This window comes from Mixophyes fleayi, chromosome 3 (genome assembly GCF_038048845.1).
Source record: "Mixophyes fleayi isolate aMixFle1 chromosome 3, aMixFle1.hap1, whole genome shotgun sequence".
In the NCBI taxonomy this organism is placed as follows: domain Eukaryota; kingdom Metazoa; phylum Chordata; class Amphibia; order Anura; family Limnodynastidae; genus Mixophyes; species Mixophyes fleayi.
In genome coordinates this window covers 64138211-64210299 of record NC_134404.1, presented here as the reverse complement: position 1 = coordinate 64210299, position 72089 = coordinate 64138211, and the positions used below count along the sequence as shown (strand labels likewise).

Genomic DNA, 72089 nt, shown 5'->3' with positions numbered 1-72089 from the left:
GCACTAATGAATAATATAAATAGGCGAACTATATAAAAACAATAGAGTGAAAAATGAAGAAAATGTGAGATAAAAATTAGACCCGGAGGAAGGGCTGGTCCCTTAACATATGTGAATTCTAGCAAGCTATATGCCCTAATGCTAGGGATTATATATAACTAGGAAATAATCAAATGGTTAAGTGTGTGGAGAACTGTATGGTTCAATCCCTTAAAAGTATATGGACTAAATAGCTAGTTAGAGATCTGAGAAAGCCTGGGATGTATCTCATCCTAAAAATAGTCTCGGTTGGAAGCAATTGGTATTTCTTTCCTTAATGAGACTGGGCTAAAACTGTAAGCCTAGCCTTTTGTGTGTCAGAGATTCATTTAAGACACAGTTTGTCTAGTAATTAAGTTGTAAATGAACTGATCAGTCATTGTGTGTCAAGGATTCCTCTAAGACACAGTTTATTATTAAACATTATTCTTAGTGAATGTATATTATTGATACATAGAATTTCTTTTGTGCCTTTAGTCTGAGAGATTTTTTTTATATGGTTCTAATATATTGCATACATTTGATGTATGGGAACATGTATAATAGCACTGCTATTCCTAAGATTTATTCACTTCTAAATTCAATTGTGCCTATAGGCACCTATGAGATATGTACAAGTCTCATTTAATTATAGATAATTGGTAAAGCAGTAAAAGCCAATAATGATGAATAATTTAGTGTTGAATTAGACCATATGGCCCTTTTATAGTAGATAATACCTGCAAGTGTTGTACTACAAAGGAAAGATAGGGTATGGTATACTTAGATGATTAAAGTGGTCCATAAATCCTATTTTTATTTTGACAGTATTTATGTTTAGATTTTATGTTGGATATAATTTTCTCTTGCAAGTAGCCTCCCATATCCAGAAGGGGACATTTGTTTGATCTGATGTCCCCAAGCAGAGAGGAGAAATACAATCGCCTCATGGTGGATGCATGGTAGTTTCAAATACCAGAGATCTTCTAAGCATAGCAATGCATCATTGCTATCAGCCTGCCTACATATGATACTATAGGCTGTATTCAGGAGAGGGTTTTGTAGAAATACACAGCATGCTAACAGATTACCTAGAATCTAGCTATGGGAAAGGAAGGTGACTGACCAGTTAATTTACAATTCAACTACTAGACAAACTGTGTCTTAAATGAATCTCTGACACACAAAAGGCTAGGCTTACAGTTTTAGCCCAGTCTCATTAAGGAAAGAAATACGAATTGCTTCCAACCGAGACTATTTTTAAGGATGAGATACATCCCAGGCTTTCTCAGAGCAAGAAATACATACTTACCTTATCCTGTATGTGTATAAAAACAGCAAATGATAACCAAAATATCTAATTGGATACACCCTAGATACCATGCTTGGAGATGTCCCTTCCATGCTTCCTAATACAGCATCTCTAACTAGCTATTTAGTCCATATACTTTTGAGGGATTGAACCATATAGTTCTCCACACGCTTAACCATTTTATTATTTCCTAATTATATATAATCCCTAGCATTAGGGCATATAGCTTGCTAGAATTCACATATGTTAAGTGACCAGCCCTTCCCCTGGGTCTAATTTTTATCTCACATTTTCTTCACTTTTCACTCTATTATTTTTTTATATATATATATATATATAGTTTGCCTATTTATATTATTCATTAGTGCCTTTTAGAGTGCCAATAAAAGTTATGTTTTAAAGATTCTATATATGGTATTAAACCAGAGTGCTTTCTGGTTTTCCTGGCTATTAATCTCTGGTCTGTCTGTGATTATAACTCATAGTTGCCTACTCTCCCGGAATTTCCGGGAGACTCACAAATTTCTGAGAGTCCCTACCCGGGAGAGCAAGGCAACCTTTTGGTTACGAAATTCTTCTATATTAAAGTGGCGGGGGGTGTGAGCTTATGAAGCGTATTGTGTGTCATTGTGGCCCCCTGTTGTAATTGGCCAAAAACTGTGATTGATGTTTAGGAGGCGGGGTCAAATTAACTAGGTAACTAGGTTCTGTGGTAATTTTTGTTTGGGTCTGGGTTCCTTGTACTTGTGTCTGAATTTGACTGGTAACTGTCTAATGTCTGGGTCACTTTTAATCTGGGCCCACAGACTGTTAGATCAATAGGCACACACTGGGGAATTCTTTGTAGAATAACTATTTATAATAAACTGTTTAGCTATCAGCATACAGACATGACAGGATCTTACATGAACAACAAACTCACTAGAACATTGCTGTACAACAGAGTACATTTATATAATACAAAGTGATAACACATTAAAAATATAGTAACAGCGCCACCAGTGTAGAGTTACAGAGTGGGGTCATATTTACTTCCACAATAACTTCTACTTCTCTTTATTACTTGCTCTTTCTTTCATTTTATTTATGGTCTATTTTTCTCTTTCTTTTTGGCCAGTGGCTCATCCAGCTGACTCTCTCTGACTCCAACACACAGCCCCCTCATGTGCCTTGCTCTGATTGGCCCAGAAGGGAGAAGCAGTATTCATAGATGCATTTTATTAAACACTTGTTAGTGCTAGATAATTTCATTATTTAAATTCGGGTATTACATAAGCACGAGCGTTAATGGCAAGGAGGGCTAAAACTCATAATACTCTAGCAACAGCCCTTTGTACAGAATCCACAGCACTCTGATCTACCGTAAAATGTCAGGGGTACCAGCCCAGGTGCCCAGTGAGGTGGTAAACTAGCAGCGACAGTTACCCAGATGGAAGCGGTTTTAGGTGCCAGTGTTGGATCTTAGTGGTGGCAGCATCGTAAGCCCCTCCTACTGCTGTTAGAGGGCGCAATTAGGGAGAAAGAAAGGGGACAGTGGCAAAGTAAGCCCAGTCAGTTCCCAGCAACAACAGACAGGGTGGCACAGGCAGTCCATCCTGTCACATGGAGTAATATATTTTTATGTGTAGTTAAGTATCTGTGAGATGCTTACTATATTTGCTCAATATCTTACTGCTGTGCCAGCTCATGGAAGACAGGAAGGAAAGGAAGAACAATCTGCGGAGGAGGATTCAGGAAGAGATGAGCTGCTTCTTCACTAATTCTTCTCAGGTGGAGCAGCGTTCTATATTATTTCATAGCTACGCCATCTAGAGATGGTGTTAATTTCTGCAGAGATAAAACTTATAGCAGTGAAAAGTTTCTGATGTTGGAGATCTTGGGGAGGGAGGTGTCGGTGCAGCAGCTCTCTTGGTCGTTCAAGAGAGTGTGCCTTAGCCCTTTAGAAAGGATGGCAGGAACGATCCAGAAGAGCCCAGGGATAGTATTTAGGATAGCAGGAGAGCCTAGCAGAGACAGGGGCTTCGACCCAGGGATTGAACATGGATAGATCAAGAGGGATGGCTGGCAAGGTTGGCAGGTCGGATCAGCTCCAAGGTACAGGATTTTATTCTACACATATTAGTAGGATAAAGGACATGAATGAGACAGAGAGAGGAGAGGGTATGTATTGACGAATACAAGTGATGAAGAAAGGATGTTTTACAGAGCAGCGTTAGAGAGTGTAAGGTGCACTATGTGGTGTTGGTCAACGTGTAACACAAAGGGAATGTTACAGCCCTTCCGAATTGAGGGAAGTACCCCAAGGGCAAGGACACAAATGACCATCATGGGTAAGGATATTGGCGGCAGGAGAGTGGTCAATAGGGGTGCAATGGATGGATCTGGAGGCATTTGTGGGGTGACAGTTTTCAGACAGCCTGGAGGCATCAGGGTCTATGGGAATGAAAGGGTAAGGTCCCAAGGGTGATGGTTACTGAAGAGGTTCATTCAAGTGTGTGATATGGTGTGGACCATCGGGTTGGTGTTGCTGACCTCCTGGGCATCCTGTGGGGCAGTTCATGGCAGTGGTTAATTACAGACCTCGAGGGCCTTCACAAACTTGGGGAAGTTAGTGAAGTTATAAAAGGGTTATTTAAATTACAGCTGAAGTTTGGATTAGCGTACAGTACAGAATATCTATCTATCTACTATCTATCTATCTATCTATCTATCACTATTAACATATGATGCTAACTGCTTTTTTTCATCAATGTAGTCAGAAAATGCTATGATCCAATTTGTACCCAGGCAAGTGTTGATGTCAGTTCTTGGTGAGTTGGTATGTCACCATGTGAGTGGAATTGAAGTACATAACACTACAATGAGACTGGTACAAACACTTACAGTACCTATTTAGAATTCTTAACAATGAATAGTAATATTTACTAGATCAGTAAAGGAGAAAGTTCCTGTTAATAATGTAATGTACTCCTTTCATGTATAGAGGATAGAGATAGAGGTTAGAGGTTAGAGATAACACACATTTTTGCTGGCAATAGGGCTTTTCGCTTGTGCTTGTAAAACATAATGGGTCTGGTTCAACTTGCATGCAAATGTACATATGTCTGAGCATGAATCAGGGTCAATCTGAGCTAGTGATAATTGCTTCATTATAAAATATTAAAATATGTACTTGTTAGTATAATTTAATATACTGCATACAAAGAAAATTCACAGTACATAAACACAGTCAAAAGTTTAACATCCTTGAAGGAATAAGATATAAAAGCTTAATGTAAGTCAGCTAATGGTTCTGTGCAGTTTTAGAAACATGAAATGAAGGGGCACAAATTTGTTCTCACCCTATTGAAGTCTACCTCGGGCTATTTATTGTTCTCTTGTATCAGGCAATGGTATACTGCACATACTGTGAGACCTCTAGTCCACCAGGTGCACACCACTGGGTCCATCTTTTATTTAAACAAATAATTCAGGACAAGCAGTTTCCTTCAGATTGCACAAGTCTGGAAGTTCCCAAAACTTGTGTTGTCTAGATGTGAACTTTCTTGTGAGGGTTGGGTGGAGGCAGATGCAGGAGAAGCTGACCACAGTGATCCCGCACAGTCACAATCCTCTATTATTAATTACAGTACAGTGTGCTGACAGGGTTGCATGTTCTCTCTACCACCATCTGAAAACTGCCCATGTATGGTACATTGTGAATTGTGTTTGAAAGATTTTTACATGCAAAAAAACCTTTGTGTCCAAAATTTCACTTATCACATTTACATTTTCACCTAATTCAATGAAAGTGGATGCTTGTCACACCTCTCGTGGGGTTTGGTGAGCAGGAAAGGTGGACGTGAAATTGAAAGTTATGCACGCAACTTTGACCAGCGCTTGCATTGAACTGGAAGCCGAGTTTAAGCTTCAAGTTCCAGTAAATCTCAAATACAAAGTGACAAGTTACAATGCAACATCCTTTAGATGAACTGTAAGTTCTTCCTTCCCAAAAATCCTCAACTAGCCTCATTGCTAGACAGGTTTGGAGCATAAATATATGCACTTGTTACTCCTTATGTAAACCTGGAATTTCTGCTAGTGTTATAGAAATTTGTCTGGTCTGACTGAACATATGGACTTAAATGCACTTTTTCATGCGTACAACTGTTCTTTCTTACATTCAGGGTGCAAATGCCTCCATCTCTACATGGGTCCCCAATGTCAACATATATTTACAAAGTACCAGCCATGCTAAAACAGTCTCTTCAATTTTTATGATGAGGAAAATAGTGAAGTGGATGGGATTTGTTTGGATTTGGATACACACATGGGTAGATTACTGGCTTAAGAACAGTAAATCACAAGGATTAATCACCTTTCAGATAGCCTAGAAAGTAAAATGTCCATACTTGTAGATGGCACTAAACTATGTCCAGTTATAAACACAGCCAACAGAGGTAACAAAGGTACATTGTCACAGAAGTTAAGGTTGAAATTCGGATCCCCCGAATCTGTCTAGTTTACCACTACTCTGCCCAAAGGCGTGCAGTCTAACAAAGCAGGTTGTGTTCACCAGGGACCCCTGCACAGGTCATGGCCCTCTGGGAGAGTACTAGACAAGACCCGGTAGGAGAATGAAGAATAAGATAGCAGGCAGCTGAAGGGTACCTCTGAACAGCTCACCGAGAGATCACTGGAACAGTGAGCTAAGTGTGGGAGGAGGTGGATGACATGGAGCAACCCAGCCAATGGCAGACAGAATACAAGGAAGTGGTAGTTTGTGGAGGAGTTCCACTGGAACAGCAAGCTGCACACAGTAGGTGATAGCCTGCGGAGAGGTATCAGTATACAGCAAGCTGTACACGAGGAGGTGACAATCTGCAGGGGAGTTCCACTAAACAGCAAACTGAAGAGTGACTGGAACAGCGAGCTGCACACAGGAGGTGATAGACTGTGGAGAGGATGGTTCACAGCCGGCAGGTAACAGTACAGGTAAGGCTGAGGATCACCAGGAGCAACGTCTTGCACTTCCAAGGAAATGGACACAAAGAACAGGCACCTGGCTGCAGTGTCAGGTGCCTTAAAAATCCTGTGGAGGAGAGGGAGCCAATTACAGCAGAGGAGCAAAGTTATAAAAGAAATTGTGTCTGCGCATGCGCAGATCCGAATCCAAAATGGTGGCTGCCATTGGTAGATCGCGGCGCTCAGCACCGGAGGGGAGCCTGCATGGAGTGGGTAAGTATGCCGGGACCTTACCGCTGGCCCAGCGTGTGACAGACTTTCACTGTAACTGGAAGAAAGGTATTTTCACAATCAGTAGAGAAAGAGGTTCACTGCAAGTGTAGTTAGACAATGAAACTCTTTACCAGGGATGGTGGGATGTTTGATTCATTACATAGATTTAAAAACTTGATTGGATTCTTACAAGAAATTGTTAAGATACCTGCACTTTAGATCTGTTATGTGCCCTACCTCCCACATAATCATCTTTTCACAAATATAAAACAGTTAAAAATTTGTGAAGATAGGGGCAATTTGCAAGATGGTGGCAAGAACTGTCATCACACAGAGAACATGGTTGTTTCAAAGATTTATTGGGATACTGTTATGTTATTGACACTATAGATGCCACTGTCTGGTACTGGTGCTACTAAACAGGGAGGCACGGAGTCTAGTGCACCCCCGGTATTCACCAGGGACCCCTGCAAGGAGGTATGGACTTCGCTCCGTGGGGTGCACAGGTCGCAGTTCTCCAAGTTAGTTACCCAGTGCAATGGATGGAGTACAGGGATGGTCGTGCAGTCCAGGTCACATACCAAACAATGGTGCGGTACACCGGGAGAACCCAGAAGAATAGTCAGAGACTGGTGAACCAATACTCTGGCACCAGAACCTAGTAAGGAGGTGCCTTAAATAGATGGAAGTGACTTCTGATAGATTACAGGTAATTTTGGCATTCAGATGCACCTGATCGCCGATATCGGAAGAGAGAGAGCATCCCGTTGTCTAGCAATGGGATGCAACCTCACCACGCATGAGCAAGCAGCGTCAGGTTGAATCTGGAAGTGTGTCCCGTAGCCAGGCAACGGGACACGGCCCCTACAGAAGTACAGCCGTCCATCCCCGGAACCTACGAACAGTGCGGGGACGGCGCATGACAGTACCTCACTCCTTGCTTCTCGGAAGATATAGCTATTTCTTCAAAAAATGGGCCAGGAGATGAGGGGCATAAAGATCTTCTCTGTTGACCCAGGATCTCTCCTCTGGGCCGTAGCCCTTCCAATGGACTAGGAATTGTGACTTGCCTCTGAGAGTTTGCATCTTCAAGATGCATTCAATTTCAAATTCTTTGCCCGAAGTCGTTTTGACGGGAGGAGGAGGAGAAGATCTCATGGAGAATTCGTTAATAACGAGAGGTTTGAGAAGAGAAATATGAAAGGAATTATGTACCCGGAGTGAAGGGGGTAACTGGAGTTTATAGGTAACGGCATTCAAAACTTGAGTAATGGGAAAGGGTCCAATGTAACAAGGTGCGAATTTCATAGACAGCACTTTAAGTTTAAGATTCCGGGTGGCGGTCCGCAAAAAGCTTATAACGATCCAGTCTTTGTTGTAACTTTATTCGCACCTGAGACCAGATCTGAGAAAAATTATGGACTAAATCTTGAGCTGCAGGTACCATAGAGTCAGGTAGATCTGAAAAAGTAGACAATACCAGATGTCTCCCGAATAATGTAGAACTGCCTGAGAAGTAGTAGCTCGACAGGGAATAACAGGATTGCAGGTTGTGATTGGTGTCTAACAATGTGAACTGCAAAGGGGACCCCAAAAAATAACCTGAGCATGTTGCCAATTAAATTGTGGGAAATGTGTCCTCAGCCAGGGCAGACCCAAAGTAATAGGGTTAATGGATTGCGGAAGAATCAGGAATCTTATCCATTCAGAATGGAGAGCTCCTATCAACAGCCAGACCGGAATGGTGATGCAGGAGATAACCCATTGGAGATTTTGTTTCCATCAACTACTGTGAGTGCCAACGGCTGTGGCAAGGGTGTAGTAGATAAATGGAGCTGAGAGACCAAACTCGAAGATATTAAGTTCCCCGCGGATCCTGAATCCATAAATACCAACAAAGATTGAGGAAGCTGAAAAGACAGTGATAGGCATGAGAAACTCTGATTCTTTCTGAGAACAGGGAGAAACAGATCGGGATCCTAGGCTAACCTCCCTACCATCGCCTAGGAGGTGGCTTTCCCAGTCTTTTGGGACATACAGGGAGAAGGTGACCAGGTTCCCCACAGTAGAGACATAGCCGATTCTTCATGCATCTATCCCGTTCTTCAGGAGACAAGCGTGAAAGGCCAATTTGCATGGGTTCCTCAGTGAGGGGTGCTAGAGGTTCAAGTTGAGGTGCTAGACAAGGTAAAGAGCGGCGACAACGATCTCCTTCCGGTGTGTGTTCACGTTGACGAATATCCACTTTTATACATAAAGAGATCAAGTCGTCCAATTTGGAAGGATGATCGCGTGATGCTAAATCATCTTTAATTCAGTCGTTCAAGCCTTGCCAGAAGATAGTGATAAGAGCCTCGTCATTCCAACAGAGTCTGGATGCCAAAGTCCGGAATTGTACCGCATACAATTTTGACCAGCAGAGAGATTACGTTGCCTTAAGCTTAGAAGACCAGTGACTGCAGAAGTCACCCGACCAGGTTTGTTGAAAACCTTAGGGAAACTTTCAATAAATGTTGCAGAATTCCAGATCAGCTGATAATCATGTTCATGTAAGGGGGATGCCCAGGCAAGGGCTTGGCCCGAAAGGAGGGAAATAATGTAGGGCACCTTAGCACTGTCTGATGAAAAGTTCTCCGATGCCAGTTCAAATTGTATGGCAAACTGGTTGAGGAACCCGCGGCACTTTTTAGGATCTCCATCATATTTCTCCAGGGAAGGTATGCGCTGGTAGAGCTAACAGGAACGGTGGCAGCAGAGGCGCTTACCGTTTCAGTAGGAGCAATATGGCGTACTGATAGTGAACCCTGAAGAGAGTCCAGACGGGAGACCACACCCTGAATACACTGTAAGAGCTGGGCCTGGTTCGTCTCTTGCTGGTCTACAAGTTTGGCTCAGATGTAGAAGAAGGTCCCGGGCCATCCTGTGCACTCATGGCCAGAGTATTCTGTCACATTAATGACACTATAGATGTCACTGACTGGTATGGGCGCAACTAAACAGTGAGGTGCGGAGTATATTGCACTCCCGGTATTCACCAGGGACCCCTGCAAGGAGGTATGGAGTTTGCTGCATGAGGTGCGCAGGTCACGGTTCTCCAAGTTAGTTACCAGTGCAATGGATGGAGTACAGGGATGGTCGTGCAGTCCAGGTCAGATACCAAACAATGGCGCGGTACACAGGGAGGATCCAGAAGAATAGTCAGAGACTGGTGAACCAATACTCTGACACCAGAACCTAGTGAGGAGGTGCCTTAAATAGATGGAAGTGGCCCCTGATAGGTTACAGGTAATTTAGGCGGTCAGGTGCATCTGACCGCCGATATCGGAAGAGAGAGAGCATCCCGTTGTCTAGCAATGGGATGCGACCTCACCGCACATGCGCGCGCAGCATCAGGCCGATTCTGAAAGTGCATCTCGTTGCCTGGCAATGGGACGCGGCCCCTACAAAAATACAGGCATCCGTAACCGGCACCTACGAACAGTGGGGGGACAGCTGCTGGACCTAAAGGGTTCAATTGTCATTGCTGTTGCCATCTTTCATCCTCCATTGGTGATATCCATGGTCTCCTTTGGTGGTAGCAGCCACTTCTAGGGAACAAGTGTCCTTGATCTGTGCCCAGCAGCAAGCATGATGCCAAAGACAAATACACAGCTACTGCCCTTGTATATATGTATTTGCCCTTGTATACATGTAAATAAAATAATTAACTTCCCACTGTCTTGGTTATTGAATACGTTGAGTGTTCTCCTAAATTGATTATTTTTATGAAGATGAAATGGTCAAATATTGTACACCTGCATAGGCTATGTTAAAATGTAATGGACTGACCAAGACTAACAGGACCCTTTGGTATGTTGGAAGCAAGAGAACTATTGGAAAATAACCTAATTTTATCTGTAAGCTTTGTATATTTAAAGTATAATATGTGTGTTCTACCTGTAAGTTCATGTTGACAACACAGGGCTCCTTTGTCTAGGTTTTTGGATATGCCCTTCTCTAACCAGACTGATTCCATTCATGTTTGTCCTATGTCTTATATAAAATAGCCATGAAAAAATGTCCATTATTCTGGATACATTTAATGAATTGAAAAACATGGGGATCGTTCTCTCCCTGTGTCTAAAGGACAATGTGCTGTCGTATTTGCACAGAGAAATGTCATAATAGGTAACTTTTTAACAGTTATTGATTTTCTCAGAAGAGAATAGTCTGGTAAATGTTATGGGAACTTAAAGATAAAGAAAACCTTTCCCAGAACATATGTGTTTCAAACAGGTTGTGTAATCGACTTTTATCTTTGGATACCGTCACAGCAAATGGAGGTGATGTGAGGAAATTAAATGGATAAGTGCCAGTATGTTAATGGTATAAAATATGTATATATTTTAAATATTTGCTAATATAGATTACCTATATAGAGACAGGTATACAGTATTGTGAAAGAACAAGTGTTTATGGGGTCTAAGACCCATTTGATGGCAGAGAATAGCCATACAACCCATCTAGACTGCCTATTTTGTTCCTAAATACCTTAGACCCCATTTAATGCTTAGGTATTTTCCAGATTTAGGATAGCCTTATATCTATCATAAGAAAGGGCGTGATGGGAATTTAAAGTGGCCTTCTACAATATTCTGAAACTGCTCTCACCTGGTAGAAGTGGCCAAATTGGCAGTGGGTGGGGTCAAAACAACAGGACGTGGACCGGCGTTCTGGGTGTAGCCATACGGACACATATGGGAGTGACCAGCACACAAGGGTGTGGCATTGCTTTAGACAATGTTTGGCCATCCTCCAACATCTTCCCTTTCAAAACGCTGAACAAACCACTGTGAGGTGCATGTGGGTCCCCTTTAAAGCATATCAGCATGAAAAGGGACATACCTCCCTGTAGTCGGGACATTGTCCTGGGTGCAAGAGATAGTCCTATTAAAATTGGGATATGTGGCAGACAGTCTCTCCCCTACCTGTTCTTGTAGCTTACACTCCCTGCAGGTGTCATAAGTCCAGTTGCTGCTAGGTCTGATTCAGCAATGTGGAGCCCTGTTTCAAAAAGGGATAAATACTATTTAACTTCGAAAGTCGAGCAACTAATAAACACTTCAGCAATATCCCATTACAGCAATACTCCCACATTAGTGCAACCCCCTCCCCCACTTTACAACAAAACTCCCACATTAAAGCACCCCCCCTTACCTACTTTACAACAATATCGCCCTAACCACCACATTACAGAAATTGGCTATACCACCCCACATTGCAGCAATACCTCCCCTAAATTACAGCAATACCCCACCACTATCCTTACATTACAGCAATGCTACCCCCCCCACACACACACACATTACAGCAATACCACCACCACCCCCACCATTCACACACATTACAGCAAATGAACCAGCACCCCCACACATTACAGCAATACCACCCTGCCACTCACACACATTACAGCAATACCACGACTACCCCCACACATTGCAGCAAAACAACACCACCATTCACACACATTACAGCAAATGAACCACCACACCCACACATTACAGCAATACCACCCTGCCACTCACACACATTACACTAATATAAGCAACATTCTTATATATTATTGCAATACCACTACCACCACTATTACTGCACATTACAGCAATACCACCATTACCAACAGCAAAACACATTACAGCAATACCACTCAGACTTTTCAGCAATAGCACCTACCCCACACATTACAGCAATACCACCACTCCTACCAGATATTACAGCAATACCACCAGACATTTTAGTAATAGCACCCCCACCTCACATTACAGCAATACCACCACTCCACCTCACATTACAGCAATACCACCACTCCACCTCACATTACAGCAATAACACCCCCACCACACATTACAGCAATACCCCCACCCCACTCCACATTACAGCAATAGCACCCCTACCACATAATACAGCAATACCACCATAATAACACTAGATGTTACAACAATACCAACATCGCCACCACCACATACTACAACAATACTACAACCACGACACATTACACCAATATCATCTACTTTCCCACCACTGCAAAACCATTCCACCACATATTACAGCAATACCACCACCACCACCACTCACCCATATTACAGCAATACCACTTCATCATACATTACAGCAAAACCACCCCCACCATGCAATACAGTAGACCCCCAAACATTACAATGCTACCCTTCTCCCCACACACATTACAGCAATACATCCCACCCATACCTATTATAGCAATACGTCCCACCCACACAGTACAGCAATACCCTACCCCCTCATATTACAGCAATACATCCCACCCACACACAATACAGCAATACCCAAGCCCCTAATATTACAGCAACTTCATTGATGAGGATGTCTAAGTATCTCACCAAATCATAAACCTCAAAAGAGCGGTGCTTGTGTGAAAATGGACGTTTCATCCAAAATTTGACATTTTGGAGAGGATCAGAGCAGGGATTGGATGAAAATATTAAACGGAAAAAAAATTGTTTTTTAAAGTGCTTTAAGAAGCCTACACTCACACTGAGCCCTATGCCTAATCCGCCACAAATTACAAGCACGTTTAAATCCCCTTCATTATTAGACTTTCTAACTCTGTTGGAAGTCTATTCTAAGTGGCAATTTCAATTCGGCCACGTTATTCTAGGAATAACGCGGCCTGCACACTATTACCATAACTACGGTAAAAGTGTGCAGTATTACCGTTAGTAAAGTAATTCTAACGCCGATTTTTGCTCACAGCCATAGGGACCATGAGAAAAATCCGGGTTAAAATTACCGTATTAATGGTAACACTTATAGTGCCGCGTTATTCTTAGAATAACATGGGAGAATTGAATCAGCTCCTAACTATTTAATGCACTTTGGGTAAATTGTCCTCAAATTCCCCTAACCCTGCTATCCTCCAATGTTAGTGCATGTTCTCTTCCTCTGTAGAATGCTTCCCTCCTGTACCTTGTTAAAACACTTGATATATTTAAATGCATCTATCATATCTCTCCCACCCTTCTCTGCTCTAACCTATACTTATTGAGATCCTTTGGTCTTTCCTAAGTTTTTTGATCTAGACTATGCACCATTTTAATAGCCCCTCTTTGCCCAATCTCTAATTTATTTATGTTCTTCTCGAGATATAGTCTTCACAACTGAACACTGTATTCCTGTGGGGTAAATGTATGAAAGAGCAATTTAATTAAGTAGCCGGAAATCGGCAACTTTTCAGGGAAAATTTAAAGTGGCAATACCTTGCAAAAGCAAACTTGCCTTTACAAGCTATCGCCACTTTAACTTTGCCCTGAAAACTTGCATAAATCGCTTTTTCATACATTTACCCCCTGGTGTGGTCTCACCAATGATCCAATGGCAGATCTGGAAGGGGTGGTGAGTGGCTTCCCTAGCCAGGTCAGGTGCTACCATTTGGCAAATTAAGGCAGCTGCCCAGAGCACCAGATGCTGCACAGCTTAATAGATACCCAGCTGTCCTGCCCCTTCCAGCCACACAAGCTCTGCAACAGCGGAGGCAATAATATACTCTATGGCCTGCTGTACCGGTCAGCACACACTCTTTTCATTGCAGACAAAGTAACATCAGATGAAAGAAGGCAGCATGTGGAGATGGGGAGCCGGAATATTAAATTAATGGTGGGATGTGGGTGGGGATTAATCATTTAATGGTGGGTGGGAATTATTAACTTATTGGTGTGCTCTATTTATTTGATGGTGGGTCTATTTAATATATTAGTGACATCAAGGTCAGCACGGTGGCTAAGTGGTTAGCACTTCTGCCTTACGGCACTGGGGTCATGAGATCAATTCCCGACCATGGGGGAATCTGTGTGGAGTTTGTATGTTCTCCCCGTGTTTGCGTGGGTTTCCTCCGGGTGCTCCAGTTTCCTCCCACACTCCAAAAAAATACTGGTAGGTTAATTGGCTGCTACCAAATTGACCCTAGTCTGTCCGTGTGTGTGTGTGTGTGTGTGTGTGTGTGTGTGTATGTTAGGGAATTTAGACTGTAAGATCCAATGGGGCAGGGACTGATGTGAGTGAGTTCTCTGTACAGCGCTGCGGAATTAGTGGCGCTATATAAGTAAATGGTAGTAATAATAATAATAATGGTGCTGGGACTATAAATATAATGTTGGGGTGATTTGGGGGATATTAATTGAATGTGGGACTGAGTTTAGAGGGCTATTTATTAAATGTGAATATAAATTATTTAAGATTAGGCTGTTTTGGATGGAAATAGGTTTATTTATAGAATGTGAATACTATTAATTTAATGCCTGGGAAGATGGAATAGTCTATTTATTATATGTGAATACTATTCATTTAATATTAGAACTGGTTGGGGAAAAATAGGTCTGATTCTGGTGGGGCAGTCCTGATTTTAGGTGACTGTCCCGCCTAATCAGGACTTTGTCCCAACTTCAGGAATATTTGGGCATTAACTCCCGCTTGACACTTCTCTGCTTATGAAGGTGGAACTGAGTGCACCTAAAAGTAGTGCATGGAACATCTCATTTATTTGAGGAGAATAGGAAGGAGTTGGCTAAGAACTGTCTAAAATGATCGCCACTCCTCTTGAATGCCGTTCATGGTAATTCTGGTAGCAGGTCATGGAAACCCCCAAATCCTACATATGCCCCTTAATAATAAATACAGAAGTTGTATTTACTTATTTTCAAAAGTCAAGTGTGTGTGAGAGACAGAGAAGAGGGTATTGGGGGAACAGGGGTGGTAGGCTAAAGCTTTGCCTAGGGAGCCTAAAAATATTGACTAGGTGCCATTTTTGTGATTTTTGAGGTTCAGGTACATGACTTCTCCATTTTTGGCATCAAACTGTAGTTTTTATACTCTTGACCATTCCTCTAATCTACCTAGATCATCACTCATTTTGGTCATCCTCCCTGGTGTGTTTACCCTGTTACATAACTTTGTGCCATTGGCAAATTTGCATCCCTTCCCTTTAATACCAGTAGAAATATCACCAATAAAGATATTAGGGATTTAAAGACTACTCAAGGTAAAGATCCTTGGGATATTCCACTGGTAACCTGCCCCTATTCTAAATGTATTCACTAAATCACCTATGGAACAAATATCAAACCCTCCAATTTATTTCTCAGTCTATTGGAACAGTGTCAAATGCCTTATTAATATACATGTACGGCTCCACCTTGATTTAATATTATGACCTAGTCAAGAAATCATACTGCTTGAGATATTTTAAGTTGTCGGATGTGAGATATTCTACAATTCTTTTTGCAGCAGTGTTGCCATTAATTTCACCAATACCAATGTCAGACTCACTGGTATACACTTTCTAGCTCTTCTCTTCACTACTTCCACTTTTGTTCTTTTACCATCCCTTGCGAATACTAATAATAATAGTGACTGTTTGAATAATTCAGTTTATTTCTAACCAGCATCCGTTTATGCTTTTAGATCTTGGGTGTATCCCATCTGACCTAATTGACTTATCCACTTTCAGTTTTAAGAGGTATGTTAGGATCTCATCTCTTCTGTAAATAGATTCCATTCTACCTTCTTTGCATTAATATTCTTGCTACTTAACTCCTTCTACTTGAAATACTTAACATAATTACTTATGTAGATGATCTGCTGCACCCTTGTTTCCACCCACAAGACTTTCTCAATCTGGTTATTTTCTTACCATTATCTATAAAGGTTTTGTTTCCATTACTGTGCCATTTTCTCATTAGATTTCTTTCTTAGCCTCCTGCTGCCTAACCAGATATACAACTTTATCTTTATTATTTTGATTCTGCATATCATTCCTAAAAGCAATCTGTTTTGATTTTACAATGCCTCATACCTCCTTTGAAAACCAGATTTGCTTTCTTTTCATTGCATTCTTTACAACCGGCCCGCTGCTTTTAGAATGATCCTCTCTACTGTTACTGTGCGGCATTCCAAATTATCACATACATATTTCCCTTCTCTATGAAGCTAGCCCTCCTAAGATCTAACAAATTTGATTTGTGTGGCATGAGTCTACCTATGTCTATGTACTAAACCACACTGATTGATAATTACAGGAACCAAAGTTCTCACCCATTTATAAATATTAAGTTGAGGATTGCTTTAGAGATGCATGATGCCCTTACTTTTGTTTGTTCCATCAGCAGATCCAGTCTAGTCCCCACCAGATAGGTTAAACATTTCCATAAATATTATTTCTCCTTTTAATGCCATTTTGGTGTTTTCCTTCATTAGACCTCAGTCATATTTATGAACTAATCATAAGTTAATAAAATAAATATATAAATGTATGAATGTTTAATCCTCTCCCAGATATAAATTGTCTAACATGAGAATTTAATGTGTACACATAGGGCTAATATACCTTTGCTACTTCTCCACTGTCTAATTTCCCTACTTCATCTAAGCTGGATGTTATATTTGAAGGTGTTCAAGGTGTCGGATCTTTCCACTTAGCAATTGGTTGAAGTGTCAACAGACTGTGTGTATATTTCACTTGGCTCTGTGGCTCCCAGCTCATATCTGATGGGTTGATACAGCTTGGTTGCCCAGGTACCAAAATGTTCACAGGGTAATCAATATTCAGCCTACATATATTCCCCATACTAAAATAAGCACATCAATATATTCCTATATGCTTAGGAACCTGAATATAAATCAAATCCATGAATGCCTGAGACATATGTAAAGCTCAAAGCCCAATCTGCTAGAGGAACCTAAGAATGAAGTATCATCCAGATTATTATATCCACTATATTTATATTTGTGACAGGAAAGTGGTAGATGGAAGGTATATGTGTCCCAGGCTGTCTTTCTTATTTGCTCTAGAGCCCCAGAGAAATTATTTGTATGTGGAGAGGAGCTTCCCAAAGTTGTCTTCAGCTATAGGAAAAGCACGCAACAGTCTCTGGGGTTATGTATGGAGAGAGAAGGGTGGGCTCCATACAGAATTACATGGAATAGTGAGTTCATTTTCGGTTATTATTTCATTTTTATTTAATATAAACTGTTTTGCATAATATTACGGTATGTCATTTTGTTATATTATTTTGTACACCTTAAGCATTGGTACTATTTTGCCATATTAAATTCCATTCGATAATTTTTTGTCTCTGTGTTTTAACAAATTCATGTGCTAGATATCTTAGCCATTTAAAGGCAACATAACTGAAATACCAGTGATTGTTGCGGGATCCGGTTTTGATTGCAGTTTTGAAAAAGGGCAGGGAATGACTGATGGCTTCTTGAAAGATTGTCAGCAAACCTTGGTGGAAGTTTCCAATTAACAGTGAATGTGTGAATGAAAAATGTAATATTTTTTTAGACAAACCAGATATGTGTATGTGAGACAAATAGTTAATCACAACACAACCATCACACAGGCTCATGTGAGGGTTCTGTTTGTGACACTGTCCAATTTCTCTCCCTGTCCTGGAGGTCCTTAAACCACCTGATCAGGAAGAACAATATTTCCCTGTTTCAAGGGTTACAAAAAGTTATATTTTTAATATTTTGTATTAAAGTACCTTTGATTTTTTATGCAAAGACCATATCACCCCTTCGTCTTTCTACTCTGCCCCATCTAAACAAAGTATAACCTGATATCGCTATGTCCTCATCATGATTTTCATTGCACCACACCTTTGTAATAGCCACAACGTCTAGATAATCCCGTATCATTATGCCATTAGTTCTGGAATATTTTTGTATATACACAGATTGTGCTGAGGTACCCTAGGCTACTTACCTGTGCACTCACTCTACGCACAATAGGTGCTAGCGTACCCCTCGTATGAGAATGCAACATATGGCTTTACAAAATATTAAAGAACATCATCATTATGACACAGAAAATAAATGCCTGGACCTGTGTTAATGATATCCCCACACCTATGGTATTCACATTCCTGAACCTGGTGTAGACTAATACACTAAAGCAGTGGTGGGCAAACTCAGTCCTCAAGGGCTACCAACAGTTCCTGTTTTTAGGATTTCTGTCTGTAGAAACAGCTGGGATAATTACTGACCCAGCCGAATAGATTAACTCAGCTGTGCATGATTAAAGAAATCCTAAAAACATGAACTGGTGGTAGCCCTTGAGGACTGAGTTTGCCCACCTCTGCACTAAAGCAATGTCCATTATAGTGTTTTATGTAATGTTTGAAGAGGGTTGTTGCTATTCACAAGGGACTGCCCTGTAAAATATAAATTCTGGTGTTGGGTAAGAAATAAGACAGAGACACTGGTTGCTGAAAGTAATCCTTTGCCCTCACCTGGAACTGATCCTGCACAAAGACGAGCGGGAATTTCCCTTCTATTCCTCATACTTAATCTCTTTATAGTAAAAAGGGTTAATCTAGCCCTGCCTGGGGAGCTATTCAAACCAAATACTTGTTTTGTGCCAAAAATTCTAGTCTCTCTATGGGGATCAGTGAGAGGGAGGAGAAGAAGAGGCACTGTTGTGAAGCACTATTAAGTAAACATTACAGGGATACAAAATCTGTTTAGTCAGCTCTCCTGAGATTGTATATAAAGGCTGTGATCTATCCTGTCTCTCTCCACAAACTGACTTCTGACAGTTTGTGAGGAACACAGCAATGGCCATGGCTTCTACTTTGCAATTGACTCTGTGCTTCGGCATCCTGGGTAAGTGACTGATTCGTAATTTCATGAGCATGTGACACAAATTGGCATCAACTATTGCAGTATCGGTTACACAACTGTAAAAACCTTAGAACCACATACGTTGTGAGGGGCTTATTGGATAAAGTGGTGTAATGATCACAAATGTACTGCAATCCATAGCAAACAGTTGCTGTCATTTTTCTAATACCATTTCACAAAATAATGGCATTAAAGAACTTCTATGGGTTATAGCACATTTCTGCACATAGTACAATTATTAAATTATTATTATTATTTATCTTTAACGCTCCACAATGGTCCGCAGCGCAGTACAGGGAGCCCCTTTGGTATTTTATTGCTGATAAAGGCATTCTAGATTGCTCTGATATTTTAGATAGATGTATTTTAATAGATACTGTAAATATATTTAAGATATACTTTAAAATAAAATGAATATATTTGGCATTTTATTTTATTGCGGATAAAGATAATTAATTATCTAAGGAGTAAATAATTTTTATAGCCACTGCGTATTCAAAAAACTTGGGAAACATCCAAGGTCTGTATTTCAGTATAGCTTGAGTGAGGGGAAAGTGAGTAGGGGGAAACATTCTGGGGGAAAGTTAGAGACCTGTAGTGGAACAGGAGATAGGATGTACAAGTTATTTTAAGTGAGCGAGATGCTACTTTATTGAGCACTGATTGATCCTGGTTTTTTGTAGACACACAAAAGATGAACGTTAATTAGTATGTGTTGTGCTCTAAAATAAGCTTATGTGCATACAGGTGCACCACTAAGTATAACTCTGTGATTTAATGCTCCGCCATTAGTCTGGTAAGCCTGGAATGTGTGCACTACTATAAGATTGCAATTAATAGTAAATGTAAATGTCCCTCTGTTTCCATGTAAAATGCAGGAATTGTTTCTGCAGAGATTGTCATTAATATCTAAGGGCCTGATGTAAAGTTGGACGCAATTACCATCTAAAAGGTCAATGGAAATTGCATCCAAAAAAAAGACACATCTTAGAAGGGTATGTTGAGCCAGACGCATCCAAGCTGGCCGTCATCACTATCTGTTTGTAACTGACACTAGTGATCGAGCACCCACAAGTTTCCCGTCTCCTGACAGGCGCATAGGTGACAAAAGTCCCATTTGCTACACGCTCTAACACACCCACTACCCTTGTTCTGCCACTTCAGTCGTAAGTGGCCATAAGCGCAATACGTGGCTCAGTCTACATATGACTGCAAATGTAACTAGTTCTTTGCGGCTTTGCACAGAAGTAAAAAAGTGTATTTGAGTTTGAGTCTAACGCTACATGAGCCCTCAGGTCTATAGAATTTCGGTGTTTTAGCTCCACTATATATCCCAAGCAGACTTTTAGAATGGACTTCAAGTTTTGAATATCACAATGTGTTTAAAAGGACATCTGGAGGCTGCAATTCAATTTAAATTCATTTTACCAGCATAAAATGTGTTAGCAAGCAGCCCACCTTCAGCATACTTGGCAGGTTGTACATAGAGACTAGGAATCTATTTTTTAGTTAAAAAGGCAAAATATTAAATTAAATAGTATAACAAAAAATGTAATTACACAATTGGTAAGCAGTCTTCTTTTAAAGTAATTAAATATTGGTAACATATATTGGTAAATATATTTCGATATGGTTACCTGAGATTCTCAATTTTTATTATTGGATTTTACTTTTGCTATGATTCCTTCCTCTTCAGTGTGTTGGCTTCTACATTCCTGTGATCAGCTTTTCTATTGCCACCTTTTAAGAACATCTTAGAGAATTTAGGAGCATATTTATCAATGGATGTTTTCACTGGTGATAGTGATTCGTCCTATACATCAAGCGGTTACATCCGGCAATAACACTGGATTTGCCGGCAGTGTTTCCAGCTGGAGATATGATTTGACGAATATCACCACAATACTTAAATAAATAAATTTATAAAAAAAATGTTTAATCTATTTTAGTACCACTCTGCAATATTTTACAAATTAAAAGAAAATCATACTTATCACCGCATATTGATAAATAGGTCTCTTAATTCTAACAATGGGAAATCATTTCATCAATAATTTCAGTAAGGGCATGTTTTATGAGCATATAAACATAATAATATAAAAACAAGCTTTTACACCCAAAATAACAATTATATGGATGGCAAAACCTTTTACTTAGTGTCCATGCCTACTTCCAGTTAAATGATATGGGCTTTTAATGATGGTAGTGTTTGTTTTATGTTCCGGGCAGAATCCATGGCCCCAGCACACTGGGTTAGCAATGCTAACCAATGTGTCACCGTACCGCTTATAGGACTTGTACTTCCACAACAGCTGGAGAGAGACAGGTTTCCTAAGTCTATCCCAAATATTAGCATTGCACCCCTGAATAATATAGAATGATTACCAAACTGGGCTCTTGTTCTTTCATTGTGTCTCTATATAGCTCTGTGTCTTGCTGCCCCAACAAAAAATGTCCGCTGGTGTGTGAAATCTGAAGCTGAGTTAAAGAAATGCAGAGACTTGGCAAAAAGTTGTGGAACACAACAGATCTCCCTCACCTGCGTCCTAAAATCCAACACTGATGACTGTTTCAAAGCCATTGCGGTAAGTTAGCACTTGCGAACATTTAATAATATAGAAAGATTTGCATCATGTGTGGCATCTCTGTGTAAGAGCATTTGGCTAGGCTGGCATGCTGTGCCAGTTCAGACAGGGAGATGCTGCACTGTGTCTACAACAAACCTTGTGCCCATACCACATATTTCATTATCCTCTAGTTCCCAGAATTCCAAAATCTATATGAAAGAAAAAAAAATGCGGGTAAATGGGACACACCCCAGTACCATTTAGACAACTCCCATCACTAGAAGAGCGGGATTAACGTAATGGGCTTCTTGTGCTATAGCCCAGGGGCCTCAGGCAGCTGGCGGGGCCCTAGCAAAGATTTTTACTTAATAATGCTGGTGATTGGGTTTGGTTAGTATAATAAAAGGAAACAAGGACCCCACTTCAATCTTACACCCAATATTACCATTGACAGTTATTTGAAAAGTAAGGTAAAAAAAAGAGTGCTGGTACCCAACTCTTAATTCCTATCACTCCATTTGAACTAAAAGCACTTTACATTACAAAGCCTGGAACCAACCAACCATTGCAGCCTCTTCCTCATCACCCATGGGTGCCCCGGACACTTTGAAGCACCTTGATGGCCGTATAGGAGGAATTCACAAGTAAGGACTTAAGATACATTTAATATTATGTGATTGCAAGTGCTTTTAGATGTTTTACTGTATGTGAATTTTAAAGATAAACAACAGTCAGGCTGATATACTCTGTACTGAAAAATGTTATACATCAAAAATGAAATATTAAATAGGATAAAACCAATCTATAATAAAAAGGAAATTAAACACTGCATTTTAAAAAATCATTTTTGTTTTCCAGGGTGATTTGGCAGATGCCATAACACTGGATAGTGGAGATATTTACAGATCTTCTCTGCATCCTTATACATTAAAGCCAATCTTGGCAGAAAACTATGGCACTAATAAAGGTAATGTGATATTGGTGTATTAGGCATTCTGTGAGATAGTATATCTATGCTTTCTTCCTGTCCTGTTTCTAACTATAAAGCATTGTAATTCATCCATGTGTAACATGCTTACTATGGTCTCTTATATTCTGTATTGTCCTATGGTCCCTCACAGTGGTTTAAAGGATATTTCCACTCAAAACTGAAAATGCAAGTAAAGACACGTACCAAAAGTTTACTTCCTTGGGGTACAACATTCAGGCTCTCTGGTATATCTCCCAATATCTTTTGCCAACTTGCTGTTACTTTGTTCGTTCCTGCAGGCTCTCACATGCAGTGTGCTGTTGGTCTTAAATAAGACCACGTCAGACAGTCCACGGATGTCTGCCATCACTCCTGTAATTATCCTTTTTCTGAGGCCCATTGCACCTAGGGAAATTTGGGACCTGCTGCTCCCCACACTTCCTGCTTTTGACTTCGCACTTGATTCTCAGGAGTTTTATATTTATGTGTATATTTATGCTAACACTTTAGAGAAAACACATTCAAATCTGGCATTAAGTCCTTAAGAGACAAGAGAACTACTAATAAGCTGGCCAAACGAACTGTGTTATTGGTCAGTTGGCCATTGACATATTGATCATATCCTAGTGTGTGTAGCTCAATAAAAAACAAATATGATGCTACAGTACATTGACTACTAGAGATTGCGGGTATGTTTTGTACATTAGCCACTAGAATGGGCTCTGTATTGTACATTTGCCACCAGAATGAACTGCAATGCTTTGTATACAACTTATCATAGTTGACTGTTTTGCACACTAGTCAACACATTTGACTTAGGCTTCAATAGTTGCCAGGCCACCAGGCTCTGTTTTGTATACTATCTATCTATCTATTCATCAGAAAGAGAGAGGATCAGGCCCAAGGTTATGTTTGTCAGGTTGTAGTGGACCACGATATTTTGATCCTAACCATAAATCAAGGCCAAAGTTGCGAAAATGAAAACAGATAAAATTATGGCATATGCCATTATTTGACAGTTAAATCATTCTCATAAACTTAGTTTTCTTTTCACCAGAGAAACATTAAAAATTACATTTTATTAACCATCTTTAAATGGGTGTAGAGAAGGTGTGTGAGCAGAAGTACCAATCAAAACCTGCATTCTCCTCCTCTACACCGCACCCTCCTGGGCTGTGAGGTAAATGGAGGGACTCTTGAAAAAATGTTGCCCTTCTCCAAACTGACTTGGGGAATTTTACCTTGGGAAAATGTTTCCTAAAAGAGAAAACCATACGTCCTATGGTTATATCGTCAATCGCAGTAAAAAGAAGAACCTAACTTCAGAATCTCATCCTAACAGCATCACAAATTTAACCATACATCAAATATCCTCATGAACAATATGTTAAAAATAGAAACATTTAACTAATAAATAACTACACAATAGCTAGTAAAATCAAAACAAGTCCTAATAGAATATCGCTCTTCTGTTGTCAGCCTGGATATAAATGTATCAAAACTCCAAAAATAATCTAAATTGATGAATATATCAAAAGCTTTCTATAAATGCAAAGTGAATATAACCAAAACTCACAACACACTGAAAAAATATCACAAGTTGATAGGGGCAGACATTGAGTTTATAATCTGGTCTTGACTAATTTATCCACTTTTTGGACGCACAGATATACAATTAAATACTGAATTGGAATGTTGGTCTTAATTCAATCTTTTTGGCATCATGGGTTTAAAAATAAAAAAAAATGCATACAGTATATACAAGACTGTTATTTGCATATTTTTGATTAACAATCCTAGGGCTGTGTAGTTTACATTTTTTCACGTCACTTTTGTAATATATGGTGTTTTGCATGAAGATAATATATATACCATGAGCAAACCAAAGAAAACATTAACATTCAACAAATACATATTGTAGTAGAGGAACTACCATTAGAAAATGTACTACGCCTACAAGTTTCTCACTGTACCCCTGACCCTATACTAGCAAATCCTAAATACCTCACTATCTCTGTGCCCCCAACTTTTAAATGTCCTTTTTTTTTTACAGTACAGAACATAACCACTGTGCATTATTGTGCTTTTCTGCCATAATATGAAACATGTTAGATAAGTAATAATGCCACAATTCTCATTAACAGTACCCAGCCTTCATAGTGCCATATGTGTAGCATCATTATTGTATCTCTCTCCATGTTTCCATCATATCTTCTGTATTAAAGCAATGGGAACTAGAAAAGCATCACAGGACCATTTCATGCCTCACGGCTACTATGGAATAATTAACAAAAATGGCAAATTGTCATTATGTCCCCGGGTTTGATTATACTGAGTTAGCGTATTCTATGACCTACCATTTTAATACACATATGGAGAAGACTTATAAACTATACTATTGCGTGTCATAGTGATATACTTATATTGTAAGGTTGACAAAAAAAAAAAATCATAGGTCCATCGAGTTCAACATTGTGTGGCTCTGTAAGAACACATTGGATACACACTACTATCACAGTTGGAATTAAAAAAAAATAAAAAATTATTTAATGTTATTTAAATAGTGTTTAGAAATAAAAATAGAATTTTGACTCGAACTTTGAGCGGTAGCTATTAACTACTACTATCATGAGTAATGTTACTTTTGCAGATGCAGATACGTGCTACTTTCCAGTAGCTCTCGTGAAAACATCAAGTACCTTTATGTTTAAGGATCTCAAAGGAAAGAGGTCATGTCACACTGGTGTAAATAAAGCAGCAGGCTGGGTTGCTCCAATTGGAAATCTACTTAAGACAGGCCAGTTGCAGTGGAGTGGACCTGAGGACCAATCTATTGAGAAAGGTAACTGTCATTCATTAGGCTATACGTACAGATAAAATAAAATATATTTGTATAACAGCCTCCGTTCCAATCACAAATGGGAACAATGGGCAGATCCACCCAAGTGGAATGAGCTTGACCATGTCCTTAAATTACAAGAACATGTCGCTTTTGTCATGAAGGTTTTGGACTGTCGAATAACGGAAAAGTTGGGGCATATGCATTCATTATATTAGCATAGCAAATATGAAATATGCATATGCAGGTCTAGAATATACTGCACTAGAATATATTGGCACTAGTCACTATATTTAAAGGACACTGTAGGATCACTGGCATTGCCATGACATAGATGAATGAAGATTCCAGCAAAAGAAAGGATTGTTGCACATATCTGGTTGTGGTTAGCGAACTGACTAGTTTATTAGCGATAATCAGTTTCAGCCAGCAGGTGATAAGGATGGAGAGGACCACAACACAGCCCTTATGCTAGCAGGTAACACAGATCATCACCCTCTTAATTGAGTGTAATACCTACCCCATGTTTAGTAGGTCATAGTTCAGAAGTGATGGTGGCACTGCTCTCCATAATGTGCACTTCATATTATTGATCTGGATTCACTTAATGGGAATATAACTAGATAAACACCTTTCACCATCATTTCAGTTGGAATACATTGTACAGTAGTTAGACATTTTTATTATTAACTTTCTGTGAATTTTTATGATTTCCAAAGCCTCCTTCTGTATTTCCAAACTGTAGGTTATTTGAGTTTTTGGAGACCTGTAACTGTTTTGGATAGAGTGTAAAGTGTTTTGTAAGTCTCTTTCTCCCTATAGGACACTGGTTTAAAATCAGTGTCACATAGAGAAAGCAGCTCGCTGATCACTGTAGGTTCTGACCAGGACAGACAGGTTCAGATCTCTGATAGCTTAGCAGAAGCAAGTGAGCCATTGAAAGGGGAAATGTTTGTGTGGATTGTTAATGACAAAATACAGTGCATTGCTTCCTAAAAGCCGTTCCATTGTAAAACTTTGATTTCTTATAGAAAATGGGAAAACTTGAACTAACCACCTATTGGTATTAACATAACTATTATTTTGTGCATTTACCATCTACACACAGATGCAGTCATTTTGTGATATGAACCTATATTATGATCAGCCCACTAATGCATGGGGCATAACGTGGCTCCATTACATCACTGGTCCCTATTATATTAACATCCAATGAGTACGTCCTAACCAGAACTGTGAGAAATGATCACTCCAATAACAATAAGTTTTAGTGTTTGACTGGCATCAGACTGATGCCAGTTGTTATTGGAGTGATCATTTCTCACAGTTCTGGTTAGGACGTACTCATTGGATGTTAAGAAGAAGGAATTACAGGGTACTCTCATCGCATTCCATTCATTTCTAAGATAAGCTGTTATTATTTCTATATTTGGTACGGCATAATTGGCACCGATTTTTATATTTTCATTTGTTTGAATAGAATTACCCTATGAGTGGTGCTCCTTCTTCTTTATATTTTGATTATAGGTGTGACACTTGCAGACATGTGTCATCTGACTTGGGAGCTGCCTACTGCGAATTTAAGTATATATTTCCTGTGGATATTGTCACGGGTGGAGCACTGCAAGCACCTGCATAGCTTATAACATTTTGGGTATATATATATATATATATATATATATGGCAGCACTTCTGCCTTACAGCAGTGGGGTCATGAGTTCAATTCCTGACCGTTGTCTTATCTGTGTGGAGTTTGTATGTTCTCCCCGTGTTTACGTGGGTTTCCTCTGGGTGCTCTGGTTTTCTCCCACACTCCAAAAAGACATACTGGTAGGTTAATTGGCTGCTAAGAAATTGACCCTAGTTTGTGTGTCTGTCTGTGTGTCTGTGCGTGTGTATGTTAGGAAATTTAGTCTGTAAGCCCCAATGGGGCAGGGACTGATGTGAGTGAGTATATATATGTATATACATACATACATACATACATACATACATACATACATACATACATACATGTATGTATATATATTCTTATCTTAACATTGCATTTCTACTATTCAGCTGTTTCAGGATTTTTCTCAGCCAGCTGTGCTCCAGGCGCTAAAGAGCCAAATTTGTGCAAACAGTGTGCAGGAAAGGGAGACAAAAAGTGCAAAACATCCCAGAACGAGCCGTATTATAACTATGACGGTGCCCGCAGGTGAGTATGATGACGCATCTGTCATCCTTAGTATTACCCATTTCTATTAGTTACTACTGTTACTACTGTTGTCATGTGAAGACGGTGCACAGTCTCTCACTCTCTGACACAGAGAGCTTTGCTATTTGTTTTTGTGATTAAATTTCATTAGTTCCCAAACACTAGATGTTTACCAAGTAAAGCATTAACCTACATTTTAATAGAAATGTCTTTGCACATCAAGCATAGTTTAGTGCTTAAAACCAATACCATGCTGTCCCCTGAACAGTACTATCCTAGATGACAAATAGAGCACTGAAAATAACTTAAGGCTGCATTACCACCTAGCAAAATATTTTCCTAGGTCATTAAGAAATGCAGGGATGAGGGAGGGTCTCCCCTTCCTGGCTTCAATAAGCTGGTGTTAGCAATGGGGAACAAGCTCTGTAACAATAAGCTTTCCAGGGCTTGGTAAATAGGCATAGATACCTCCCAACATTTAGAGTGCTGAAAGCAGGACAAAATAAGCCCCACTCTCGTGCAGCCTAATCTCCACTCCACCTATCTCCATGGTGTATAGCAGAGGTCGCTCTTGTGCTCTGTGCATGCGCTGTATGGGGACCGGATGGTGATTGAGATGTCACAGTAAGTCAGTTTTGGAGTGCATACCTCCTAACTGTCCCAATTCCAGCAGGACAGTCCCACTGAAACCGGGATTGTCCTGCTGGAATTGGGACTGTTGAGAGGTATAAAATAGGTCCAGACCACAGTCCACCATTCAGAATAAAGGGTACTGCGGTAGTTTGCATGATGCAGGAGAGATCTCTGATATGTACTGTGTTAATGTTAGCTAATGTGATAATTATAGCAACATAACTTAATTTTACCTAAACTGCAGATGTATGCTCTGTGTGGTTGGTGGAAGTGACATCACTGCCATCCACCTGCTATTCAGGAAGTGCTGGCTGACAGGAAACACCTGGCAGCCATCTTCAGTTCTTCTCAGTATATGCCACACAGTAAAAACATGTTCACAGAGTTCTCCAGTCTCTTCTTCTTGATTGGAACTCATACAATCTTAAATAAAGCATGCAGAAATGTGGTTTTAGGCTTGATAAATAGACCCCTTAATGTCTAATCAAAGAACATTTTTCACCCTTTCCATTAAAATCAGCTTTACAGCTTTACAGTTTTCCTGATTTATGGTATAAATTAATCATGAGAATAAGGGAACCATATGTCACACGTTTGTAGTTCTTTGCATTGAACAAGGTGTGCCTAAAACATACTTGTCAACTCTCCCGGAATGTCCGGGAGACTCCCGCATCTGCCCACTTCCTAGTGAAGTGGGCAGAATTAGATCCAAAATGCCTCGATTCTCAAGGATTTGCGACATTTGACCCCGCCCGCTGTAAAATGATGCATTTGCGTCATTACATTGCGGGGGCGGGCCACAATGACTAGATTTGCTGAGCCCCGCCCCCGCACGCCCACCTCTCCCCCCTAGTAGCTCCCGGACGCCGACTTCAAGAAGTTGGCAAGTATGGCCAAAAAATGCACTTCTCCACCAAAGTGCAACTTGAAGGTGAATAATACATCTGAATAGTGTATAATGAGATGATATCTCCACTTTAAACTAGTGCAAAATTTTAGTGTTTTTTGCAGAGTGAAAATGACTGTGCGTTCTTCCATAAAGCAAGGAATACCTGCCTGCTATATTGTGACCACTCACAGCACAAACATAGTTGCTTGGTCAAAGGGACACAGTGATAAGCTCTTTGCAGAACAAACAAATGTGTGTATCTAAGCACCAAACAATCATGGCCTAGTTAATAGCATTAAATCCACCAAATTGATCGAATGAGATACAAGATAATCACATAAATATATAATGTATATGTATATATGACTGCAAGCTGCAATTGTTGTTCATAAAGGACATTGCTATCCACCAGAATACAGCAGAGAATTACTCTCTTCAATAGCTCTTTAGATTCTGTACGGTCCTGTTCTGTCCTGTTCACTTACAGTTTGTGCCAGGACTGACTGTGGCAGGTACAGCAAACTGTACCTGGAAGATTGAATTCTAGATATTACTTTTTAACATTTTACACAAAAAGCTTGTTTTAAAAGGGCTTAAAAATGATTTTTAAGGTACAGTACATTTGTTCAATTTTCTGTTATTTTTAATAGCTGTTATAGAATTAGGGATAAATTTATCGAGCTGTAGGTTTGAAAAGAGGAGATGCTGCCTATAGCAGCCAATCAGATTCTAGTTATTATTTATTTAGTGCATTCTACAAAATGAGAGCTAGCATCTGATTGCTTGCTATAGGCAACATCTTCACCTTTTTAAACCCGCAGCTTGATAAATGTTATCCTTAGTGTTTAAAAATGACATTTTAGAAGAGAATTTCAGCCCAAAAAACTTTTTAAAGGACAGCTATCAAATCTGATAGAGTTTACATGAATTCATTTTGATGGCCAAGAAAGTCTGATATTCATAGAAACTTACTGAAATATATAAAGACGTAACTGCCTGCATATGTCCTTAATTCTGCTTCATAATCCACAAAGCCACAAAATGCAACTAAGACTGGTTTTCTTTTCATAGTGGTGATTACATTTCTCACCCATATGTTATATTTTTTTTGTAGATGTTTGAAAGATGATAAAGGAGATGTGGCTTTCGTTAACCAAATTATACCAGGTATTTAAAATATTGGAATTTCCACTCTTAACGACATAACACCTACATGTTGATAGTAAATACAATACCCCTGTTGGTTACATTGTGCAAATTCTTATACTCAACTTATAAGAATATGAACATTTAAAACGTAATAAACATTCATTCACAAGCATTTCCTTAAATGGGAGCTTGAAGCTTTTATCCCTCTCCTCATTGTTTCCTCCCTATACATTTATGCTTCTGCTTCTGACCTCCGACTACTGTAGATGTAGAATGCATTAATGGTAATTAAATATCTTATTTTATTACATATGTCCTAATAATATTTGTAATTGATAACAGTTCCTATACCTTTCCACCTGATAAAATATTCAGCCAAAACCAAGCACATAGGTTCCAGATATTTTGTATACTTACACCCCCTAAAACTTCCGTTTACCTTTTAAATCTGATGTTATCCGATATTATCTGAAGGCAATATCACAGTATCCATAACACTAAGTATGAATATAACCACATAGAGAGAAAGCAAAAGAGTGAGAAAGTGAGCAACAGAGAACTGCACTATATATCTCTATCTATCTATCTATCTATCTATCTATCTATCTATCTATCTATTATAATGAATTTACTGCCATTTATAATTGTTCACCACTTTCTTTCAGATGAATTCAGTAAGGGTTATGAGCTGCTGTGCCTAGACAATAAAAGGCGACCAATTAGCGAGTATGCAAAATGTAACTTGGGAAGAATACCGGCTCACGCTGTGGTGTCTGTAGATGATGAGAGTAAGATTCAAGCTATTAAGGAATTTCTCCAAACAGCACAGGTACAGCTAAAACTGCTAAATATTTTCTCTAATGAATTCATGGTGTTCTATCTCTCTTCAAAAGAAGTACTGTTATAAATATGTGCTCACAGGTCAGATCCTCCAACATATTTCCAGACGACCAAAGACACGTAGATACTGCCCTTGCACATTGAGACCAAAAGGGAGTCACTTACATGTTATTAGGACAGTAGTAATGCTAAAAGTAATTTTCAAAAGTCACTACTATATGATAAAGTTGCAAAAAGCCACAAAACAAGACAAAACTTTACTTGTTTGGCACCTATGTGAAATAGATTTACTGAGAAGATGGGTAAAAAAGTTCCCACATAACAACAAAGCACATGCAGAAATGGTCTGCCAGTGTACCTGCCCTTAAATGCGTATCTCAAATGTATTTGTTTCTAATACATTCCTGAAATGTTTGCATGCACTAGTTTTATCAGTAACCTGTTTATATATCCTTTGGAATTTTTCTTCTTGTGAAGTGAATTTTAAGGTATGAACCTTTCAATGCATTTGGAATCACTTTGTAAAGTGCCTCTTAAATGAGCGATTTCAGAAATACTGTTTGCTCACAAAGAACTCAAAGGAGTATTATTATTTTATTATTCTTATCATTTATTTGTTAGGCGCCACAAGGTATCCGCAGCGCCGCACACAGTACTAACAGTAGACTATACAGGGTGAAACCATACAGAACAATAAACAAAAAGTACCAATACTTCAGAAACTCCGGCTAGTCATATGCAGTAAAGACGGAGCGGAAGAACAGGTATGGAGACAGGAGGCGAGGGGGCCCTGCTCATACAAGCTTACATCCTAAGGGAGGGTAAACAGACCAGGCACAAGAGGAGCCAGTTGAGGCAAGAGGAGAGAAGGGAGGATGAGCAAAGGGAGGAGATGGGGGTTAAGTAGATGGTTGGTAGGCTTTGAGGAAGAGGTGAGTTTTGAGTGCACGTTTGAAGGAGCACAGAGTAGGAGAGAGACGGATGGAACGAGGCAAGTCGTTCCAGAGAAGGGGGGGCTGCACGAGAAAAGTCTTGGATTCTGGAGTGGAAGAGGTGATAAGGGTGGAGGAGAGGCGGCGGTCGTTGGCTGAGCGCAGGGAGCGGGCAGGAGTGTGAATGGAGAGGAGGTTAGAGATATAAGGGGAGGTTAGAGCTATAAGTAGATTTACTAAACCTTATAAAAAGAAAAGTGGAGGTGTTGCACATAGTAACCTATATGATTCTAGCTATAATTATATAGAATGTACTATATAAATGATATCTAGAATCTGATTGGTTGCTATAGGCAAGACTTGCACATTTCCTTTGTAGAATGTTTGATAAATCTAACTCATCGACTTTTAAGTATTTAGGATTAAAAACAATATTCTTAAAACATGGCCTGCTGGTCCGCTAACTGGAGATTGGGAGGGGTGGTCTTAGTCTGACGCACCCATACACCTTTTTAGGGTATAATAATTTTAGTCAACCGAACTTTTTATACTCATTGGTACATAGGGCTTGTGTTAGGGGGACAGAAATTGACTGACTGTCCAGTACATGTGTTTAAATAAAGCAATACTAGGTAGTTGAACAGATGAAGAGGTAATGCTAGACAGAGGGTTTAAAAGCTTGTGTCCAGTTCTGTTACATGGTAAAGTGATAGACTGAGGGCCTCATTTAGAGTCAGACGCAATGTGCGTCTAAGTCGTGTAGGAGTGGGAGTGTGCCGCAGCTTGGTAGGGTATTACGAGTGGCAAGCAACCCCAGTTGGTAAAAGTTCCAAACTTACAGCAAGTGATAAATTCTCAGCGATAGGCAACGTGATACACTTCACCTTCAAAAGAGCCGCACATCACCCTTAATCTCAGTAATAAGTTAAAACAATACATCTGAGAAAAAGACACCTATCTGTAATAACATATCTGCAGACATTTTAAACAAGTGTTACAAACTATAACAAATTTGACAATAAAGCAGGACGGTGCTGAAGGCCACAGGTGAACGCTTGGAGGACCTCACATGGCCCTAAAGCCGCCTGTTGCCCCTCACTGTCGTAAGGACTGCCTCCTCTTTCCAAGTTGGTTGCTAGTAATTACCATAGATAGCTGTGGGCAGTTTTTCTGAGGATTTTCCTAAACCCGACCTTCTTGTCCATCTGCAGCATTATACTGCTGATTAATAGTCTTAGCGCTATTACAGTTAGTGTATAATAGCTGGGAGAGGAAGGGATTGGGAGAACTGTCTTTCAAATTTAACAGCTGTATCGTGATAAAAGTAGCTTTTAGTAGGACTCACTTCCAGTGAGGAGTTGGTTACAATAATTAAGATGGGAAATGATGAGTGCATGGATAATGTTTTTGGTGGCATCCTGAGATAGGAATGGCCAGATGCGGGCTATGTTACGTAGGTGGAAGCAACAGGATTGGGCAAGAGATTGAATGTAGGGGGCAGATGAGAGGGAGGAGTCGAGGGTGATGCCAAGCAGAGCCGTAACTAGGGTGGTGCGGGCGGTGCCGTCGCCCAGGGCGCAAGCCCAAGGGGGCGCAGCAGCCACCCGCTACCTTCCTATCTGTGGCATATAGTACATTTGATGACTTGTATTGCATCCCTGCCCGCCGCCGCCCCTATCATCAATCCTTGCCCCTCTTAGTATCACTCACTCTCTTGGTGTTTGCCCAAGCACTGAGCTCATTCGGTTCACAGACTCCTTTTTCTTAGTTTGTTTAGACCGACATATTCGCAGCTCTGTAGATTTCTTGCAGTCTGACTAGTCACTGCGATCTCTGCACTGTTGTGTCAGAACAACGAGCGGCGTGTCCTATGGTTGCTAGGAGACAACTGTTATGCGCTTCCAGTGCAGAACGTCTGGGTCGAGAGCGCGCTTCGGAATTTTACTACCTGATCACGTGGCGAGACTACAGGAGCAGTGTTTCAAAACCAGATATGTTCTTTATGTGCGTCCTCTTATTTTACATGTTTTTGCCTATTAGGACTGTAGAAAGGTATATGCAGGGACAACCTTTGTTTGAAGGTATTTAACGGTTCTTTTGTTGGTGATTGGTTCTATGTACTTAAAAAAAAGCAGTGGAGGTCTTGTTATACCATGATGGGATAACGGGATAGCTGGCTGGCCCACTGATCGGAGCTATGGACCACCCAAAAAGGGAGGATTATTTTTTATTATGCATAAAAATCCAGTTCAGTTCAAATTGTAACTGTAATTTCCATAATTCATCTCACCTTCCTATCACTTGATAAAACCCACTAACACCTAATGATGTGTTAATGTTTTCCTCTCTTAAACCACTCTAAACACAGCTGCATATCTGCTAACTGTCCTGATTATTGTGAAACAATCCTGCTAGTGCATTTCTGGTTTTGGCAGCTTACCACTTCACGCCTATGACCACAACTTTTGTGACATGGCCACACCCACTTGGCAAATGTCACTCCCACTTCGATGGGGGGCGCCGGTGCCCTGTCTCGCCCAGGGCACTGAAATGTCTAGTTACGACACTGATGCCAAGGCAGCGGAGTTGAGGAACAGAAGAGACGGTGGTGTTGTTAACAGATAAAGAGATCAAGGTGGGGTGAAGATTTTGAAGGAGGGAAAATAATGAGTTCAGCTTTGGCAATGTTGATTTTAAGAGAACATCCACGTGAGAACATCCAAGAGTTGATAGTGGAAAGGCAGTGAGATACACAAGAGCAGGGGTCAATAGAAGAGATGTAGAGTTGGATGTGATCGGTGTAAAGGTGATACTGGAGACAAAAGGAAGAGAAGAGATCACTCAGGGAGGTAGTGTACAGTAAAAAGAGTAGAGGGCAAAGAACAGAGCCCTGAAGGACCCCTACGCGAAGGGCAAAGGGGGGTGAGGATGAGTCAGGAGTGGAGCAAGGAACAGAGAAGGAGCAGCTGGATTTCAGGGAGTCCCGTCAGACTCCTGGGAGAATAGGCCACCCTCCCCAATCCCGTTTTTCTTGATGAGATGATTTGCATCATCAGGTCTCGCCTATGCTGCTTGATGAGGCAATTTGCATAATCGTGCAACAGTGGGCAGGACATGATGATGTATTTGCCCCTTTTACTCCCCCTCCGGGTATTCAAAATTAGGGCAAGTATGGATTTTGCTAACAGTGGACAAATCATTTAAATATATTTAAGTTGATAAAAAATACATGTTTGCATATAATAAATACTTCTAGTAATATATAAATTATATTATATAAATATGTGTGTTTTATTATTGTGTAACATTTGCAGTGTCTATGTTCTGTTGCTTTTAGAGTAAACCAGAGTGTAAACTGTTCAGTTCCACTCATGGTAAAGATCTGCTCTTCAAAGACTCTGCAACGGGTTTACGTGTCCTTCCAGCTAAAATGGATGCCTTCATGTATTTGGGAGCAAGTTTTGCAAATGCCTATAAAGCACTGCATAATGGTATGAGCAGCTTTGATTTGAAATGCAAATATACCCTTTCCTCTATATACAAGTAGGTTATAATTTCACGTAAGCATGTTCAGCGTAGTTGTTGAGACATATGTGAAAACTGGTATAGCACGTACAGAATGCGCAAAAAGATGCTGTAATCAGATGTTGTCAGTAATCTAGTACAATTTAGAAAACGAATACAAACATTGGATTCATTGGTCTAGGTTACAGTTATGTTTTTACACAGTTACCGGAGCACAATGATTATGTTTGATTTTGACAATGTCATCCTAAGGCTTCTCAAAGAAATAATTTTAATTAAGTTTCAATAAAGAAATTCTTGTTTCCTTGTGGATGGTTCATCTCGGTTTTCCTAGTGTGACATATACCACTGTATATTACCTGGCTAATTATAAAAGTATTTCAGTATAATATCCTTTTTAAGCTTGTCACCTAGACACACTGAAGTTTCCCATAACAATGTGTATATCAAGTCACTGTGAGCTATCGACATCACTGAGGCACAAAGTGACTTACTCAAACCCAATCATGTAATTAGGTACTAGTGAATTCACAGGCTTCCTTCCTATGAATATCAGTTGGGCCCACAGAATGTCTGCCTCCATTGTGTGTAGAGGTACACTTTCGGGTAACACATACTTACTATACAAGGAGATGTAAATGTAAAATGACGAGGTGAGTTCAGAGGGTATATTTACTAAACTGCGGGTTTGAAAATGTGGAGATCTTGTCTATAGCAACCAATCAGATTCTAGCTGTCATTTATTTAGTACATTCTACAAAATGACAGCTATAATCTGATTGGTTGCTATAGGCAACATCTCCACTAAAAATATCCCCAGGTGTTAACTTCAGGATTACCATGGGAGTTGGGTGGGGCCTTTACTTTGGACATTTGTAAAACAAATACTGACAACATATACATATAATACAGCATGCGTGCAAATAATGTAAATGTTATGTAAACATTATAATTGTCCTGAATAAAAAAGCCTGTAAAACACAATGATTAGTGAATGGGGGAATGGGAGAGCTCTTTATGATTAGTAAATGCTGTGTATTTTTCTCCAACACCCCAGACAATATTTTTTGTTTATGTGAAAAGTACACACCTTAAATTGCTCTGTAAAAAATATTTTTTTACCTTGAAACGTGTGTATAGCATTGTCTGAGCACAAGTTTTACATATACTTTGCCTAATATTTGATGCAGAGTTAGAAAAGCCATCTGATGAAAAGATTCGCTGGTGTACACAAAGCAGAGAGGAGAAAAATAAGTGTGATACGTGGAGCATTTCTAGTAAAGGAGCCATTGAATGTGTTGAAGCTGGGCTTGCTGAAGAATGTATTGCCAAGATTGTGGTGAGTGAGACATATTTTTGTTTTATTAAGGTAAAAAAAATAGATCAATCTGTTAATATATGAATATACAAGGATGCCATGACTTAGCATGACATAGGATGAATGCTGGAATAGAGAGCATGCTGCTATACCTTGCTGCCTAAGAGTTGCACATAAGTGTATGTGCGGGCAGTGTCGGACTGGGGCATGAAGGGCACACCAGGGGACAGCAACGCTAGGGGCCCACCAGAGGGGGTGTGGCCAACCATCAAAGAGGCGAGACCAGACACTAGAGGGGGAGTGGTCAGCCCACAAAGGACAGCTAGCACAATAGTGTAGTATATAAAGAATGCAGTGTGTATAAAGAGTACAGTCTTGATCTGCACCTTTGATTGGGCAGAACAGTCACCAAAAATCGGAATTATCCCACTAGACCAGGCTTGACTAACCTGTGGCACTCCAGGTGTTGTGAAACTACAAGCCTCAGCATGCTTTACCAATATATAGCAGCCTATTGCTGGAAGGGTATGCTGGGACTTGTAGTTTCACAAAACCTGGAGTGCCACAGGTTAGCCAAGCCTGCACTAGACTCAGAACATTTGACAGACTGTCCTACCTGTTCTTGTCACCACCTGTGGCTGCTGGTTTCTTTAGCTGCGGCTTGTCTGGATCCTGGAATGTTGAGGGGTCCTTTTTGGAAAAAATAATGGGTACATTTAGAAAATTCCAACCAGCCCCGGCGTTAAATCAATAGGACCCACATTTAATACTTAGGACTTTCTCCAGCCACAACATAAAAGTAATAGTATTCCCATTTAATAAACCTATTTCCCTCCCAACAGACAGAAAATAGCACCCATTATTTAGCCACCACCTACCACACACACATTACATTGCCACAAGCCCGTTGTGCCATCACACACACATTACTGCGCCCCTTCATCACCATGATGTGCCTCCTTATAATCACACTGCACCCTCCATGCTGCTTTTGCTCCCCCCTTCTCCTGGCTCCCCTTCACACACTGCCATACTGTCTGTGCTCCCCCTTCACTCTGCCATGCTCCCCCTTCACTCTGCCATGCTCCCCCTTCTCTGTTCCAAGTTCCCCCTTCTCTGTTCCATACTCCTATTTCTGTTCCATGTTCCCCCTTCTCTGTTCCATGTTCCCCCTTCTCTGTTCCATACTCCTATTTCTGTTCCATGCTCCCCCTTCTCTGTTCCATGTTCCCCCTTCTCTGTTCCATACTCCTATTTCTGTTCCATACTCCTATTTCTGTTCCATGCTACCCCTTCTCTGTTCCATACTCCTATTTCTGCTCCATGCTCCCCTATCACTTACCTTTTCTATCTGCTTCTTCCTTTTCTTCTCCTCTGTCTTGCTGGCGCTCCTCACTGAACGTCGGGCGTGATGACATCACGTCCGGCATTCAGTGCGAACGGAGCCGGCGCTGCGGTCATGTGAGGTTTTTTTTTTGGTTTTTTTTACTATTAAAGTTTCTAGCTCCTCCCACCAACGAAGAGGGGAGCGATTCAGGGTCGGGGCCTACCGGTGGATAGTCCGGTCCACCGGCGGGCCAGTCCGACCTTGTGTGCACGACACTAAGATGCATCATGGTACAAAATTGTTGCACTGTGCATGTCCATAGCTTGCATCCTTATTTATACCAGAATGTATATTGCACTTCTGCCCCCTTGTGGTTGGAGAGGTGGATCAGGGGTATTAACAGGCAAGTGCAGTGTAGTAAGGGGCTGCAGATGCTAGTAAAACACGTCCCTTTGAGATGCTTTTTATTTTGACTTCCACGTATCTTTAAATACGTTCTGCCAACCAGGTGCAAGTTTGAGATGATGATGACTGTTCCATCTTTGCCCCGGGTACCTCTATACAACAGATTTAAGATTATTATTATTATTATCTTTGACTTATAAGGCGCCACAAAGGGTCCGCAGCGACGTACATTAAATATACAGAAAACAGAACCAACACACAACATGATACAAAAATGTATACAAACACAGGTGACAGGGTAAAGCAAATCAGATTATATCTGGGAAAGATAGTGAAAGGGATGGTAGGAATCAGCGAGAAGAAGGCCAAAGCTTAAAAAGACAGGGAAAACAGGGCTAGAGAAGCAGGCCAAGAGGTACAAAGGATGAAGAAACAGTAGAAGGAACACACAAGGAAAGAGGGCCCTGCTCATGAGAGCTTACATCCTAAAGGGAAGAGGGATACACAAATAGGGTGGTACTAACTAGGGGAGAGAGCCAGGACAAGGAAGTTAGGAGGAGGACTGATAGACTTGAATAAAGAAATGAGTCTTAAGGGCACACTTGAAGCCTTTGAGAGTAGATGCTAACCTGATGGAATGTGGAAAATCGTTCCACAGCAGGGAAGCAGCCCGGGCAAAGTCCTAAAGACGAAAGTGAGTGGAGGTGATCAGTGTAGTAGTGAGGAGGCGGTCAAAGGCAGATCGTAGGGGGTGGGTAGGAGTGTAGGTAGAGATGAGATTGGAGATGTAGGGAGAGGAAGATTGACTAAGAGCTTTAAAGGTGAGGGTGAGGAGTTTAAATTTAATTCTGTAGGGTATGGGGAGCCAATGTAGTGACTGTTGGAGGGAGACTGCAGATACAGAGCGGCGGGAGAGAAAAATGAGGTGGGCAGCAGCATTGAGGAGAGACTTAAGAGGGTCAAGGCGAGAATCAGGTAGGCCAGAGAGAAAGAGGTTACAGTAGTCAAGGCGAGAGATAACAAGCAAGTGAACAAGGGTTTTCGTGGCTTCCGTGGTGAGAAAGGGACGTATCTTAGATATATTCCGAAGGTGGAAGTAGCAGGATTTTGAGAGGGACAGAATGTGAGGCTTGAATGAGAGGGAGGAATCAAATGAGGGTAGTGTTATTAACAGAAATAGAGAGGGGCGGAGGTGGGAGAAGCTTGACGGTGACAGCCGGGGCGACAGAGTCAAGTGCAGCGGTAAGAGTGTGATTGTAGAAGGAGACAGCCTTATCGGGGCAAGAAAGAGTGATGATTGGGGAGAGGAGCGAGCCCAGGGAGGAGGAGAAACTGGTAGGATTTACTGTGTCAAGATTACGCCTGGTGAGAGTAACCTTGGGGGATGGGAAGATTGCACTTATCTTAAGATGCGTGCAATGCAGAATATAGACCAGGAAATGGAAGTGTGCAGATTTATCTATGTTTGGGTCATAGTGTCTAGTGAGTACATCTCCGCTCTGTGCACTTTTAATAAAGGGGCCAACCAGGACAATTAATAATCAATTAGACTTTCTGTTAATTGGTCCCTGAAAAAAGAATCTCTATAAATTCTTCCGATTCACTAAAAACCCTGTGTATGGCTGATGATTGCACTAGATGTTTCCATATTAACAGGAAACCCATTATGCGTGAGCTCATGTGTCATAACCATGATTGGGAAGAAAATATATAAAAAATTAATAAAATTGACTTTCGTTTTGCTCCATTATCTATATCTATATCCATATCTATATTTCTTTGTGTCTAATGTTCTAAAATCTGTCATATGGCAGTACTTGAAAACTAGTTCAAGTGGCTGAATTGGTTAACTTAATTTATTTAAACTATTGATTCAAACCATTAAAATATGTTTCAAAATAAAATTTATCTTTCAGAGGGCTAAAGATTATAAAATTATTTATTCTGTTTGGCCAATTATTTCACATGTAGAGACGTGACTTTGTGGCCTTTTGTTTCTGCAGAAAAGTGAAGCTGATGTAGTCACACTTGATGGAGGATACCTTTATACAGCAGGAGAGTGCGGACTAGTCCCAGCAATGGGAGAGATTTATGACGGTAAGACATTGTTCTCTTGTGAGCAGACACCAGACCTGTGAGAATTAATGATCACAGCTTGATTAGATATGCATTTGTTTAATGAACTGGGAATGTTTAAACACCTACAAAAGTATCTGAAAAAAATATCAGACCAGAAAAATCGAACCACAGAAGGTAAACCTTATTTCAAAGCACATCGTATCATTTGATGTGATCTTAAAAATTGACCAAAAATCACTATTAATGATTGAACGATGTTGGGCAAATATAGAAGTTTGTATGCACTCACAATCTTTTCATCAGATGATTATGAGAGATTAGGAGGACAGATAGGAAGGTAAACTGTGTAAGTGTGTACACATATATCTTCATGCACATCGGGACTTTCAGTCATTGGAAAAACTTTACAGATATCGCATTTGCAGTAATTTTCTGCAGTGTGCAAGCTAGGTACACAATGGAGAATTTTCCGACCAATCTGTTTTCTGCAATGATTGTACTTACGACTGCAGGTCCGACCGGTCGGGCGATTCTTGCTTACACACTGCATACGATTTACCTTCAGATCTGTGCTCTTCATCTGGTCCTATAGATGTTTAGAGAATGACAACACAATAGTCATTCATTCATGCTCTCAAACTGACTAAAACCACTTTGCTATAACTATCCATATGTCCTTACGAATTACTTTGGCTTCTGTGACTCTGAAACTAAATATTCAGTCTCAGAACGAACGATCAAATTATTCCATCTACAGCACTATCTACACTTAGTTACCAGGACATGTTCATTGCCGGCATCAGCTGAAAAGATCATGACCCTGCAAACTCTATGGAAATCATGATCGTGAGTGCATACACAATGCAGGATTTGAAGGTGATTGGAGCAAGATTGCTAAAAAGTACAACCAACCAAATGAAACAACAATCTGCACTTTAGTGTATACACACTAATGCGATATGTGACCGTGCTGTCGTTTATCGGGTGATTGGCCCGATAATCAGATGAAAAACCTCCAGTGTGTACCTAGCCTTACTTTGGGTAGCAGACATCTTGTGACCTATGCACACAAGGTAAACAAGAAGATTAACTATACAAACACGTATGTCTGCTTATCTGTTCTGTTATCAACACACAAGGCAGATTTTTGGACTCCCAACTATTACCAGCATCTTGATGCGCAAGCTAATCCATGTGTTTATCCATGTACATGGGAGAAATATTGCACAAAAAAAAAGGCTTCGGCTTTGCAAAATGTAATTTGTGTTTCAGAGTTAGAGTTTTAAAACTGCATAACTGAACCTTACAGAGAGAAGACAAGTGAAGGAAAGTAGTTATGTATCTGGGGTAAAAAAAAAGTGCCTGGGTTTTGTGTAAACATATGCAAATAGTTAACAGAAGGTAAGATTTGGTGACACTGTCCCCAGGGTATTTGCTAGTGTCTTGTATAGCACTAACATAGGCAAACCGAGGGGGGGGGGGTTCCTAGTGCCTGGAAACCCTCTCCAAGCCTGGGGCACTGTATAATTCAGGTGGCTGGACCCTGCCCCCACTTCACACGGCTCTGCTTGAAAAGGGAGAGCTGCGTGCACCTAACAGTAGTGCATGTAGCATTGCCCATGTATATTATAGGAATAGGAAGAGTTGGAGAGCAGCCAAGCACTGTCTAATATTATAGCCATGCCCCCATGCATGCTGGTCACGCCCACTGGTGGCGTGGTGTGGAAACCCCCCTCTACAAATCCTGCGTTTGCCCCTGAATAATCCATTGTCAGGATTCCCTCATCTGTGTAATTAGCAAGGTCAATGGAATCACTTGGGCAGCTCTAAAGATACCTTCACATGAACACTTACATATCCTTGTGATCATTATCATCATTTGTTTTACCAAATGCTGACAAATAATTAATTCTATACAGTTGTTTTTTTACAATAGGTGTCCACATGTGGTTCTACCATACTTGCCAACTCTCCCGGAATGTCCGGGAGACTCCCGCATTTTGAAGGAGAGTCTCCCGGACTCCCGGGCGAGTGTGGCAAAATCCCGGATCTGCTCACTTAATTAGGTCACAAACGCCGTGATTCCTGGTGAATCGCGGCGTTTGGCCCCGCCCCCCGCTGTCAAATGACGCATTTTGCGTCATGACATCACGGGGGCGGGTCCAAAATGACGCCGATTTTGGAGGCCCGCCCCCCATGACGCCCACCTCCCCCGCAGGCTCCCGGATACCAACATTGTAAAGTTGGTAAGTATGGGTTCTACACTGTTGTCTAGTATGTGTTATAATTGCGGTAATATTATATTTAGAGTCCCTTCAGTGAAGTAACATTATCATTAAGCTCTTTCTGTTTCTTCTCCATTTTTGACAGCTGAAGAGTGCAGAAAGAGAGGATCAAGTGCACCAGGTAACATGTAGTCTATATAGTTGCCTGTTATGTATGCTTGATACATGGAATTGAATTCTTGCATATAATTATCATCAGTGTCACTAACAAGTACTGGCATTTTGTGATGTGGCATATATAGTCATTTATAATTATTCCCTATGTTAAAATTTGCTTAGTAATTGAAATGGAATAACATTTAAATGATGTAGGATTCCAATAATAACAGCTTAATACCAGCTTACTTTATAGCTATATTATGTTACAAGAGGAGGGGGACAGAACGTGTGAGGTTGGAGGAAATAGACGGTAGAAGGAGGGATTCAGTCATATGTTGGTATAATATAAAATATATGTATATATACATACAATATAATATAGTATATATAGTATACACAGTGCGCATCACAATAAATGTCTTAATATTTTTATCATTAATAAAAATATAGATATTTCTTATTAAAGCCTAGAGGTATGGGGTCCCCACATTTTAGCCTTGCCTCAGATACTATACTTGTTATAGTCCTACTTTGGGGTCCAGAAATATCTCGTAACTCTTCTGATCATAGAGTCTAGCTATTAACTTATAGGAAATTATAATCCAGTTTGCGTTAAGGCACCATAGTCTTATTGTCTTATTAGGGAACCACGTTGTATTTCTTCTTATTGAATATTTTGTGATATGATATTATACTTGACATAAGATTTGTACATTTTAGTATTTTCATAATGATGTAATATGTACTATATAACAGACTGTACAATATAATTCTCCCTCTTGTGATTTTAATACAGGCTCATACTTTACTATTGCCGTTGCAAAGAAAAGCAACAAAGGCATCACATGGAACAATCTACAAGGCAAGAAGTCATGTCACACGGGTGTAGGGCGCACCGCTGGCTGGAACATCCCTGTTGGTTTAATTAATAATAAAACTGGCATTTGTGATATGGGTGAGTTTTCTGACAACACTGCATTTGTCTACATAGATAGAGAAGTTAATCCAAGAAAATGATCATAAACGTATTTGTCTAGTTTTCTCAAGTGCAAGGCTTCCAAATATGTGTACTTTACTTAAAGCTGTCATGCCCTCATACCTCTTGTCTTAAATTATGTTACTGAATTGTTGTCATTGAATGTTTGCTACACTCCCTTATCGTACAGTGTTGCTGAATATCTTTGCGGCTAAATGTCCCTGATTGCGGTGAGGAGTCTGTTTTTCATTGCAGCTTATTGTGGTGCACTTATCACCACAATCTTAAAGATAGATAGATAGTTTTTTCTTGTTAACATTAAATAAAATACAGTTTAAAAATAGATCTTACTTATTATCAAAATGTAAGAAAAATATTGAAAATGCTTTATTAGACGAACAAATGTTTTGGTCTGTTATAGTGGGTATCACAGGAATACAAGTACTGCAGCAATACTTGTTACATAGGCAAGGGCATGGGGAAGCCATCACCAGGGAAAGCTGCAAAATGGAGCTGTAGGGGAATAAAAACACCAAAGTCTTTATAATACTATTTTTCTAATGCCTTATTATAAAATAAGAAATTGGCATGCTTTCTTAGAAGCCACATTGATGACCTTTTTTTAAAATAGGCTGTACTGTACATTAAGATCCAATACATTTTTTAATGGCAATCACAATTTTTGTTTTAAATGGCTTGTAATATGCATCATGGTATGTCTGATTTCTATATGAAAGAACATAGTATCACAGTAAGACTTTCCTCTAGTCTTCAAACCTTCAAGCGTTCTCTGAAAACCCACCCCTTCAGGCAAGCTTATGATATTCCTCAACCACAATCTTAATCTCCCTAGGTTACCCTATTACCACCCTCTACACAGCTAACACAAGACAACAACGCTTTGACCAACATTGCTGTCTGAATGATTACACAGCCCACTCAATACTTTTACCTTTGCATTCTAGCTGGTCCAGTGTGCAATATGATGTAGTACATGCCTTGTGTTTCAATCTCCCATTGTCCCATAGATTGTAAGCTTGCAAGCAGGGCCCTCTTACCTCTCCGTCTGTATGTTTTACCCAGTATTGTTTTATTAATGTTTGTTCCCAATTGTGAAGCGCTGCGGAATTTGCTGGTGCTATATAAATAAATGTTGATAATGATGCTGATAGTGGGTAAGAATGGAGTGTGCTCAATAAGAAATACAGAATGCTTCAACAGAACAAGTGACAACCTGTAATGATTAAGAAAAGTTACAGATTGCATTTACATTCAATGACATATATAGCAAGTCTCGGATATTTATTCGACTGTCCCACTGTTACACAAGTTCATCTGGGTTAACCCATTCAAACGATCCTTCAGTAGTGTGCACTATACATAAGGCAAAACTGGAACCAGAATTTATGATTGAAAGAATAATCCACAGTATTGTAGATAAATCGTGATGAATATTTAAGGTACTGATATATGGGAAAATGTAAATGTTCAATGTACTATTTCCCTGCTTCCCAAGGAAATGTTTTGGTAAAATAACACTTGTAAGTAGTCACATAAATGTGACATTATAGATTCAGTATACAAACTGACTTGCAGTGAGAAAAACATTGTTTGTTCTGCCTCACACCATGATTTACCCAAGTGCACCTATATTCCCATCAATGTTATTACACTTTATTCTCTCGTTATAATATTTAATGATTTCAAACATCTTATAAAACTCCAGCAGATATTGGTGCAGGACATAACGAGGCTATGAAACTGTAAGAATAGGGGGCAGTACGGTGGCTTAGTGGTTAGCACTTCTGATTCACAGTACTTGGGTCATGAGTTTGATTCCCAACCATGGCCTTATCTGTGTGGAGTTTGCATGTTCTCCCCGTGTTTGTGTGGGTTTCCTCCGGAGTTCTTCAGTTTCCTCCCACAATCCAACAAGCATACTGGTAGGTTAATTGACCGCTACCAAATTGACCCTAGTCTCTGTGTCTGTGCGTGTGTATGTTAGGGAATTTATACTGTAAGCTCTATTGGGGCAGGGACTGATGTGAATGTGTTCTCTGTACAGTGCTGCGGAATTAGTGACACTTTATAAATAAATGATGATGACGATGTTGTTAAGGTAAACAAGTGATATATTGTAAAAAGTAGTTATAGGTGATATAGTATGGGGTTGTATACTTACATTAGCACTTAATACCTTGTCCATGAACAGACATGAATAGCAAATGAAATATAAATGTACTTAGTCATTTTTATCTACTTTGGCAGCACAATTCTTCAAAGAGAGCTGTGCTCCCGGAGCTGACATCAATTCTAACCTCTGCAAACTGTGTGTCGGTGACCCGCAGAAATCATTGGACAGCACAAAATGCTCTGCAAATAATAAAGAGTTGTATTATGGTTACGAAGGATCTTTAAGGTAATGGAACACAGGGTGTTGACATTGTTGGTTGAATACCATAGAGTTGGGCCATCCCCTGCAAATTCACTCTGCTTGAGTAATACAATAATACAGCCTACTTGGTCAACATAAGGACCCGTGCCTGCCCAACTAAAAAACTTAAGGTTGAGAATTATGTTGAGTAGACTGCCTTGTAAGAGTATTTAATATTATAAATATGGAAAGTTTATGTTTTAGAGTTTAAAAACTCAGAAACTGTGCCTTGTCTGGGCTTTAGTAGGACGTTAAGACAGCTTTATTTATGGAATATGACTGCATATATTACTTCTAATGTTTCTAAAAAAAAGCGTTTCACATAATTGTGACAGTATATAAAAATATATACCGTATTATGCCAAATACAGTGGGATGAGAATAAAATATGTAATAAATATATAAAGTGTCATTATTATCATTGATTTGTAAGGCGACACAGTGTTCTGCACTGCTGAACAGTGTGGAAAACATGACAAACATAAAACAGCTACATACACAAGTAGACAAAACAAATGCAGAAATTAAAACTAAGGGCTGGAAACGGATTGTTTATGACTGAGGTGAGTGTATTATTGTAGAAAGAGGCAGCTTGATAAGGGCAGGACAATATAACCATAGGAGAGAGCAGTTGTTTTAGTGAAAATGAGAAGTGGTGGGGTGGAAAGTATTTAGATGTCACTCTGTGCACATGGATTTGGGTGCAGAGTGGGAAGCATGAGGTAAAATGAGGCTACCGGAAAGGAGGTTGGGGCTGGAGAGTGGGAGTGGTGTGTTACTTTACAATGCCTAAATCAGGCCTGTCCAACCTGCGGCCATCCAGGTGTTGTGAAACTACAAGCCCCAGCATGCTTTGCCAGTAGACAACCTGTTGATAGCTGGAAGGGCATGCTGAGACTTGTAGTTTCACAACATCTGGAGGGCCACAGGTTGGACAGGCCTGGCCTAAATCATGCCGAAAAAGCAGTTTCTGCATGGCTCAGGACTTAAAAAGGCCCATAAATCCAGTGGCTACTTAATTTATTATCTTAACCTTCAGGAATTATTATCTATTGATAATAAATACATATACTTATATACATTCACTATAATATACCTCTACTTCATTGACCTATGAAATACATGCCCTTCCATCACGAGTACTAAACCCCTATACATTAAACATCCCTCCACATGCTGAGTCCTGTATGTTCACATGTTTACGTGTATGGCTGAACTTATTGCGCTCTACTCTAATACATTGACCTACTCTAATACATTGACCTCACCGAGCAGTATTCTATGTCATTACATCTTCTTTCATTCCAAGTATTCCGCTATTTAATGTGTAGGGCACTGCATACACAATGTGATCATTGTGTTAGAGACTTTCTTTAGATACTGCATACAGTACATTGAATCTATATAAAGTTATATGCATGGTACGGTCATAGAGGAAGGTATCATCTTTATTTCTATATTATGAAGAATAAGTAAAATTACATCTCTTGTACTGTTTCAGGTGTTTAATAGAGAAAGGAGATATCGCTTTTATGAAGGAAACAACTCTATTTGAGAACATAAAAGGTATGTAAGAATTTTTTTGAAAGTGGCCAATGGTGTTCATTTTCTGTTCTTGTTCTAACTAGGGGAGCATTTGAGGAGTCACTTGAGACTCCAATAAGACTCCCCTATTTTCAGCACTAATTGATCCAATGGTGGATGATTTAACAAGGGCATGAAACTGTAAGAGTAGTGTTAAATGTTGTTAACAGAGTATAGAATATATGTGGTGGAGACTCCTAAGAAACTCTTAAGAGAACTGATAACAGTGAGCTTTGGGAAATTGATATGTCCCAATGAAGATGTGTTTTTCTGGGCACCTTCAAAACTTGCAAGGGTAAAGGCTGGTTGTATAGGATGGGAGTGTGGATTCCACACTGTAGGTACAGTTCAGGAGACATTTAGGAGATATGAATGGGAGGAGTGGCAATAATAGTGGAATTAATGCACAGACCCTTGGTAGATCAGAGATCACAACTGTGGAATTATGTAGAGACTAATAAAGAGATGTAACAAGTGTCACAGAAAGTAAAAGAATAATTGTATGGGTATCCTTCCTCTAGGTGCAGATTCTCCTGCTTGGGCGAAAGGTTCAACATTAGACGACTTTGAATTATTGTGTAAAGATGGCTCTCGCAGACCCGTCAATGCATATAAAGAATGCAACCTTGCAGAGGTCCCAGCTCACGCAGTTGCCTGTACTCCAGAGAAGAGGCAAGCTGTTGTAAACATTCTTAAAGAGCAAGAGGTAAGATCAATGCTAAATAAACTGCTAAGAGCCTATCGTCATCCACAAGCTATACACAAAGTGTAATGCTTCATCTTTGTACTGACAGTTGGAAAAACACTACAAATCTGAAGTTATATAAAAGATGACATAGGATGGAAAATATATCTAATTTATGGCCCATTTGTTAAGCTATTTAATCTTGCAGAAAACGATGGTATTGGCACAAATGTGATATAATACTACTAATAAATTTTAATGACAGTACTCCCTTATCCGTTTTAACTGCACACTCATCAATTATATATATATATAGCCAAAGATATGACATGTTATAATAATAATAAATTGTCATGGTAATACAAACAAAAACTGCAAGCAAAGAAAAAATAATTTGGTGTTATGTGATCATCAAAAGCTAGTTGAAAATATTTTTATCCATTTTTTATTCTCTTTTCTATAATGCAGTTTTTTTTCATCTGTAATTTAAGGAAAATCAATATTACTGACTATAATAAAACCAAAATTCTATAATACAGGAATAAGAAAAGCCTTAGGGCTAGATTTGCTAAGCTGCGGGTTTGAAAAAATGGGGATGTTGCCTATAGCAACCAATCAGATTCTAGCTGTCATTTTGTAGAAAGTACTAAATGAATGAAAGCTAGAATCTGATTGGTTGCTATAGGCAACATCCCCACTTTTTCAAACCCGCAGCTTAGTAAATCTAGCCCCTGTGTATTTAGTTTTGAACTGATAAATCCAGAACACAATTTTTTTTTTAACTAAGGTTGTTCTGTCCTCTCCTCTTCTTCGTCTCAGTTGTTCTGTAGATATGTTTTGGTCGAAAAAAAAACATGTTCATTAAATTCAACCGTTCATCCTTTCAAACCTTAATTGATACATAGGAATGCAAAATATGTTATATGGTCCAATTTGCATTAAAAGTGGAGACATTCTTCACCAAGCCCTATATATATAATATATATATTACACAGATCAGTGTTGGGGAAAGGAGGAGGAGATAACCAAGTTGACATATCACTCAAGCACTTTGGAACCTTATACACTTTTCTCTAGACAAACCTCCACTGGTCTGTATCTACTACAGCATTGACTGAATTGACGTTGGCACCCATCATTTTTTCAGTGGAATTTATCCCGTTAAAGGGACAAAACCGATTTGCCATCAACATTGTTACCAGTTTATAAGACACAGCATTACTATCCTTTTAGGCATATAACTTTTATTTTTATATTTTGTTTTTATATTGATTTCCATTACGTTTCTTCTTTGTACATAATTATTTGAATCAACTAAGTCCACTGTTCTGTACATTGGAACTTTTTTTGAATTCAGGAAAATTAGCTACTTATATTGATGGACACTGTGGGGGAGGGGGGGGGATTCAATTACTAGCGAAGTCCTGGGGGAGCCTCAACTGATGTGACTCCACAGGATTTTTGGGACCTAAAACATGTTTGATTTTTACTAGTGCACAAATCAGTCATGTCTTAATCAGGGGCGAACGCAGGATGTAGAAGGGGGGGTTTCCCCCCCCCCTGAAAAAAAAAATATTGCGAGAGGGAGCAGCAGCAGCTCCATTTTGGCGAGTCTGAATTCTACAGCAGCCGCGGTGCTGTCAAGTAGCATCCGCGGCAGTGCTGTATTATACTACAATACAGCACTGCCGCGGACGCTTCTTTGACAGCGCAGAGGCTGCTGTACAGTACCGTTGGTTTGCGGAGGGGAGGGGTTTCTGGAGAGCCAGAACCCCCCCTGCGTGCGCCACTGTTAATTGCTGTAATACCTGGAAGTGCACGCTAGCACACATCAAGCGCAACTAAAACAGGACTGCTCTGAATTGAATTAGTCAGTTGATGTCAGTAATTTTATTCCTAACTATTTAATCAATCAGTCCTACCTTCTCACTTGTATTTACTATTCCCTTATTATTTTAATGATATTTGATTAATGTTTATGTTTTTTAGTGGAATAACGCTGTATTGGTTGTGATACTTTTGACAACTGAAACAGTACCAACAGAGAGAACTCAAAAAAGAATAAAACCAGTGGGGTCTCTAGGACTTTTACTGGAAAAGCTAACCCATACTAAAAGAGCGCGACTAGCAGTCAAAAAATGTCTGCTCACTGAATAACATTATGACTCTAAGACTGATAAATGTGATGCGTATAAGAAGCTTCATTTAATGTGTGCTGAGGGATAAGTGATGTGATGAGTATGCAAAGTAATAAGTGATATGGTGACGTGATGATACTTCAACATGTCATTATTTAAATAGAAGCACGCAGACAGTCAGAGGTAGGTAATCAGTCATAGTTTCACTATGCCAATCAGAGAAGAGCTAACATTCCATTGCTTTTTCATTTCTAGGCACAATTTGGAAGGAAAAAGGACAAAAGCGCCCAATTGTTCCAAATGTTCAGCTCTGACGGACGCAAAGACCAACTCTTCAAGGACTCCACACAATGCTTACGTGAGACGACGGGAAGTATGAGAGACTTCCTAGGTCAGGAATACATGGATGCCATATCTTCTCTTAACAAGTGCTCAAACACAAAATCAGGTAATGTTTTAATCTGACTCCTACCTCTGTGTTTACGTCATATGTTGAGGCGCTTGTGTGTGTTTTATGGGCAAGTAGCTTGCCTAAAATATGGCAAATGGATTCTTTCTTGATAGAATGATTTTCACATTTTAACACTATGGATTGTGTTAAATCCAGAAGGTGCTTTGCAATGTTTTGGCTGTAAATGACGTGAAAGGTATGTCACCATCTCCTCTCTGCTGTAATGTGAATTATATAGGGTTTTTTTCAACAAAATGGGGGGAATTCACTAAGCTGTGATGTTCCTCAGAACATTGTGGCCGCAGGATTTTTACAAGAAATCTCAGCTGATTTTTCTATGCGTCCCATAGAGGTGCGAGGAAAAATCAGCAGAAAATTTACCATAGGCGCAACATCGCGGCTAATTAAATCTCCCCCAATATGTTGATTTGCAATTTAATTGTTTGCTGCCTTTTTGTTTCATTTTTGTATGTCTACACTTCTTGATGTGGGTTTAGAACATCCTCAGACCCATCTGCTTCAGCACCAATTTGATATTTATTACTCTAATAGATATCCGGTTGGTGGATCCACTACATATTTATTTTGATTAACCTGACATAGATCAGCAAAAATCTGACCAAATCATGCAGAGTGTTATCATTGTCTGTAATGAAGACGGCTGGCAAACCTAACAGACTGATGACTTGAAGGAGGTGGGGTCATTTGCAACAATAAAAATGCAGTGATGGAACCCAGAAGCATTTTCCTTCCTGTATTGTAAAGTCATATGTCTTGTTTTCTACTATTGCTCTTCTATTTATGGAATCATATCAGCACATTTTTACCATCATCAATAGCCCCTAAGAATATAGCATGTCAGGGCTCCAGATGATTTGAATAGTATCATCCTATGGACAAGGCAGACGTTGGTGAGAGTTAGCAAAAGAAAATCATTGTTGGCGTTACAGATAGCCCAGGAAGTCGCACTGTTTGTTTTACTTGAAAAACTTTGTTGGGTGACAATTTGCTTGAAGAACAAGTACAGTAGGAATCAATGATCTCTGTACTATGGTGTGTCTGAATGTAAAATTGGGGAAATATATCACTTCATCGAGGAAACTTAACTTGTTAAAAATAAATGGAGCAAGGTTGAAGGCAACAGGAGTGAGAACTATGTGTTTAAAAATGTGTTACTAATGGTATGCTGGAAGAACACAACCTCATTGATTTCCTGTGTTTCTCTTATCCACAGAATTGCTCACTGTCTGCACCTTCCACACCTGCAAGACCTAACAATGGAGCCACCTTTATGGACTGCCTACTATGTTCTTCCATTTATCTGCTTATTTCTTTCCAAAAAAAACAACATAGCTTTATGTCAAGTTACACCTTGTCTTTCATCTTTAAATAAATAGGTTCATTGTTGCTTTCAAACTATTTTTTATACTACTTTTTTCTTTATTTATATATCACCTACATTTTCACATAGATCTTTGTTACCTCAAGGCATGTACCTCAATGAAATTAGTGGGTCTAAAATGTATTCAATAGTTAATGCAGAGTGATAATATTAAAGAGGCCTTCCTGCCGGCTCCAAGAGTGTCCTCGGCTACATGCAGTCACCTGGACTGACAGAGCATGGGCTGCATAGGAGTTGTTGTCTTGGGGTGTTGCGGTGGCATCCTGCTGTGTGTTTTTGGTATGGCGTTTTAGACATTTACAGAAATCTATGTAAATTCTACATAGTTGCTTGTCCCATAGTCACCAATGTAGAATCTACATTGCATGGCATTTGGCCCTGTGTCATTCTTAACTATGAGAATCTTCAGTGACCCGGGAGACACCTGGTTGCAAGTGAAATAGCCTGGACTCCTGTTCACTAATTAGACACCAGGGAGAAGCAGTATAATCTGCTATGCCCATGCATCATTGTAACACCCCATTCAAACACCATTGTAATGATCATTTATGTGACTGGTAAGACAAAGATCATCTGTGCATAAACAACCCTAGTGGAAGACCATATTTATACATTGTCTACCAAAGATCTGGATGTCTGTGATAGAGTGTGGAAAAATAATAAAAAAAAATAAGTTTAAATTAAAAAGGTAAAAATAAATAAATAGCAGCAAAATTGATCTTATGCAGTGGCAGAACTAACGGGGTACAGCAAATACAGGACAGAGTGGAGGCTTCTTTTGAGCCGGTATATACGCAGTGGGCATGCTCTGAAGTGACTAGATCACAAGAAAAACTAATCTCAGGTGCTGATATAAGGTATAAACCACAATACTGTAAAAAAAAAAAAATATATATATATATATATATATATATATATATATATAATGTGTTCAGCAGCAGCAACTTTCCTCCGGATACTATACCCACAACATCAAACCACCTAAAAGAAATTTGAAGCGCTAAGCAGATGAACTTATTCAATTATAAATTAAATGCAATTTACCGAAGACCAGTGTAAATTATAATCTGAAGTTTTAGTTTATTCATACATTTACCTAGGCACGTATATATTAAAATAAATTAAAATGAATTCTACACACAGCGTATTACAGGAGCATAAATAATACTCAACTATATAGTCACAGCTGATTGTAAAGAACTCTCAGTAAAACATTTAAGGAACATACAGTCCCAAATGTAAGAGTATGGATATTTCTGAATGGCAAACCCAAATTTTACTGTCCAGTCAATTATATATGGGCTTACCGCCAACGGACATAGTAAGAGTGACGATGGAATAAGAAACTTGAAAGTGTTCCTCTGCAAGGTAGCAAACTATTTTTTTTTTGGTCTTAGGGGCCTATTTATTTATATTCTGACTTTTTCCTCTGTTAATAATCATCTGTCACCGCACCAATGACAGTTGAATTAACGGGGCAATTTACTACTAAAGTCATGCAGGAACAGCGCATGGATAGGTGGCTGTCCCTATCACCGATATCTTCTACATTAAGCTTTTCTTAAATTAATATTTTATTTAAAAATGCCTACACCATGCAGAAAAAGCAGTTTCCGCATGGTTTAGGGATTCTTTAACTCTCCACAAAGGTTGTCCAGTCAGAAGATAGGATTTAATCTCTCCTCCAAAGTTCCAATAAAAGAGAGTATGGTTGTTAATATGCTGTGTAGATTCTCAGCGCGTTTCTCCCCAAGCACTAAACTACAGAAAGGTTCAAAGAACTCATATATTACATACTGGTCCTTCGATATCCAATTACCTTAAAATTGATCTGACATTTTACAAACTATTAGACAAAGTTAAATACACAAATATATTACCCCACCCAACTATCTGATATTTACCCACACATAGAGGATAGAGCATCAGCTCATTAAAAAACTTTCCAGCTAATTTGGGGTCTTGTGTTTGTTGAGGTTTTGTCTCATTCTGAGTTGGAGTCAGCGACAATCACTCTCTTGAGATAAAGTGGATCACTGACCATCATCCTAGAACAGGACTTGATGGACATCACATCCCCACCGCCAAGGAAATCAGCGTTTCTCTCACACACAAGTTTCTATAACTGAAAATACAAGGTTCTATCTCCATTCATGATGGAGTGAATCAATAGGGCTCCAGTTTACTTCTAAAATATGTACTGCATTTTTTCAGGCATGTGGAATTAGGTGAAATATAGAACCTAGAAAGTTTGAAGGGTTTTATACAGCCTGCCATCTATGGCTTTGGCACTAATAGAGACCTCACTGGGACCTGTTGGTTCTCTAACAGTCTCAGGCTTTGCTTTTGCTTACCATTTCTATCAACCCTTGCACTGATCACACCTGCACATCAAGATAACAAGCTTGGCAAATCAAGTCAGCCCTTCCGATAAGTTGCCTTTTGATATCATTATTATTATTATTATTATTATTATCATTTATTTGTTAGGCGCCACAAGGTTTCTGCAGCGTCGTACACAGTACAAACAGTAGACCATACAGGGTGACAAAGTACAGAACAATAAACACAAAGTACCAATACTTCAGAACTCCTGGCAGACATATGGGTAAAGACGGAGCAGAAGAACAGGTATGGAGACAGGAGGGGAGAGGGGCCCTGATCATACGAGCTCACATCCTAAGGAGGGTGAACAAACAGGCATAAAAGGGAGCCATTAAAGTAAGGGAGAGAAAGGCGGGGCTAGGGGAGAGAGGGAAGAACAAGAGAGGGAGGTTAGCAAAGGAGCAAGAAGGTTAGGGTTAAGTGGATGGTTGGTAGGCTTTGAGGAACAGGTGAGTTTTAAGTGCCCGTTTGAAGGAGCAGAGACTGGGTGAGAGACGCATGGAGCGAGGGAGGTCGTTACAGTGCAGGGGAGCAGCTCGGGAGAATTCTTGGATTCTGGAGTGGGAAGAAGTAATCAGAGTGGAGGAGAGGCGAAAAACTATCATGTAGTTATTTATCTTTACCTAGAAGATGGTACAGCCTATTAGTCATTTCCCTACAGGGGTGTGATTGGGTGGTTCTCTCTGTATGACTTTTGACTTAAGGAACCACTGTACTTGGACCTTGGATTTATCCAGTTGCTAGTTAGGATTCTATTTCTTTCAGACAAAAAAAACAAAATGTCCAGACTGGAAAGGTAGATTATACCCTATATATCATTATCTTAGAAATTCACTTCTTTGTGACAAAAAATATATAAAAAAAACAGTATGCAGCGCTCAAATCTAACTGTCTCCAATATAGGCTAATAAAAATAATGAGTGGCAGATCACGAGTGGTCAAGTATATAAAATCAACATGTTTATTGTGTATATTAAAAATCATGCATGTAAATACCTGTATGCTTACAAAGGTGTATTGTGAGGAAAAATTGCAAAAACTACATCACAGTGCACTATGACGTATATGAACCACACGCTACTGATGAAAGAAAAATATAACAGCTGTATATTATGTAGCCAATTGTGTGGTCAAAGATGTTAATTAAAAGACTTGAACAATGCTCTACGATTTCCCCACAAAAAGATATATAGTGCTGATAGTTGCCGTTATCATCAATCCACACGTAGTGGTAAGTTTCTTCCTATGAATGATAATGTCTATATGGCCATATATATAACTCCGTAATGGGCAGAGATAAACTAGAGCCTCAGTTCAAACACGCTTTATAGTATAAGTTCCACATATAAATGTATATTCTGCTTCATGCTCCATAGATGGAAAAGACACATATGTGAGTAGAATATACTGCAGTACTCACTGTCTCTAATGGTAGATATGATGCGTTTTTCCACATACCCGTATAGATTACACCTTTGCAGATTCGTCTCTTTGAGGTTACTGTGTGTCCGATGGTTGTAAATAGTGATCACACACCTTCGTAGTACGGACTGGAATCATAGGTGAATGAAGATGAAACCTATTTAGGCTTTAGCGAGATGCTGACAAAAGTGCCTTGAAGCACTACATCGAATGGATAATACTTGTATGATCCGCGGATAACAGTGATATTTGTGACCGCCTCACACGCGGCTCTCTGATGAGAATGCTCCACGGAGAAAAGAGGATGGTAAAAGCAATGGTTTGTCCGCTTTCAGATGATTCTGGTCATTCCCTCTGAAGAAGTAATGAAATGCGTTAGTGGTATTAAAGTAATTACCGGTGGTTGTCATGCGGTTAGATCGCACAGCCTACCAATACTAATTATTAGCAAACCTTGCGATCTTTTGGTAGCGCTTTGCGAAAACCACGTTTTCGCATTCGGTATACCTGCCCTGTATACCGCCCTTCAGTTGGGCAATCCGTCTCGTCAGACAGCAACTGAGCACAATGAATAATAAACAGTGTATCTACGTTACAAAATCACACACTATACACCTTTTCTGTGCAGAAAATTAAAAGTTCCCAACAATAGTAATAATGTCTCAGTGGCTTTCACAAGTAATTATACTATGCATATAATAATTATCAAAAAGATTGTTCAACCACGTGGAAAATCTACTGGAAGTTCGCGTACGCACAGCAGGAAATACACATACGCTCAGCAATGCAATACACTTTAAAAGGTAAAACGACAATAAAAAGAAACATTTTTCTTTCTTGTCCCTAGATTCTAATTAGCGTTCCTTCAGTCTATGCAACAACGGACATTCGGTTTCGCAACACACAGTGAACCACAGGTCTTAAACACATTGCGTTCTTTCCTGTTATGCGACGCGTCCACCAATCCACCCTTTGTTGAGGAACCGAATACTGTGAGCGTTGCATACCTGCCGATAACGTAACTCCTAAACTCACACCAATTATTAAAGTAATTATATCGTTTTCAAATAAGCATTGCCCAATCAATTGTATGTGTTTCCAAAGCACAAAGTGATTTATTTTAGCAGATGTAAATAGTCAAGAATTCAATACATTATTATATTATAATAAAGTACAGTACAGCCAATACCAAAAGATAAGTACATACCAATGCTATCGCATGCGCTCGCTGCACACCCACGGGACCCGGTGGACAGTATATCTGTTAGAATACTGTGTCAGAGTTGACTGAGAACTAGGGGGTGTGCAGCTATGATTATATACAGTACAGTGTTACACTTGAACAATAGAGATGACGTAGATTGTTTTTATAGGTCCAGACGTTGGGTGGGTCCAGGGTAAACAGATCATAGGTTGATTCAATCTAAGGAATCCAAAGGTGGGGGTCGTCTCTCCAGGGGGTCTGCTCCTTTCATAGCCAGAATCATACAAAGGATTATTCCCTAATATCAATAACTAAAGTATGCAATATGTGATCTCTTCGCCGACTGCACCAGACAGCTGCTGATGAATAGGGTTTCAGTATGATACCAGACATGCCACCTTTCCCACAACCTGAACCATATATATCACTGAAGCGTACGTATAATCATTATATATATATATATATATATATATATATATATATATACTAATAATAAACCAAATATTATCTGCTCATAAATTACAGTGTAACGGTACCAATATGAATACGAATTATATAGATAACTAAATGTTGTAATGCGAGTGTGTGCGTGCGTATTTTACCGTGCGATCGCATCACGCCACATGTTACGTGGCGTACGCTTCGCGATCGCACGGCAAACCAATATACTTTCGTTCATCCAATTATACGACTTTGACAGTCCACCCTTTGATAGTACAATAAACTATCACCTTAAAGATGTTATATGCAGGATCTCAGTACCACGTTTCATTGTTATGTAATACAAATCCCCCTTGGTGTATGACCACACTGTTTATAGATCTTAACAAGTTATCATAAGAGAGAGTCTTAATCCTCTAAACGATTTCTTCTTTTACTATAGACCGTACATTTCTGGAGCTTGGAGATAACCTTTTGTATGCCCTTCAAGGGTGCAATAAAACACTTAATACAATATTTGGAAAGTTACAAGGTACAATAGAACATGTATCAGCTATACAGAATTCTCTACTACAGTTCTTCAAGTTTAACAGGTTCTTCTGTCCAACGCATGTCTTTAAGCTCAGAATAGATTTAAACACTTCATGTTCATCAATAGCATCATCCTATGTCTATCAATAATGTTATATACAATCTCCTTCAGCTTGCGTTAATATACACACTTCTAATAATGTCATCAGTTCTTTTCATCAACACTTGTGGGCGGGCTATTGTCTGTTCGTTCTTCCCAGTCTCCCAATACTCAGATTTAACAGTGATCGGCTTGCAAAGCATTGGGAGACTTCAGACTAAGGGACCTAGGTGTCGTACTTTTTACCCTAGTGACCTCCCATCTATAGTTCGGGTACCTCAAGAATATTTAGTGGAAAGAGAACTAATCCTACTTGATATAATCACTGAGGCACGTGTGAGCACGCCCAGCACTTTGTTTGGTCTAAAACCTTACCCTCCCAAGAATGATAATCATTCTCAAGGAAGCCTGCTCAAGTCCGAATATTACTGGACTGGCATCGCTGGGTGTACCTCTTTTCTAACCATGGGGTCGCCATACTTACGGACGTAATGCTACTCAGACAATAGCCCCTCGCACTTTCTCCAAGCTCCGAGGTTTCCAAATTTTCCTTTACCCCTGAATTGAATAGAGTAATTGGCTGGACCGATTATGCTACTAACTTCTCCTTCCTCCCCAATACCTCCTTATCATTACCTGAACCAGTCTCTGTCACCTGCTAATAATCAAAAGAATTAACCGTCCTGAGAAGAGAATGAAATGAGAGAACACAAAACAGGAAAAACTACAACTTCATGCTGGACAACAGTCTTAGCCTTTGGCTCAGGTGCTACTAACTGCATTTGAGGCCTTCCAGAACAGACTCATGAGTGCCCTTGGACCCTTCTCTGAGTGTTGGCCCCTCTGCAGTGGGTGGAATGGGCACCAGTGTGTCTCTGCTACCCTTGAAGCTGTGATGCTGGTAGCCTACACCTGGTACCTGTCTGTCAAATAACCTGAGCCTAAGAAATTTCTGCTCCACAACTTACTCTCCCGATCCAACATCCTGACAGTTAGTGTGACCTTTCAGGAAACAGTGTTTTGGACGTTCTTGGTTGCTGTCTCACTACTTACCTTCTCTCAAGGTCTAACCTAGCCTCCCAGTTACAATCTCATCTCACGAGGGGTCAAGAACATTTAAAAAACTGACAGGTTAGGAGTCTGCCCAGGAGTGATCTTTTGGTAGCGGAAAAGGACTAGTGGCCGAAGCTATCAGTCACTTCAATCAAGTTCCAACTCTTAATCTATTCAATTCGTTCTACCGAGTACCGTTACTTTATGTTCACACTGGTTTATGGCTAATTGAAAGTATGTGATTTGTTACCACTACTCATACATTATACCTCTATTATCAATAACATGAATACCCCTATCATTTATTATAACTCTAGGACTATCACATTGAATAACAAAAGTTTTGAGTATGACACAGTAATACATTAGACACATTTCAATACACCCTTACCCAGACATTTTTCATTGGTACACCTGTGTATACTTGAGGATCCTGCATGGTGGTAATTGGATGATGTGTATTTGTTTTACCTGGAGGAAAACCCATCAGCAGGAGGGATATGGGATGGCTCTATTGGTATCATTTTCCTGACATTCTCTTAATCAAGATAGGACGTTGCCGTCCTACTAGTTTGAGACGAAATATCTGGTGCATCCCAATATACTCTTACCAGCTTGCACATACCTTCTGTACCCAGCTGAGCCAGACCATTTGCTGCCTCCTCTGGGACTGGGAGATGCCCTCTGGGAGCTACTGGTCTACCTTGTCCATCTCTCCAGAGTCCACCAGACTCCTCACCACATCTCTTTACCTTCCAGACAGTTTATTCCTCAGGTAACACAAATCTTAATATATTAACCAATATGTGTATGTGTGCATGTGTGTGTGTGTGTGTGTGTGTGTGTGTGTGTGTTCACATTTTAAAACTAAAACAATACAACGAAAAACAAAACAAAACATAGATTTGTTAACTGTCACATAAAACTCTGCTGCCTATTTTACAGCTATGTTCGCCCTGGTGTGACAGCCATGTATGGTCGTGTGTGTAAGTGTGGACCTTACTAGCAGCTACTTCAGTTGGTAACTGTGTCACTGTATAAAGTCCTCTATGTAGTGTCCTAATCATGTGCTGGTATTGCTATAAAACGATTTCTCAGTCACCTCAACATCGCCCCCTAGACTAGAAAAATGCTGAAGACAAATGTATATCAATCGATTTTCCCTCTGCCAACTCACATGTCATTCTCAGTACCTCACATTCAGCTACTTGACTAAGTGGGAAAGGCAAAGGGGTCTATTTCTATAACACTTTCTTCAAATATAACAGTATCCAGTACATGCCTGTCTAACAGTGAAAAAATATAAAACACGAAAATTCTACATTTTCTAGGGTTTCACATTATGTCGTATCTTCTGGTAAAAATCCTACTCCAATGTTCTATACAGAGATGCATATCTGTATGCCTAACCTCCAGCGATCTCCTATCCACCCTTTGGGCAGCCATAGAAAGGCACATTTTTGAACAGGAGGCACGAATCATAAAACAAAAAAAACAAAACAGATATGCAATCTATAAAACATGAATCGTATTTCCACAACAGAACCTTTATGCTTAAAATCAGCAGTTTCTATACACATGAAAACAAAACCCCTGACTGTTTCTGTAACTCATGTCAATCTAGTGTGTGCATCTCTGAATTTGTCTTATGTAAAATAAAAATAAAAATATGTCTTAGCCCCATTGTTGAGACTGTGTCTGATTTTATATCTACCAGAGCAGAAAGAGAGAGAGAGAGAGGAGACAGAGAGAGAGAGAGACTAGCGTTTGTGTAAAGAATGAGAAATAAGAAAGCAATGAATGATGGGAATAGGAAGATTTGAATACATACATACATGCATAAAGGGAGATTTTTACAACAAAATGACAGCTGGATTAGACTCTGACTCTATGGGGAAATGGCTGTATTCATTTAACTATGATCCCTCCCAAGAATGACTAGGGGGTCTTAACCGTGCAATCCAGTGTCGTCCGTCATTTGTTCATTAAGAACTCTGTATCTCATTGACTACATACCTTTTCAATGGACTTTCCTAACTTATAATAGAGAAATGTAAAAATTAGCTGTTGATGACTCATCTGAGATACATAAACGATATTTTGGAGCAAAGTATGTATATACTTCATTGTTGGATAATGATTCTCAGCCAAACAAATTATCATGAGACACTGCAGCCTAAAACAAAGAGTGTTCCATTTGTCTATTGTTAATTAGTCTTTCAAGAGTAATTCTTCTATTTCTCTATCTCACCCTTTTTAAACACTAAGGGCTAGATTTACTAAGCTGCGGGTTTGAAAAAGTGGGGATGTTGCCAATAGCAACCAATCAGATTCTAGCTGTCATTTTGTAGAAGGTACTAAATAAATGAAAGCTAGAATCTGATTGGTTGCTATAGGCAACATCCCCATTTTTTCAAACCCGCAGCTTAGTAAATCTAGCCCTAAGTCTATATATCTTCTGTGTACCCTTTATCTGTGTGAAGAAAAACAAGATAGTTATCTTAAAACAGCAAACAAAACAAACATTTCCATTCTTTACCATCAGCCAGCGATTTAGAAAAACAAACATGTGACAACATAAAGCACTATAGCAAAATCAACAAAGATTACCTTTTAAATAAGTTTCTTTCTACATTTTGCACCTTAATACTTACCACAGATTAACTCTAGAGTCGGCTATATTTCTCCCCCAGAATATTAGTTGTTACAGAGTGTGCAATCAATTGTAGGGGAACCTCTGAGAGAAATGTACGCCTCCTTTGTGGATGTCTATGTGATTTCCAACCCAGGTATCCATTCTTCTCTCTACACAGTTCCTACTCATGTGTCCCTTCTTACGGCAGTAGAAGCACGTCCCTTTCATGTCTGCACAATGTTTTGCTAGGTGTCCTATTTTATTGCATTGAAAACACTTCCTCAACTCATGTTGTTTCTCTTCCTTTTTACAATCTCTCCTAATATGTCCTTCTTCTCTGCAATTGTAACATCTCACTATTCTGGGTTTCCTGTTATGTGGGTTGTATGCTGGTGGTCGTGTGTGCAGTCCCTCTAGTGCTGGGATACTTACCATCATTACCCTGTCACTTAGTGTCTCTTTCTGTTTATTTTTATCATGTCCTATAGCTGACTCCCTGAGAACACTTACAGTACTTCCTCTCCAGTATGGTAATGAAGTTTGCACCCTTCTTTTCAAGTTTTCCCTGAGGCCATCCATTAGAACTTTAACAGCAATCTCTCTGTAATATACATTATCTTTTATGCCTGATACCCCAGTATATTTGGCCATCTCTATCAGAGCCCTGCAAAAATAGTCTGTTGCATTTTCACTATCCTCTTGCCTGATAGTAAAAACTTTACTCCAGTCCACTATCACTGGAAAATATATGGCCAATCGTGTGATTATTTGTCTAATATTGTCCTGATTATCATCCTCGGTTAAGGATTCATCCTCCTCCAACATACAATCCTTAATGAACTTTTGTATATCAGTATTGAGAGGAAGACAGGTCTTCAATAATACTCGCCAATCGTTATTAGTTGGCTCATACATATTACCATAATATTTAATAAACTGCTGACATTTGGTCAAATCTTTCCTAGGATCAGGGAAATCAGACAAAATTGAAAATGTTTCAGACCTAGTGCATGTATCATGCTTTGCTACATGTTTTAAGGGAACGTCACCATCTCTGTCCGATTTCCCATTGGGAACTGTTGTAGTGCAGACAGGATGTAAGTCTACCAAATGACTATGTTCTGAACTAGTTGCTGAAATTGCTGCTGCAGTACAATGGATGTCTCCCCCTGTGTTAACCTTTAAATTATTCTCACCACTTTTAGCCGCTGCCCCTGCTGGTGGGATCATTCCTTTTCTTTCTCCTGAAACATTACTTTTAACATTACTTAAAACAACATACAAGTTACTAGTTACAGTTTTCACATTTTTGGTATTGGCTGTACTATCCGCCCCGACCGAATTTATCGGGGGCGTGTTTGCGCTCAGTTCGCCACGCTTAGCAACGCACACTTCCGGAATGCTTGTTTCTGGTACGCTTACTTTCGCTGAACATTCGCTGCTCTGCCACGTGTTACCTTCCATTTGCCATGATTTTAAACAATGATTATGTGCATTTCTCACTTTCTTTGACTTAATCAACTGTACTTTATCTTTTACGTTATTTTGTACCTCTGCATTAAAACTCCCTATTGTTGGGAAAGGCCTAACACACTCTTTGGTCATCTCGACCCCTGTGTTGCAATAAGCCATTGCGTATGCACCATATTTATTACACATACGAAACCTTGCTGAATCCCTAAGGCCTTCTTTAGGCAGTACACTGGCCATCTCTAGCGTATGCTTAGCATCCATGTTGAACAACACCAATCTATGCAGAACACTTTCAACAATTTGCTACAAACACTCTACCGCTAGAGATCTCTTACTGGCTGTGGACGTATTTGCTCAAGCCGCGTCCACTCGCTTCCTCTTGTACTAAAAAAGGACCCCTAACACAGACAATATCACTGTGGGACCCAAGGACTATCAGCTCCTCGATACCCTGGCTAAACCACAAAAATCTGTTGAGTTTATTATAACTGGGAGAACAAAGTCGATACAATCAACCAGCCTTTCCAACATCCTAGCTGCTTCACCAATTCGCACTGATGGTTGTCATGCGGTTAGATCGCACAGCCTACCAATACTAATTATTAGCAAACCTTGCGATCTTTTGGTAGCGCTTTGCGAAAACCACGTTTTCGCATTCGGTATACCTGCCCTGTATACCGTCCTTCAGTTGGGCAATCCGCCTCGTCAGACAGCAACTGAGCACAATGAATAATAAACAGTGTATCTACGTTACAAAATCACACACTATACACCTTTTCTACGCAGAAAATTAAAAGTTCCCAACAATAGTAATAATGTCTCAGTGGCTTTCACAAGTAATTATACTATGCATATAATAATTATCAAAAAGATTGTTCAACCACGTGGAAAATCTACTGGAAGTTCGCGTACGCACAGCAGGAAATACACATACGCTCAGCAATGCAATACACTTTAAAAGGTAAAACGACAATAAAAAGAAACATTTTTCTTTCTTGTCCCTAGATTCTAATTAGCGTTCCTTCAGTCTATGCAACAACGGACATTCGGTTTCGCAACACACAGTGAACCACAGGTCTTAAACACATTGCGTTCTTTCCTGTTATGCGACGCGTCCACCAATCCACCCTTTGTTGAGGAACCGAATACTGTGAGCGTTGCATACCTGCCGATAACGTAACTCCTAAACTCACACCAATTATTAAAGTAATTATATCGTTTTCAAATAAGCATTGCCCAATCAATTGTATGTGTTTCCAAAGCACAAAGTGATTTATTTTAGCAGATGTAAATAGTCAAGAATTCAATACATTATTATATTATGATAAAGTACAGTACAGCCAATACCAAAAGATAAGTACATACCAATGCTATCGCATGCGCTCGCTGCACACCCACGGGACCCGGTGGACAGTATATCTGTTAGAATACTGTGTCAGAGTTGACTGAGAACTAGGGGGTGTGCAGCTATGATTATATACAGTACAGTGTTACACTTGAACAAAAGAGATGACGTAAATTGTTCTTATAGGTCCAGACATTGGGTGGGTCCAGGGTAAACAGATCATAGGTTGATTCAATCTAAGGAATCCAAAGGTGGGGGTCGTCTCTCCAGGGGGTCTGCTCCTTTCATAGCCAGCATCATACAAAGGATTATTCCCTAATATCAATAACTAAAGTATGCAATGTGTGATCTCTTCGCCGACTGCACCAGACAGCTGCTGATGAATAGGGTTTCAGTATGATACCAGACATGCCACCTTTCCCACAAACTGAACCATATATATCACTGAAGCGTACGTATAATCATTATATATATATATATATATATATATATATATATATACTAATAATAAACCAAATATTATCTGCTCATAAATTACAGTGTAACGGTACCAATATGAATATGAATTATATAGATAACTAAATGTTGTAATGCGAGTGTGTGCGTGCGTATTTTACCGTGCGATCGCATCACGCCACATGTTACGTGGCGTACGCTTTGCGATCGCACGGCAAACCAATATTAAACCAATATACTTTCGTTCATCCAATTATACGACTTTGACAGTCCACCCTTTGATAGTACAATAAACTATCACCTTAAAGATGTTATATGCAGGATCTCAGTACCACGTTTCATTGTTATGTAATAAAAATCCCCCATTGGTGTATGACCACACTGTTTGTAGATCTAAACAAGTTATCATAAGAGAGAGTCTTAATCCTCTAAACGATTTCTTCTTTTACTATAGACCGTACATTTCTGGAGCTTGGAGATAACCTTTTGTATGCCCTTCAAGGGTGCAATAAAACACTTAATACAATATTTGGAAAGGTACAAGGTACAATAGAACATGTATCAGCTATACAGAATTCTCTACTACAGTTCTTCAAGTTTAACAGGTTCTTCTGTCCAACGCATGTCTTTAAGCTCAGAATACATTTAAACACTTCATGTTCATCAATAGCATCATCCTATGTCTATCAATAATGTCATATACAATCTCCTTCAGCTTGCGTTAATATACACACTTCTAATAATGTCATCAGTTCTTTTCATCAACACTTGTGGGCGGGCTATTGTCTGTTCGTTCTTCCCAGTCTCCCAATACTCAGATTTAACAGTGATCGGCTTGCAAAGCATTGGGAGACTTCAGACTAAGGGACCTAGGTGTCGTACTTTTTACCCTAGTGACCTCCCACCTATAGTTCGGGTACCTCAAGAATATTTAGTGGAAAGAGAACTAATCCTACTTGATATAATCACTGAGGCACGTGTGAGCACGCCCAGCACTTTGTTTGGTCTAAAACCTTACCCTCCCAAGAATGATAATCATTCTCAAGGAAGCCTGCTCAAGTCCGAATATTACTGGACTGGCATCGCTGGGTGTACCTCTTTTCTAACCATGGGGTCGCCGTACTTACGGACGTAATGCTACTCAGACAATAGCCCCTCGCACTTTCTCCAAGCTCCGAGGTTTCCAAATTTTCCTTTACCCCTGAATTGAATAGAGTAATTGGCTGGACCGATTATGCTACTAACTTCTCCTTCCTCCCCAATACCTCCTTATCATTACCTGAACCAGTCTCTGTCACCTGCTAATAATCAAAAGAATTAACCGTCCTGAGAAGAGAATGAAATGAGAGAACACAAAACAGGAAAAACTACAACTTCATGCTGGACAACAGTCTTAGCCTTTGGCTCAGGTGCTACTAACTGCATTTGAGGCCTTCCAGAACAGACTCATGAGTGCCCTTGGACCCTTCTCTGAGTGTTGGCCCCTCTGCAGTGGGTGGAATGGGCACCAGTGTGTCTCTGCTACCCTTGAAGCTGTGATGCTGGTAGCCTACACCTGGTACCTGTCTGTCAAATAACCTGAGCCTAAGAAATTTCTGCTCCACAACTTACTCTCCCGATCCAACATCCTGACAGTTAGTGTGATCTTTCAGGAAAGAGTGTTTTGGACGTTCTTGGTTGCTGTCTCACTATTTACCTTCTCTCAAGGTCTAACCTAGCCTCCCAGTTACAATCTCATCTCACAAGGGGTCAAGAACATTTAAAAAACTGACAGGTTAGGAGTCTGCCCAGGAGTGATCTTTTGGTAGCGGAAAAGGACTAGTGGCCGAAGCTATCAGTCACTTCAATCAAGTTCCAACTCTTAATCTATTCAATTCGTTCTACCGAGTACCGTTACTTTATGTTCACACTGGTTTATGGCTAATTGAAAGTATGTGATTTGTTACCACTACTCATACATTATACCTCTATTATCAATAACATGAATACCCCTATCATTTATTATAACTCTAGGACTATCACATTGAATAACAAAAGTTTTGAGTATGACACAGTAATACATTAGACACATTTCAATACACCCTTACCCAGACATTTTTCATTGGTACACCTGTGTATACTTGAGGATCCTGCATGGTGGTAATTGGATGATGTGTATTTGTTTTACCTGGAGGAAAACCCATCAGCAGGAGGGATATGGGATGGCTCTATTGGTATCATTTTCCTGACATTCTCTTAATCAAGATAGGACGTTGCCGTCCTACTAGTTTGAGACGAAATATCTGGTGCATCCCAATATACTCTTACCAGCTTGCACATACCTTCTGTACCCAGCTGAGCCAGACCATTTGCTGCCTCCTCTGGGACTGGGAGATGCCCTCTGGGAGCTACTGGTCTACCTTGTCCATCTCTCCAGAGTCCACCAGACTCCTCACCACATCTCTTTACCTTCCAGACAGTTTATTCCTCAGGTAACACAAATCTTAATATATTAACCAATATGTGTATGTGTGCATGTGTGTGTGTGTGTGTGTGTGTGTGTGTGTGTGTGTGTGTGTGTTCACATTTTAAAACTAAAACAATACAATGAAAAACAAAACAAAACATAGATTTGTTAACTGTCACATAAAACTCTGCTGCCTATTTTACAGCTATGTTCGCCCTGGTGTGACAGCCATGTATGGTCGTGTGTGTAAGTGTGGACCTTACTAGCAGCTACTTCAGTTGGTAACTGTGTCACTGTATAAAGTCCTCTATGTAGTGTCCTAATCATGTGCTGGTATTGCTATAAAACGATTTCTCAGTCACCTCAACATCGCCCCCTAGACTAGAAAAATGCTGAAGACCAATGTATATCAATCGATTTTCCCTCTGCCAACTCACATGTCATTCTCAGTACCTCACATTCAGCTACTTGACTAAGTGGGAAAGGCAAAGGGGTCTATTTCTATAACACTTTCTTCAAATATAACAGTATCCAGTACATGCCTGTCTAACAGTGAAAAAATATAAAACACGAAAATTCTACATTTTCTAGGGTTTCACATTATGTCGTATCTTCTGGTAAAAATCCTACTCCAATGTTCTATACAGAGATGCATATCTGTATGCCTAACCTCCAGCGATCTCCTATCCACCCTTTGGGCAGCCATAGAAAGGCACATTTTTGAACAGGAGGCACGAATCATAAAACAAAAAAAACAAAACAGATATGCAATCTATAAAACATGAATCGTATTTCCACAACAGAACCTTTATGCTTAAAATCAGCAGTTTCTATACACATGAAAACAAAACCCCTGACTGTTTCTGTAACTCATGTCAATCTAGTGTGTGCATCTCTGAATTTGTCTTATGTAAAATAAAAATAAAAACATGTCTTAGCCCCATTGTTGAGACTGTGTCTGATTTTATCTCTACCAGAGCAGAGAGAGAGAGAGAGAGAGGAGAGAGAGAGAGAGAGAGAGAGAGAGAGAGAGACTAGCGTTTGTGTAAAGAATGAGAAATAAGAAAGCAATGAATGATGGGAATAGGAAGATTTGAATACATACATACATGCATAAAGGGAGATTTTTACAACAAAATGACAGCTGGATTAGACTCTGACTCTATGGGGAAATGGCTGTATTCATTTAACTATGATCCCTCCCAAGAATGACTAGGGGGTCTTAACCGTGCAATCCAGTGTCGTCCGTCATTTGTTCATTAAGAACTCTGTATCTCATTGACTACATACCTTTTCAATGGACTTTCCTAACTTATAATAGAGAAATGTAAAAATTAGCTGTTGATGACTCATCTGAGATACATAAACGATATTTTGGAGCAAAGTATGTATATACTTCATTGTTGGATAATGATTCTCAGCCAAACAAATTATCATGAGACACTGCAGCCTAAAACAAAGAGTGTTCCATTTGTCTATTGTTAATTAGTCTTTCAAGAGTAATTCTTCTATTTCTCTATCTCACCCCTTTTAAACACTAAGGGCTAGATTTACTAAGCTGCGGGTTTGAAAAAGTGGGGATGTTGCCAATAGCAACCAATCAGATTCTAGCTGTCATTTTGTAGAAGGTACTAAATAAATGAAAGCTAGAATCTGATTGGTTGCTATAGGCAACATCCCCATTTTTTCAAACCCGCAGCTTAGTAAATCTAGCCCTAAGTCTATATATCTTCTGTGTACCCTTTATCTGTGTGAAGAAAACCAAGATAGTTATCTTAAAACAGCAAACAAAACAAACATTTCCATTCTTTACCATCGGCCAGCGATTTAGAAAAACAAACATGTGACAACATAAAGCAAAATAGCAAAATCAACAAAGATTACCTTTTAAATAAGTTTCTTTCTACATTTTGCACCTTAATACTTACCACAGATTAACTCTAGAGTCGGCTATATTTCTCCCCCAGAATATTAGTTGTTACAGAGTGTGCAATCAATTGTAGGGGAACCTCTGAGAGAAATGTACGCCTCCTTTGTGGATGTCTATGTGATTTCCAACCCAGGTATCCATTCTTCTCTCTACACAGTTCCTACTCATGTGTCCCTTCTTACGGCAGTAGAAGCACGTCCCTTTCATGTCTGCACAATGTTTTGCTAGGTGTCCTATTTTATTGCATTGAAAACACTTCCTCAACTCATGTTGTTTCTCTTCCTTTTTACAATCTCTCCTAATATGTCCTTCTTCTCTGCAATTGTAACATCTCACTATTCTGGGTTTCCTGTTATGTGGGTTGTATGCTGGTGGTCGTGTGTGCAGTCCCTCTAGTGCTGGGATACTTACCATCATTACCCTGTCACTTAGTGTCTCTTTCTGTTTATTTTTATCATGTCCTATAGCTGACTCCCTGAGAACACTTACAGTACTTCCTCTCCAGTATGGTAATGAAGTTTGCACCCTTCTTTTCAAGTTTTCCCTGAGGCCATCCATTAGAACTTTAACAGCAACCTCTCTGTAATATACATTATCTTTTATGCCTGATACCCCAGTATATTTGGCCATCTCTATCAGAGCCCTGCAAAAATAGTCTGTTGCATTTTCACTATCCTCTTGCCTGATAGTAAAAACTTTACTCCAGTCCACTATCACTGGAAAATATATGGCCAATCGTGTGATTATTTGTCTAATATTGTCCTGATTATCATCCTCGGTTAAGGATTCATCCTCCTCCAACATACAATCCTTAATGAACTTTTGTATATCAGTATTGAGAGGAAGACAGGTCTTCAATAATACTCGCCAATTGTTATTAGTTGGCTCATACATATTACCATAATATTTAATAAACTGCTGACATTTGGTCAAATCTTTCCTAGGATCAGGGAAATCAGACAAAATTGAAAATGTTTCAGACCTAGTGCATGTATCATGCTTGGCTACATGTTTTAAGGGAACATCACCATCTCTGTCCACTTTCCCATTGGGAACTGTTGTAGTGCAGACAGGATGTAAGTCTACCAAATGACTATGTTCTGAACTAGTTGCTGAAATTGCTGCTGCAGTACAATGGATGTCTCCCCCTGTGTTAACCTTTAAATTATTCTCACCACTTTTAGCCGCTGCCCCTGCTGGTGGGATCATTCCTTTTCTTTCTCCTGAAACATTACTTTTAACATTACTTAAAACAACATACAAGTTACTAGTTACAGTTTTCACATTTTTGGTATTGGCTGTACTATCCGCCCCGACCGAATTTATCGGGGGCGTGTTTGCGCTCAGTTCGCCACGCTTAGCAACGCACACTTCCGGAATGCTTGTTTCCGGTACGCTTACTTTCGCTGAACATTCGCTGCTCTGCCACGTGTTACCTTCCATTTGCCATGATTTTAAACAATGATTATGTGCATTTCTCACTTTCTTTGACTTAATCAACTGTACTTTATCTTTTACGTTATTTTGTACCTCTGCATTAAAACTCCCTATTGTTGGGAAAGGCCTAACACACTCTTTGGTCATCTCGACCCCTGTGTTGCAATAAGCCATTGCGTATGCACCATATTTATTACACATACGAAACCTTGCTGAATCCCTAAGGCCTTCTTTAGGCAGTACACTGGCCATCTCTAGCGTATG

The 72089-nt window shown here is 39.7% G+C and overlaps 1 protein-coding gene across 1 annotated transcript; it reads left to right on the top strand.

The window, feature by feature from the left end:
- Nucleotides 1-19083: 19083 nt before the first annotated feature.
- On the top strand, nt 19084-52984 carry LOC142143611 (serotransferrin-B-like). Its single transcript, XM_075201586.1, has 17 exons — nt 19084-19222; nt 21665-21825; nt 22666-22774; nt 25428-25619; nt 27678-27816; nt 30453-30505; nt 31153-31316; nt 35597-35750; nt 36975-37123; nt 40838-40931; nt 43284-43319; nt 44094-44252; nt 46542-46692; nt 48209-48273; nt 48813-48997; nt 51370-51562; nt 52800-52984. The coding sequence occupies exons 1-17, from the start codon at nt 19174-19176 to the stop codon at nt 52838-52840; spliced, it is 2094 nt and encodes a 697-aa protein (XP_075057687.1). The 5' UTR covers nt 19084-19173; the 3' UTR covers nt 52841-52984.
- The last annotated feature ends 19105 nt before the right edge of the window (nt 52985-72089 follow it).

Bases quoted from the DNA above. Each gene is read 5' to 3' on its own strand.
- LOC142143611 (XM_075201586.1), top strand. From the start codon at position 19,174: ATGGCCATGGCTTCTACTTTGCAATTGACTCTGTGCTTCGGCATCCTG. The intron at 21,826-22,665 runs GTAAGTTAGCAC...TTTGTTTTCCAG, and splicing joins ACTGTTTCAAAGCCATTGCG to GGTGATTTGGCAGATGCCAT. The intron at 43,320-44,093 runs GTAACATGTAGT...ATTTTAATACAG, and splicing joins GAGAGGATCAAGTGCACCAG to GCTCATACTTTACTATTGCC.